This window comes from Schistocerca cancellata, chromosome 3 (genome assembly GCF_023864275.1).
Source record: "Schistocerca cancellata isolate TAMUIC-IGC-003103 chromosome 3, iqSchCanc2.1, whole genome shotgun sequence".
Classification (NCBI taxonomy): Eukaryota; Metazoa; Arthropoda; class Insecta; order Orthoptera; family Acrididae; genus Schistocerca; species Schistocerca cancellata.
In genome coordinates this window covers 602,555,795-602,627,883 of record NC_064628.1, presented here as the reverse complement: position 1 = coordinate 602,627,883, position 72,089 = coordinate 602,555,795, and the positions used below count along the sequence as shown (strand labels likewise).

At 41.7% G+C, this 72,089-nt stretch overlaps 1 protein-coding gene across 5 annotated transcripts; it reads right to left on the bottom strand.

The window, feature by feature from the left end:
- Positions 1-28,545: 28,545 nt before the first annotated feature.
- LOC126175506 (uncharacterized) lies at positions 28,546-71,292 on the bottom strand. 5 transcript variants are annotated; one of them, XM_049922330.1, is made up of 2 exons: positions 70,783-71,292; positions 28,546-29,034 (listed from the first exon to the last, which is right to left on the bottom strand). In XM_049922330.1, exons 1-2 carry the CDS (start codon positions 71,201-71,203, stop codon positions 29,021-29,023), a joined length of 435 nt encoding a protein of 144 aa, XP_049778287.1. In that variant the 5' UTR covers positions 71,204-71,292; the 3' UTR covers positions 28,546-29,020. The 5 variants fall into 5 exon arrangements, with proteins under 5 accessions (XP_049778287.1, XP_049778292.1, XP_049778290.1 ...); XM_049922335.1 differs by having other exon boundaries at positions 70,783-71,274; XM_049922333.1 differs by lacking the exon at positions 70,783-71,292 and adding an exon at positions 65,388-66,351.
- Positions 71,293-72,089: the final 797 nt, after the last annotated feature.

Sequence of the window (72,089 nt, the reverse complement as noted above, 5' to 3'; positions counted from 1 at the left end):
ATTAACGCACACCCCAAAGTTGAGCCTGGTGTTGAAGAGACAACTCTTCATTATCTTTGGGGGGAAAACGGCGTCAATCGCCGAGTGGTTTCGTAAATCTACCTTGAGTGCTATACTGGCCCAGTTTTCCGAGATGGAGATCAGAGGGTCAGCTGAAGCACTCATCCGAATACTAGACCTGGACATTCATACACATGTCAATGATTCGGTAAATGGAGGGTCTAGCTATATCAATCTTCCTAAAGGTATAGCTAATAAGCAGGCATGTATTAATGTCGACAATAGAAAAGATCAGGCTCGTTTTGCATGTTTAATCCTGACTTAAAAGAAATTACAATTGTTTGGAATACTGCTGCAGTCACGTTTTACTAATATTTTATTACCACAATGCATTTCGGTAGCATGCTGCCATCATCAGGTGCATTATACAGTTACTCATGCATCACCTGATAGGTTATGTGCATTAGCTACGGGTGCCAGTGGGGTTAAGAATCGAAAAATAAACCTGTGTGGAAGGCTAAATCTGTTACAGTGTGTACATTATGTGAATAGCATGATTAGGTAGTATATATTAATACGTTTACTTACATTTTTGTTGGAGATTTCATTTTCTGGCACACAGAGCACATTAACAGGTCAATCACCGCTTAGCATTTTCACAAACGTCTGTTTACAACTTTCCAAAGAGTTTTTAAATCTAAGATAAACTACTAACAATTTCAAAGGCTGTTTACAACTTTCAAGAGAGTTATAACATCTGAGCTAAGCTATTTACAATTTCAAAGACAGTAATATATAACTGTAGTGAAGATGAAAACTTTTATCTAGATGTATTGGTAATATGGAGAATGTTACATGGATACTTAATGAAAACTATTCTGTCAGTGGAATAAAGCTTTAATGTTGGAGAAGATTTTGAAGAAGTTAACATTATTACTTTCAAGCTTATCATTTAATAATACACTCCATGTGCTCTGCCATGAATGAAGATTTCCAGTTCTTCATATAAGTCCATTTGGTGTACCTTTACATAAAAAGGATAAGGGACAACAAATTTAAATTTAAATTTAAAGAAATTACAATTACAGAGATCATTCTGAGAGTCCGAGTACATACCATGTAGGTGATAACATTCGTGGGTGTTATAACTTCGATGGTATCGATTTCCCCGTCAAGATCCAGGACATACGTAAATTTGAGGCTCAGAATACCGGCATATCGGTTCATGTTTATGGCCTGGAGAAGAAAAGCAAGTCAGATGAGCAAGACAAGCATACTGTTATCGGCCCCCTCCATTTCTAAAAATGTGCCAGTGAGCGTGAGCTGCATGTAAACATGTTGCTCTTCTCTGAAGGTGATAATTATCACTATGTTTGGATCAATGACATGTCCCAACTCCTTTCCACCCAACTATCATCTGATCATCGTGTAAAACACATTTGCTTAAGTTGCCTCAATTATTTCTTCTCAGACAAGTTATAAGTGGCACATCTAGTAGACTGTGTTTCCAAGGACCTGGTACGTGTTATTGTGCCTAGTGAGGAAAATAAAGAGTCGGTTGTGAGCTCTGCAAGATCCATGTACCAATTTATATTTACGTGACAAACCCTATTTCTAGGGCTATATTTTAATTTTGACAAATGGATCTATGCCGACATTTGTAAAAACGACGATGGTACATTAGTCCTTACTAATGTAAAATTGCCACATTCTGAAGAAGACAAATTTAAATTTGTTGAAACCTAGGTAAAGAATTCTTTATCCATTGCAACTGGTCGGCAGTTTATAATTTTATTGCGTGGAACCGTTGCTGTTGTGCAGCTATGTTTAAAATACTGAAAATAAATTCGTTAAGTTCAATAATGCCCGTTCCCAGGAGCGATGCCCATTTGTAGTGTACGCCGACTTTGAATTTCTCCTCGCTCCTGTGACCCACTGTGAAGATGACCCTACTGCCTCACACACCACCTTTACAGGAAAACACATGCCATATCTGACAGCGTACCAAATTGTATCTTCATATGATTCCAGTCTCAACCGCTACAGATCTTATGTCGGGATAATCCTACAGTTTGGCTGCTCACTGAGCTTGAAAAACGTTCACGGGAGGTTGATAAGCTTTACAGCGACAACGTTCCCATGACCAGATCGAAGGAGAATGAAGATTTGTATAGTAATGTAGTTGACTGCCATATACACTCCTGGAAATGGAAAAAAGAACACATTGACACCGGTGTGTCAGACCCACCATACTTGCTCGGACACTGCGAGAGGGCTGTACAAGCAATGATCACACGCACGGCACAGCGGACACACCAGGAACCGCGGTGTTGGCCGTCGAATGGCGCTAGCTGCGCAGCATTTGTGCACCGCCGCCGTCAGTGTCAGCCAGTTTGCCGTGGCATACGGAGCTCCATCGCAGTCTTTAACACTGGTAGCATGCCGCGACAGCGTGGACGTGAACCGTATGTGCAGTTGACGGACTTTGAGCGAGGGCGTATAGTGGGCATGCGGGAGGCCGGGTGGACGTACCGCCGAATTGCTCAACACGTGGGGCGTGAGGTCTCCACAGTACATCGATGTTGTCGCCAGTGGTCGGCGGAAGGTGCACGTGCCCGTCGACCTGGGACAGGACCGCAGCGACGCACGGATGCACGCCAAGACCGTAGGATCCTACGCAGTGCCGTAGGGGACCGCACCGCCACTTCCCAGCAAATTAGGGACACTGTTGCTCCTGGGGTATCGGCGAGGACCATTCGCAACCGTCTCCATGAAGCTGGGCTACGGTCCCGCACACCGTTAGGCCGTCTTCCGCTCACGCCCCAACATCGTGCAGCCCGCCTCCAGTGGTGTCGCGACAGGCGTGAATGGAGGGACGAATGGAGACGTGTCGTCTTCAGCGATGAGAGTCGCTTCTGCCTTGGTGCCAATGATGGTCGTATGCGTGTTTGGCGCCGTGCAGGTGAGCGCCACAATCAGGACTGCATACGACCGAGGCACACAGGGCCAACACCCGGCATCATGGTGTGGGGAGCGATCTCCTACACTGGCCGTACACCACTGGTGATCGTCGAGGGGACACTGAATAGTGCACGGTACATCCAAACCGTCATCGAACCCATCGTTCTACCATTCCTAGACCGGCAAGGGAACTTGCTGTTCCAACAGGACAATGCACGTCCGCATGTATCCCGTGCCACCCAACGTGCTCTAGAAGGTGTAAGTCAACTATCCTGGCCAGCAAGATCTCCGCATCTGTCCCCCATTGACCATGTTTGGGACTGGATGAAGCATCGTCTCACGCGGTCTGTACGTCCAGCACGAACGCTGGTCCAACTGAGGCGCCAGGTGGAAATGGCATGGTAAGCCGTTCCACAGGGCTACATCCAGCATCTCTCCGATCGTCTCCATGGGAGAATAGCACCCTGCATTGCTGCGAAAGGTGGATATACACTGTACTAGTGCCGACATTGTGCATGCTCTGTTGCCTGTGTCTATGTGCCTGTGGTTCTGTCAGTGTGATCATGTGATGTATCTGACCCCAGGAATGTGTCAATAAAGTTTCCCCTTCCTGGGACAATGAATTCACGGTGTTCTTATTTCAATTTCCAGGAGTCTATGTGGGCTGCCGTTAAACAGAAAAGTGGTTACTCCTCCTAGGGACCACTGTCATCTTACGGGGAAGTTCCGTGGCGCCACTCACAATACGTGCAATTTGAAGTACCAGCTACCAAGGCACATACCCGTTTTCTTTCATAATTTAAGTGGGTATGATGCTCACTTCCCAGTTGAGCACTCGCCTGACTTTGGTTGGGAGAAAAATCAGGTCAGGTTTTTACCAGAGAGCGTCGAGAAATACATTTCATTCTCCAAATGAATAACACCATAAATGATGCTCCACTTCCTTGATATGCTACATTTTATGCAGGCGCCACTCCAGAAATTCGTTGAAACTCTACCTTGGGGGGGGGGGGGGGATATGCACATCACTCGAGCTGCATTTCCCGACGAGGAAAAGTTTCAACTTGCGACTGGGAAGGGGGTTTTCCCCATATGGATATGTGGTTAGTATGGCGAAACTCAATGAAATCAGGCTACTCAACGTAATTGCATTCTCCAGTAACCTTAGAGGCGATGCCATAACGGATGCAGAGTATGAGCATGCCGTGAATGTCTGGTGGGAATTCAGTATTTCAACTTTAGGAGAGTATGCACGGCTTTACAAGGACACACATGTGAGCTTGCTTGCGGACGTTTTCGAAAAATTTGGGAGTCTATGCATGACCACATATTCTCTGGATCTCGTGTTTTATGATACGGCACCTGGGTTGTCTTGGGCTGTAATGCTCAAGAAAACGAAGTACAGCATTGAATTATTGACTGATGGTGACATGCTTCTTTTCTTTGAGTGAGGGATCTGGGGGGGGGGGGGGGGGGACTTTGCCAATGTGTCCATAGGCACACGAAGGCAAATAACTCATGGATGGGTGACAGGTTCAATGCATCCCTTGATTCGAGTTACATAATGTACCTGGACGTAAATAACTTATACAGGCATGCCATGCAGCAATCACTGCCAATTGGTGAGTTTTGATGGGAGCCTAAAGACGAATGCAAGGGATTAGGTGGAAAAATCATGGTGAGGGCGAGGGAGGGGGGCTATGGTAGCTGATTCTGATGTAGGGTATGTGGAGGAGATAGAACCCACATACCCTATTTGTTTGCATGATGCACATGCCAATTTGCCACTGTGTCCAGAGCAACTAGTTCCGCGAGGAGGCTCCACACCAAAACTGAGGACAGTGCTGGAGTGTAAGTGGAGATATATTATTCATTATCGTAATCTTCAGCAGTGTCTCAGCTCGGGTATGGAGCTGGTTAGAATCACCTGGGCTATCTCCTTGAATCAGTCCTCTTGGTTGAAGGAGTATATTGATCTGAATAAGAGACAGAGATCTTCCATGAGATGTGACATAGGTTGGTGGAGGTATTCCAAGTGACCTATTTTCCCGCCATCTTCTTAAGTTAGTGGAGGTAGCCATGGTGTGTTGCATTGTATTGCTGGAATTTGAACTTCCTGCCATTTTCTGGGTGGTGGGGGAGGGGAGGGGAAGGAGGTGGGAGCGATAGGGTTAGGTTAGTTGAGGTAACCCAACTGACCTATTTTCCTGCCAAAATTTGAACTCCCCTCCAAGACATCAATTCGACGTTGCCATATCTATCGCCGCCATCTTGGATCCGCCATTTTGAATCAATCTGGCAACAATGGAGAGTGGGGTGGTACGAAGAGTGTTCTACTACTATCGCTCGTGCGCTGACTGTAACACTACGTTGTAACTCACTCACATCTTGATAACCTGCCATTGTAGTAGCAGTACCCGATCTAAACTGCGTCAGTCACTTGTCTTACATAGATGTTGCCGACAGCTGCACCGCATTCTGCTTGTTTACGAATCTTTGTATTTGAATAACCGTTCCTATACCAGTCTCTCTGGCGCTTCAGTGTATAAATAAAGCTTTACAGCGGCGCAGCAGGATGTCTCAACTTTCAGCCTTCTGCTTTGTTTGAGTCAAACATAGTTGCGAACACAATTGTCTGCGTGATTGGACACTTTCAAATTATGCACAAGACTGGTAAACTAATCTTCACTGGCGAGCAAAAGATTTAGGACTTTTAGAGATAGTAATCTTGTTGAATGGGATTGAGATATTTCTTGCGAACAAATAAACCAGATTTAGAAATATTTCTACAGATGGTTGAGGGACGCATTTCGAAACATGACAGTTTCACATTGCCAGTTTCTGCTGTCCTTTGATTACCACTCACAATTCGCACTTTTAATTCAACCCAAAAATCTTTGAGGAACGGACAGTGAATTACACTACTTCGAAGTATCGTAATCAGTATGACCAATAACGAGAGGATAAGCACTTCATAATCAGGCTGTGAAGAGAAACTTATAATTTCAAATAATCAACTACATTGTTCCCCAAAATTAAAAGAGCAAACCGCAGTTTCCCCGTCTCATGTCAAATTCATAATATAATCATATAAACTGTCAACCAGATGTCCGTACGCTTTTGTTCTGCAAGGAAGATGGCATTCAAGTCAACGGACAACCACGTCAGCGATGACGCCAGGGCACCTATGAAACGAGGTAGTGTTTTCCGGGTAGCCCCACTTCCACAATCGCTGTACACATAGTCACAGACGTTGCATTATGGCACAGAGAAGATCCCTACCAGACTCTCTGTGGTGGAGGGCCATAGAAAGAAAAGAAGGAGGGCAGTTGTAAACTGATGTGGCCCGAGGGCATAATGTGAATCGTCCTGTTGTTTCTCTGATTTCGAGACAGTATATAGAGACCGAAACTGTATCCCGAAGGGCTGACCATGTGTGATTTCAAAAGAGAAGGCCTTTGTTTTGCTGTAAGGGCACGACACTTCCGCCTTAGTACTGCACGGTATCTGGCATGCGAGCTTGCGGCATCTGCTGCACGTGCTGTACATCGAGGAACCGGTGAGCAGCAGGCTTCGACAGAGTGTCTTTCATTGTCGGAGACATGCTGTATATCTACCTTTAACGCGTCGTCACAGAATGGAACGTCTAGAGTGGAGTCATCAATATGCCACCTGGAAGGTCGATCATTGGGCCAGTCTTGTTTTCACAGATGAGTCCTGGTTTACTCTGGAGAGTGATTCTCGATGGATTCGCATCTGGAGGCAACGTGGAACACGATTTCGCCACCAAAACGTTGTGAGAAGAGACCGAGATCGAGGTTGATACCTAAAGGTGTGGGCAGGGATTATCTTTACCACTCGAACCCGTCTTCATGACATTGTACAGGTGAATTGGCAAGGTTTGATTGCTGTCAGGCATCGTGATGAGATCTTGGGACCGCATTTGCGGTTGTTGCGATTGCTGTGGGCCGAGATCTCGTATTGATGGACATAATGCTCGACCTCACAGAACACGGGTGGTTGATGTTTTCTTGGAACGTGGCCTGCTCCCTCTCCCGGTTTGAATCCCATATAGCATGTCTGGGATGCACTAGGGAGTAGGCTTGCATCACGTCAGCGTCGACCAACAACTTCCCAAGACTGCGAGCAGCTCTTTAGGAACAATGGGCTTTACTGCCTCAACAAGAGAGTGATTACATGATACACAGCATGCCCCGTCGTTGTCGGGCCTGTACTGCTGCCAGAGGTGGTCATAGCCCATCATCAGCAGCTTAACCAGTTGCCGCAATGTGTATGCAAATCCATTAAGTTGGGAAAAACGAAGAACGTTTTTGTCTACCATTATTTATCTTGCACTTGTTTGCGTTCTGTATTCTTTACATTGTTTCAACTTTACTCTCACCTGTTCATACTGTTCTGTGGCAAAATAAACGCATCTTCGTAAAATTTCCTTTTGCCGCTTTACTTTTAGATGACTTCGTTTTTGTTTCCTCTTAGGTTTTGCACTACCTCTTGAAAATGGCCCCAAGACCGAAACTGCAATTGTAAAATAAATAATTTCTACAGTCAACAGCGAATATTATATCTTTTAAAAAATGATACATGACTGTGAACCCCGACAGTGAGAAGTTAATCATTTCTTGGTGTAGTCTGCATCCGTCCTCAAGTTTCTGCCAGTTCAATTTCATCTCATCTCTGCAACAGTTTCAAGCGCCTACCATTTACGGCATTTCAGTATCCCTGTGACGATCTCCTATGAGTCAAACAAACCTTTTCCCAATCGTACTGCCCTTCTCTGTATTCTATCAATATCCCTTGTTAGTCCTATTTCGTACTTCAGCAGTATTCTAGGATCAGTAGCACGAGTGTTTTCTAAGAAGTCTCCTTCTAGATGTTGCATTTCGATTTCGAGCACGCACATCTTCTTCCTGCATAGAATGAGCCTTTCAACTCAACTTATGAATGTGTTTCCGGTAGCTGAAAAGACTAACCTTGATTGAAATATGCGTCCACGCAAACCGCACTCAGTAGGTGGAGGAAAGTGGGGCTGTAATAGACGGAGCTTTCTTGCATGTCGCTTGGCCTCTTCATGTCTGCGGCGTTCTCCTTCAGACAAGTTGACAGCAGTGGGTGCAGTGTTCCTCTACAGTAATCAGTCTACAGCAAATTCTTCCCATGTTTGTATATTTATGAGTATTCCAATCGTCTTCATGTCGTGTTTTAGCGTCTCATTAAAGCGCTCGAGACGAGCTCGATGAGGTCAACTGGCAGAGTGGAGTTTACCATGAAGGATTTGGCGGGGAAATCTTGTACCATTGACCGATGAACATGGCCTGACCGTCTCAGTTAACGAGCGATGATGGTCGCCTCAGTGCTGTTTAGATGCGCTTTCTCGAGAACCGCAGAGTTGCTTGCATGGTCCTCCCATTTAATGTGCAAGATGTATCTCCTTTTTTGTTATTGGAAGTGTTCAAGTTTTTGAAATCACGGCGATGGTGTGTCCAAGTTTCACAGCCATACAGGAGCGCGAATATGGTTCAAATGGCTCTGTGCACTATGGGACTTAACATCTGAGGTCATCAGTCCCCTAGAACTTAGAACTACTTAAACCTAACTAAGCTAAGGATTCGAACCTGCGACCGTAGCGGTTGCGCGGTTCCAGACTGAAGCGCCTAGAGCCGCTCGACCACCCCGGCCGGCGCGCGGATATGACAACAAAGTTTGAAACCATGAGTTTGGTATGCAGCTTTCGATCCCTGTGCATGGGCAGCCACAATTTTTTTACCAACATCCTCTTGGCGGGCAAGCCATTAGTAATCTACCAATAAATTGTTGTCTGTCGCCTGCAGTACAATGTGAAAGGTGTGCGATGAGTTGTGTCTCTTCTTTGGAAACGAAATTGTTCCATTTGCTCACGATACTTGTTGTTGACGAGAATAGTGCCCAAGCTTGCGTTCAATAATACTCGACTCTGCCTTGGTTTTGCTTTTCTGGCAGTGTTATTTGCACGCTAACAGTGATACTCAGCTGATCAACAACTGGCCGATGTGCAGCTCGTGTATGAGTTCGTTTAATATAGTGGAAGAATGGCACAACGATTCTATGCTGAACTGTTACCAAAATGGCGGCAATCACATCACAGTACTTTTACATCTGTCTGAGCCTTGTTCCATTACCCTGTTTTTTGTGTTGTACGTTTTGATGATTACATATTACAGGATTCTTTGAGGAATGAAGATTTTTCATGAAGAAAGATCGTCGGGGTAACAAATCGAATAAATCAGGATTATATTATTACTCTGTAGCGACTCAATATAGACCACGGTCTCTCATACCAAGACATTTCTGAACAACCTCCGAAATTTTGTCAGTGTACTTCGGCTTCACCCTGCAATCTTTATTCAACCGAGCGATACCTAATGTGGCAGAATTTACGAACGGAGTTCCACATTGATTTATACTTTATTTCTTAACATCTTTGAAGTTACGCCGTTTGACTCATCATTATAGTTACAAGTACACTACTGGACATTAAAACTGCTACACCAAGAAGAAATGCAGATGATAAACGGGTATTGATTGGACAAATATATTATACTAGAACTGACATGTGATTACATTTTCACGCAATTTGGGTGCATACATCCTGAGAAATCAGTACCCAGAACAACCACCTCTGGCCGTAATAACGGCCTTGATACGCCTGGGCATTGAGTCAAACAGAGCTTGGATGGCGTGTACAGGTACAAGTGCCCATGCAACTTCAACACGATACCACAGTTCATCAAGAGTAGTGACTGGCGTATTGTTACGAGCCAGTTGCTCTGCCACCATTGACCAGACGTTTTCAATTGGTGAGAGATGTGAAGAATGTGCTGGCCAGGGCAGCAGTGGAACATTTTCTGTATCCAGAAAGGCCCGTACAGCACCTGCAACATGCGGTCGTGCATTATCCTGCTGAAATGTAGGGTTTCAAAGAGGTCGAATGAAGGGTAGAGCCACGGGTCGTAACACATCTGAAATGTAACTTCCACTGTTCAAAGTGCCGTCAATGCGAACAAGAGGTGACCGAGACGTGTAACCAATGGCACCCCATACCATCATGCCGGGTGATACGCCAGTATGGCGATTACGAATATACGCTTCCAATGTGCGTTCACCGCGATGTCGCCAAACACGGATGCGACCATCATGATGCTGTAAACAGAACCTGGATTCGTCCGAAAAAATTACGTTTTTCCATTCGTGCACCTAGGTTCGTCGTTGAGTATACCATCGCAGGCGCTTCTGTCTGTGATGCAGCGTCAAGGGTAACCGCGGCCATGGTCACCGAGCTGATAGTCCATGGTGCTGCAAACGTCGTCGAACCGTTCGTGCAGATGGTTGTTGTCTTGCAAACGTCCCCATCTGTTGACTCAGGGATCTAGACGTGGTTGCACGATCCGTCACAGCCATGCGGATCAGATGCCTGTCATCTTGACTGCTAGTGATACGAGGCCGTTGGCATCCAGAACGGCGTTCCGTATTACCCTCCTGAACCCACCGATTCCATATTCTGCTAACAGTCATTGGCTCTCGACCAATGCTAGCAGCAATGTCGCTATACGATAAACCGCAATCGCGATAGGCTACAGTCCGACCTTTATCAAAGTCGGAAACATGATGGTACGCATTTCTCCTCCTTACACGGTGCATCACAACAGCGTTTTACCAGGCAACGCGGGTCAACTGCTGTTTGTGTATGAGCAATCGGTTGGAAACGTTCCTCATGTCAGCACGTTGTAGGTGTCGCCACCGGTGCCAACCTTGTGTGAATGCTCTTAAAAGCTAATCATTTGCATATCACAGCATCTTCGTCCTGTCGGTTAAATTTCGCGTCTGTAACACGTCATCTTCGTGGTGTAGCAATTTTAAAGGCCAGTAGTGTATTTAGTACTACATGGTTACAATAAAGTGCAGCTACTCATGGGTATCCAGAGTGCCTTTTAACTATCGTATGGCAGCGGAACTTGGTAGATAAGGTAATGCAGAACCAATTTACGATGGAAGAAAATTAGTTCCAGTTTTCGTCACCAATTGCATTGACGCTGTGCAGGATCTCGTCGACGACTCTGGTGCTCATACTGAACAAGTTTTATAAGCAGCGGTTAATAATGTAATCAGCATTATGCCTTCCTCGCTTGTCTGACATTATCTGCCCACGTCCCGTCCATAATCCATTATATGAAAACATCTGTATATATCTTCCTTGCATTCACAGAGCCAGATTTTCACCTGATGGTCAAAACTGGAACTTTTTTTTTCCAGCTTAAATCGGTTCCACATTAATGCATTAGAATATCTACCATGTTTCCCTGCCATACGATAATCAGAGCCCTCACTGAACCTCTGAATAGTTTTGACTACAGCTACCCAGTACTTTGGTGTAACTGTAGGTAGTAGGACAATCACTAAAAATGTAATCTCTGTACAGTACAGACCAATTACTCAACTATTGTCATTAAGTGAGCAGACGACATGGAACGTGATCGCCAAATTCAGCGCTGGACAATGTGGTTTCTATGGAAAGAGGGTGTAAAGACTGCGGATATTCACAGCCGACTGATGACAACCGGTGGCAGTGTGTGGAGAGTGTGCGCCGTCACGAAAAGTGTTCTTGCAACTGGACAACGCTCGACAGAAAACCATGGCTCTTATCGCTGTAACGGGGTTCCAGGTACTGACATACCCAGCATATTCTCCTGACTTGGCTCTTCTGATTACCACCTGTTCGGGAATCTGAAGAAACTTCTGCACTGACATCATTTCCAAGAGTTTCAGAAACTGCAATCAGTTGTCCTGAAGTCGGTGCGACAGACTCGAGGATAGTTCTCGTAGTTCGCAGAGGTTGGTTCGCAGAGGACCTACAGAGGGTAAAAGCAAGCTAGGTTAGGAGTGTAAATCTATATGGAACGCCCCTTGTATCATTCAGACAGTTTGTTGTGACTGTGGATCATATTGCTGTAAGAGGTTCATGATTAAGGAATTTGTTGCAAGCGCACTCGAGCAGATGTAATTTCGATGGATTGCTCACGCGCTTCCTGCGATATGTAAGCTATAAAAGAATCTCAGACCAGAGAGAAGTGTTGTATGCAGTAAGAGCAGTGTCTGTAGCAGTAGGAGTAAGTAGTTGCTAGCGAGCAGTTGTGTGTGTGGAGTTGGCTGGGCCGGTCGTGGGGAGCGATGGTGAAGCCTGAGCGATATAATATAAGGTTGGTTGGTTGGTTGGTTTGTTTGGGGAAGGGAACCAGACAGCGTGGTCATCGGATTAGGGAAGGAAGTCGGCCGTGCCCTTTCAGAGGAACCATCCCGGCATTTGCCTGGAGTGATTTAGTGAAATCACAGAAAACCTAAATCAGGATGGCCGGACGCGGGATTTAACCGTCGTCCTCCCGAATGCGAGTCCAGTGTCTAACCACTGCGCCACCCCGCTCGGTTATAATATAAGGTAAAAGTAGCCTCGCGCATATTTACTATTGTTATGTCAAGCCCCATGTAAATGTTTCTAAAAATCTCTTAATAATAATCTTTCTTATAAAAAATTAACTTTTGATAATCATTCATCTCAATTTAAATAACTTACTAATTTCTCCACTCCATGGTCATCCCGATTATTGTAAAGAAAAATCAGTTGTTTCTTTTTATACATGACAAATCTATCGGCCAGCATTGCACAGGGCTGTGCCAGAAAAATTTCTCATAGGAGCAGATAGATACGCGTTATCCGGCGACCTTATTGAGGTGAGAATTTTCAATTTATTCAGTATGATCTTTCAGGGCCATGACGCAGCACAGCTGACGTCCAAAATTTACCAGTTTAAATTCACAGTCAATTATTGAAAGGTTATCTATGAGTCACATTTTTTTATTAGGAGAATAGTCACATTTTATTGCTCCAAGGTTACGGAATTTATCTGTGGGAGGTTACGCTGAATGTGAATTATATATTTATATTTTTTGTCTGTTGGGAGGTTACACTAAATGTGAATGTTATACATATATTTTTTAATGTTGGGAGGTTACACTTGTCGACAATCGGCCAGGATTTCTTTGTGAATCTTCTGATAAGTAGTCATATATCTGCTCTTATTTACTTAAATGTAGTTTGCATCTGGCACAACGCATTTACTAATTTGTCACTCTTTCTTTCACAGATCATCGGCAATTTATTGCTCTTTGTTGTAATTGTATTTGTTCCATTTTTGCTTTGTCCTTGTTTCATTTTGTGCTTAACTTTGATTTGTAAAAATGCCGCGAAAAACTGCTAACAGTACATCGCGATGTGCAATGAGTGAAAAAGCCGACTCCAATAATTTGACCGATAATACTAGCGACACTCAGTGTAATAGTGATAATCCTCTAATTTAATCTGCCAAGAAGTTTCAAATCCGCGCACACTCCGCTGTATAGTGAAAATTTCATTCTAGAAACATCCCCCAGGCTGTGGCTAAGCCATGTCTCCGCAATATCCTTTCTTCCAGGAGTGCTAGTTCTGCAAGGTTCGCAGGAGAGCTTCTGTGGAGTTTGGAAGGTAGGAGACGAGGTACTGGCGGAATTAAAGCTGTGAGGACGGGGCGTGAGTCGTGCTTGGGTAGCTCAGTTTGCCGGCACGGTAGCTCAGCGTGTTCGGTCAGAGGGCCAGCAGCCCTCTGTAATAAAAAAACTGAGTTAATCGATCAACAACGAACTTAAATGGATGTCTTACGACGTCCGCCCCGAGAAGATGAAACGAACGAAAGCGAACAAAATGAAAAAAAAAGGTCGGTAGAGCACTTGCCCGCGAAAGGCAAAGGTCCCGAGTTCGAGTCTCGGTCCGGCACACAGTTTTAATCTGCCAGGAAGTTTCAAATCAGCGCACACTCCGCTGTAGAGTGAAAATTTCATTCTAGAAACATCCTCTAATTACAGATAATCAGTGCGTGCCGATCACTAATAATGATTTTGATCCAAATGATGAGCAAACAAATTCAATTATGTCCACACTTAATTTAACGACGATTTATGACGCGGCACGTTCCGTTACTACGAACGCTGCCCAGTTTGATACACCTGATTTGCAAAATTTACACAGTGAACAGATAAATTTTTCTAATGAAAATGAACAATGTAGTCAAAATACGTCAGATTTGCTGGATTCCGGTGTAGTGACCAACAGTGCACATCCAATTGGCAAACCTTTCAAAGAATCAGAGAATGACCAAACGGTTTCACAAAACGTGACAAATGCAGATACACCATCACACAGCACAGAGAATACAGCAGCTAATTTCGGCATGGATCAAGTTATGGCATTATTGCTACAACTTAATGAAAATCTCAAACAACAACTTAATGAAAATTTCAAACAGTTGAATGAAAAACACGACAACCTTAATGAAAGACACGACAACAATTATAAACAACTTAATGAATCGAACAAATAACTTAATGAAAATCTCAAACAGTTGAATGTAAAACACGACAACTTTAATGAACAGAACAAACAACTTAGTGAACAGATTACAACCGTTGCCGTGCAATGTCATGAAACTAAAGAACAATTGCGTGAGGAAATTAAGGCTTGTGCTAGGAACAGTAGTGAAGAAATTAGATCTGTTGCACATGAATTAAGTAATACACATGCGGCCACAACGAAATTATTTAGAGATCAAATTAGTGCAGTCGCTAAACAATGTTCTGAAAACGCAACACAGTTACGCGACAAGTTTAAATTAATGTCAGCAGAACTTTCACACACGCTGGATGCGAAAGTCGACAAGAAATTTGAACAACAAAACAGCCAAATTGACGAACGTTTTAATCACCACCTACAAAACAGTGAAACACGTTACCGTAAATTCATACAGGAACAGAACAAAGTAAAGAAACAAGTCATGGAAACAATTACTGCACAGAGACAGGAAGATAAGCGTAAAATGTTTACGAAGGCAAAAACATACGCAAACAACAATATTGCTACAGTATCAGACGAAATCAAACAGTTGAACACCGAATTGCATGATGAAATCTCCGATCTTAAAACAAAAACAGACACACACACAGTAGCCATTCAGACAGTGACCAACAGACTTGAACAATTAGAATTAATACAGGATCCTGATGCCATCAAAGCGGACGTTAAGAAATTGAACGAAAACACACGTAAAATACAAAAACAAATTAATGCTTGTGACACTAAAAACGACGATCACGTAAAAGCACTGACTGAAATAATTGATGAATTGGCCGGTCGTATTGATGTATCGAAAATAACAATGACATCAAATCAGACGATACTTCACCAGCTTCGTTTAATCAAACACCCGAATTCCAAAATTTACAGCAGACAATCAGTGAGATAGGTTCGTCCAACAATACACTGCGTAGAACATTGTCATCTTTACAGCAAGAAGTGACAGAAATGAAAAATTTTTCAGCCTCTAACACGTCACCGCATGTGCCACATTCTGAACATTTGTCACACTTACACAGCCAGTATAGCTTAGGTAATTTACAGAGAGTATGTGACTTAGATTCCGAACAGCCACAGACAAACAGATTATCATACAATCCTGAACCTGTTCAGACATTCAGAGACGATAATTTTGATTACAAGCACTTTCTATCCGTTAGGAAATTTAAGGTATTTAAAAATGACAGAACACAGATTTACCCTTTGGATTGGATACAACAATTTAGCTTCGCTCTTCCACCAACTTGGCCCGTAACATACAAACTTGAATTTATTTGCAATTTTTGGAAGGCGAACCGGCAACTCGTATGAGACCGATCGCGAGACAATGCTACTCGGTAAAAGAATTTCAGAATGCTTTTCTGTCAGCGTATTGGTCGAAGCTGACACAGCGCGGAATCAAGGATCAGTTAATTAGCTTACCGAATTATGAGAACTCAAATTTTCCCATTGTCACGCAATTTTTTGAGCACATGGTACAACAAAAGTGCCATGCAGTGAATGAGCACTTATCCAATTATGTATTTCTAAATTGCCACGATCATTAAGAGTATCACTTTTAACAGGACAGCAGAAAGAAAATATTTCGGCATTTAGAGATCTATTACAGCTTTTGAAAGTTCAGCAATCAGATTATTCTTTCATAAACAAAAATTTTTCACATCATAGCCAAGGCCAACCAACATACAGTAATTACGATCAGCCACGCTATTTCAATAGCAAAGGTAATAGACGCTCCAGGAACGACAACCACCGGAACATTAATAACTGACAAAATTTTAATTATCGGTATCGTCAAAATTATCAGCAACAGGAAACACATTTTGGTAACAATAGAGGTTTTTCCCTACAACAGCAACAAAACCAGCCAGTTAGCATATCTAACCAACAGTGTAATGTGCAAGCTCAACCAAGCTTTAATGTTTCGCCGCCTACACGTACAGCGTTGGCTCCACCAAATAGTAACGCACCGCAACAAGGAAATCAGTACGTACAGAAAACACATCATTTCAACTCCTATCGCAACGCGCCGTATAGCAATGACTATCATGACAGACGTAAAAATAATGAACACAGATTTCAGCGTACATTTAATAACAGTAGGTCTTACGAGCAGCAGAATCATCCGCAACAACAGATTATCATGAATGAACCGGACAGTCGGTATCATCCCGAACCTAATACGTCAGGAAGAAATAACAGAACAGCACAATTAGTTGAAATGCTACAGCATCCTCCCGCAAATAACAGCACGTCAGAAAGAAGTTGACTAGATACAGTACAGATTGAATCTTCCAACAACGTAAGAAATACTTTTGACACAGACTCTTGTTCCCGAAAATGTTATTACTTTTGACGACATCCGAGACACTCTTTTGCATGAAAAACCAGTTATTCAAAAAACCATCTCCCACCCTGTCGTTGAAGTAAAGATTGGATCATCCACATTTTCAGCAGTAATCGATTCCGGATCACCTATGTCAGTTATAAATGAAGAAACCTTCAACGAATGTAACAAAGAGAATATTTATCCTACGTTACCATTAGGCAAAACTAAAGTAAAAGGAGCAGTATCTAGTAAAGGAGTAGATGTAAAATTACAGACTCACTTATCGTTTTGTATAGCAGGTCATACGTTCCACTCAAATTTTTGGAATTTTCTCTTACTGACAACAGACGTTATTTTAGGTACGAATTTTCTGGTACAACATGACGCAATTATTGACTTTCAAAATTCCTATTTAATGTTAAAGGATGAGATTGTACAAATGGCATTAGAATTTCAGCACGCTTTATCTGCAGATCAACAGGCAATTAATGGAACAGAGGTCATTTCTACATCGCGTAACACGGACTGTCATTCCACATTGTTCACAGATTCGTACGTACACAACTACAATACACCTGACGAAGCTGACTATGACGTTATGCAAATGATTTCTGATAAAGTATTTGCGCTGCTTTAGCGCAAATACAGACGACGAACGTACGCAACTACGCAAAATTCTTTTACAGCAAGCTCCAGTTTTTGACAACATCCCTGGTACTATGTCTGGTTTTATGTACGAATTTCAAGTTAAACAGCGTGACACATTTAAAGCCAAACATTATCCTATTCCGTATATCTACAGAGAACAAGTTAAGAAAGAATTACAAGCTATGCTAGACCAAGGAATTATTGAACCGGCAGTTAGTCCGTACATAAACCCGCTCCATATTGTTAAGAAAAATGATGGCTCACTTCGCCTCGTACTTGATTCGCAGTCATGTCAACGACATTATTATTAATGAAACAGATCGCCCACAGACACTAGAGGATCCTCTACAGAAATTTCATGGTACTGCTGTTTATTCCACATTAGATTTGAAATCGGGATTTTGGCAAATTCAGCTCCATCCGAACTGCAGAAAGTACACAGCATTTCTCTGTTTTGGTGATTGTTATCAATTTTGCAAATTACCGTTCGGTTTAACAATTTCTTCAGCAGTATTTATTCGTGGTTTAAATACTATACTTCTGACAGAACTTAAAGACAGAATCACAACGTATGTAGACGACATCCTTATCGCAGAAGCTAACTGGTCTGAACACAATCTGATTCTTGAACAACTGTTGCAAACTTTCCATGCACAAGGACTCACAGTTAATCTTAGCAAATCACACTTTGGCAAAACGTCCATAAAATTTCTTGGACATGTAATTTCAGCAGAAGGTATTGCGCCTGACCTGGAAAAACTTCAAGCTTTACGTGACATCACTGTTCCTACGACGAAGAAACAACTACGCAGCTTTTTCGGTTTAATTAAATCTTTTCCGTAAATTTATTCATTACTCTGCTTTGGACACCCCTATATTATGCCAGTTGATGGGTAAAAACGCTATTTGGTCGTGGGATAGCCAAGCACAGTCTGAATTTGTCAATCTAAAACAAGCTTTGTTGAACGCACCACTTTTATCACACCCAGATCCTACCAGAAATTTTTCCATTGCCACCGACAGTTCTAACACAGCTTTAGGCGTACACATTTTTAGGAAATTGAAGAAGACGGTAATACAGTAATTAGAAACATCGCCTTTGCAAGTCGCATTCTGTCACCTGCTGAACGCAATTATTCTGTTACAGAACTTGAAACATTATGTGTTGTATGGGCATTTACCAGAGTTAGGCATTTTCTTTAAGGAAGACATACTACCGTTTACACATACCATAGAGCTATCCAGTTTTTGCTTTCCGCTAAATTTACACATAACAGGTTAAGCAGATGGAAACTTTATTTACAGGAATTTAATTTTACAATTGTTCACATTCCCGGTTATTATTTTATTATATATTAATTTTGTTAGGTGGTTCAACATTTTTCAATATAACAGTCGGAGATAGCATAGTAGATTCGTTTGGTATGGAGTTAATTACATCCTGGAATGAGAGTATGTGTGTATCCCAATCAATATGTTTTTTATGGCAGTATATTCTACATAGTTTACCAATTTCTTTCATTAGTTGTCCAGAAGGGTTCGAAGAAGCGTGATACCTGGATATATAGATCGGAGAAATGTTTCTGGCTCGTAACATACGTGTCCATATCGCAGATCGAAATTGTGGTCCATTGTCGGAAATTACTTTCAATACATGTCCTACATGAAATAAAAAATGTTTTACAAATGCATTCGAAATAGATTTAGCAGTAGCTTTGCGTAACGGAGTCAAGGTAACAAATTTCGAAGTGAGTTCAACAGCGACAAAGATGTAGCAAAAACCTCTATTAGTTCTGGGAATTGGACCAAAAATGTCTACAGCGGCCATGTGTCTCAATTTAACGGGTATAATGGGATGTAACGGAGGAATATGTGAAGTCGTGTCTGATTTAGCTTTCTGACAGATTTTACATGACGCTAAAACTCGTCGAATACGTTTCTCCATGATGGCAAAATAACAGTCCTGTCTCAGTATAAGAAAACATTTTCTGGCTCCATAATGTGCGTAACTTAAATGAGTATACCAAATTAATTTGTTAACAAGCTCGTCAGGAATACATAATAACCAGTTGTTGCTGTCAGGGTGGGACAGGCGAAACAGAATGTTCTTGCGTACAGTATAATAGTTTCTAATGGTAACGTTACTCCTATCTTGCCAAAGGTGTTTAGTTTCTTTCCACACATTGTCTTTGCTCTGCTCTTGTGCTATGTCTCGTACTGACGACGAAATGAAATTTTCAAATGCAACTTGTTGAATGTACATGACGCTAGAATTTGCTTGGCAGAATTTGGTTGCGATATCTTGCTGATTGCTGCTAAGAGAGCGGGATAGTGCGTCATGTAAAATCTGCCAGAAAGCTAAATCAGACACGACTTCACATATTCCTCCGTTACATCCCATTGTACCCGTTAAATTGAGACACATGCCCGCTGTAGACATTTTTGGTCCAATTCCCAGAACTAATAGAGGTTTTTGCTACATCTTTGTCGCTGTTGAACTCACTTCGAAATTTGTTACCTTCAATCCGTTACGCAAAGCTACTGCTAAATCTATTTCGAATGCATTTGTAAAACATTTTTTATTTCATGTAGGGCATGTATTGAAAGTAATTTCCGACGATGGACCACAATTTCGATCTGCCATATTGACACGTATGTTACGAGCCAGAAACATTTCTCCGATCTATATATCAAGGTATCACGCTTCTTCGAACCCTTCTGAACGACTAATGAAAGAAATTGGTAAACCATGTAGAATATATTGCCATAAAAAACATACTGATTGGCATACACACATACTCTCATTCCAGGATGTAATTAACTCCATACCAAACGAATATACTATGCTATCTCCGAATGTCATATTGAAAAATGTTGAACCACCTAACAAAATTAAAGAATTAGTATCTTTTCCTACATCTCGTCGATTACGCCACCATGAAATAATTGACATTGCGCTCAACAACATCAAACGTGCCGCAGAGCGCCGGAGAAGACAGCAAAAACAGGTTTTTACACTCCGTGACTTTCACATTGGACAGAAGATATTAGTACGCACACATTATTTATCCAAAAAATTGTCTATGGTTTTGACCTAATACGTTTTCTGTCATGTTATGCTGTATGCTTAGTTATATCACTAGAAACAAGTTTTTATTTAATGGGTATATGATTTAAATGCAAGATATTAATCCTTATTCATCTTTTTCAGAAAGCAATACCATGTAAAGGAAATAAATTATACAACAGTGGCTTACTATGAAATGGAAATTTCACAATTGGAATGAAAGAAAGAAAATGCAATACCTTGTCATGAAGAGTAAATGGATCAGAATTAACAAGCATTAACAAGAATATGCTATATACACTGTATAATAGCAGTCTTAACTAATTATTTTTCTTTCAGAATATGAGGCGATTGATGCAGGCTGTCAGACAGAACTACACACGTTAATTTTAGTGATAAAATATGCTAGAACTAAGAAACTCTATACTATGTATAGTTATATGAAGTAAATGGTAATACAAATAATGAATAATGAAGAGTCTATTTTTTGCAGATGATAATAAATAAGGTTGAATAGTTATATGACGGATATGGTAATATGAATTATCAAGTTTTTCTTTGCAGATGATGATAATGATGAAGTTTATATATTTTCTGTTAGTTAAGAAATGCTATGTAGTTATTTAAGTATTTGTTGCAGTTCCTTTTGACAGCATGTCTTATGTCGCATTGTATAATGACTGAATGTTTTGGGAAAGACAGCTAGAGTACACACATATTAAGTACACGTTTCATTACCCTTTAATTCGAAGTTTATTACTTTTCAGCATAATATACATGTTTTCTTTCAGGTCAATAATCCATTTTGTATTTTTTCCAGGAGAAGTTTTTCGTGATATTAATATGCTATAAACACATAGTTATGAAACCTGTTCTAATACTTGCATTTTTTACCCATTTGTGTGCATCATTCATGAATGTGATCACATATACTCTACTTGTTTCATAATCTTGCTACAGCTGACTCATGACTAATGATGTTATTAATCCTTATTTCCAGCAATAAGTGAAAAGCAAATATTTTCATGCCCTAGCAATTGACTATCGTCCCAATTCAATGCATTGCTAGCACAAAAAAATTATTATTACCAGTCCCAACTATTACCAGTATATAAATAAATAATGCTACAAGTTTAAGATATATTTTTAATCCTAAATGTAATGCAAATTTTTCTGGTGTATTGATTCTATTATGTCTATGTATTAGTGGACTACAGACCTTCAGTAATAGTTACAATGTCTTACATTTTAAATATGTCTTATGTCACTTACAAGATATCTTATATAAACACTAACAGCTTGATGCTACATGCAATAACTCTTGTTTTGAATGATGACTTCTGAATATGTATAAAAATGCTTTGTAACTGGCCAATGAGTGCCAATAATTACTGTAATGAGATATGATGCCAATGATTACTATAATGAGATGACTTATGTTTAAATGCTAAGCCACTAATTACTGTAATGAGAAGACTTATGATGCCAATAATTGCTGTAATTAGATGACTTATGAATAATGTTCTGTAATCATTACGGTAATGAGATGACTTATGCAGAAATGCTATACCAATGATTACTGTAATTAGATGTCTTATGCATAAATGTTATGCCAATAATTACTGTAATTAGATGACTTATGAATAATGTTTTGTAATACTCTATACATAGCACATAAACGTTTAGTAACTAGCCAATGAGTGCCAATAATTACTGCAATGACATGAGTTCTTAATAATATTTTGTCATACTCTATAAATGAATGCCAATGATTACTGTAATAAGATGACTTATGCATAAATGTTATGCCAATAATTACTGTAATTAGATGACTTATGATTAATGTTTGTAATACCCCATACATAGACACATAAATGTTTAGTAACTACCCAATGAGTGCCAATAATTATTCAAATCGGTTGATACACTAGTGTAATTCTGAATAATGTCTAGCATAAGACTTAATGTCCTTCACCTTCTGACCTAATTACCAGCAATTACTGCAATATCCGTATGTCCTGTCCATCCTCATGATCATGGAGCACTATATTTGGTTTTTGCACTAATTCTACGTTGATGTAAGAGTATGGATTCTACCAGAATGTGGTGTTGACATATCAAGCTGTCCACCACCTTGAACAATGGAGATGTCATTATGGTCTTACTGTTTGGTGTACCTAATGTACTACCAAAATGATGACACAGAATATTAATACAACATTTCAGTGTCTTGGCTACACTGATAAATACTTCAGGGAAGAGAACTTCAGATTGTCTCACTTGTTGTTGTGCTTCTATGGAAACATATGGACTTTTCATGCACCTATGTGCAACCCATTGTGCTACAACCATGATGCTATCCTTCCTATTCCTTTCCTAGTTCTTGTAAACTGTTAAAGACTTATACAGTACGTGTGCACATTATTTCATCTCTTAATGTAATCGGTTCTTGTACAAAATACTAAAACTTTTTACAGTGTGTGTGCCCTTAATTTCTTTTTTTAATGTATTCAGTTCTTGTAAAAAATGCTAAAGACTTTTACAGTACGTGTGCACTTTATTTCACTTCTTAATGTATTCAGTTCTTGTACAAAATGCTAAAACCTTTTACAGTGTGTGTGCACTTTATTTCATTTGTTAATGTATTCAGTTCTTGTAAAAAATGCTTAAGAGTTATACAGTGCATGTGCACTTTATTTCATTTCTCAACATGTTTCAATTCTTGTAAAATGGTAAAGACTTTTACAGTACATGTGCACTTTATTTCATTTCTTAAGGTATTCAGTTCTTGTAAAATGCTAAAGACTTTTACAGTGTGTGTGCACTTTATTTCATTTGTTAATGTTTTCAGTTCTTGTAAAAAAATGCTTAAGAGTTATACAGTGCATGTGCACTTTATTTCATTTCTCAACATGTTTCAATTCTTGTAAAATGGTAAAGACTTTTACAGTATGTGTGCACTTTATTTCATTTCTTAAGGTATTCAGGTCTTGTAAAATGCTAAAGACTTTTACAGTGTGTGTACACTTTATTTCATTTGTTAATGTATTCAGTTCTTGTAAAAAAATGGTATAGACTTTTACAGTGTGTGTGCACTTCATTTCATTTGTTAATATGATCAGTTGTCCTAAATATGCTAAAGACTTTTACAGTGCATGTGCACTTTATTTCATTTTTAATGTTTAAGTTCTTGTAAAATGGTAAAGACTTATACAGTGCGTGTGCACCTTATGTCATTTATTAATATATTTTGTACTCATTGCGTATACATTTGGTCATTTCTTAATACGTTCTGAACTCTGTGCGTGTGCACTCTATATTTCATTTCTTAATACGTTCTGTACTTAATGTTATATATATGTATATACTTTGTGACTGTAGGCTTAGTAAACTAAATATATTACAGAAAAATTTGTTGCTCATGGCAAGTCCAATTGACTCACCATCGCTGCCAAATTTTTGCCCCCCCAGTGGAGGGTTATGTAAGAGGTCCATGATTAAGGAATTTGTTGCTAGCGCACTCGAGCAGATGTAGTTTCGATGGATTGCTCACGCGCTGCCTGCGATATGTAAGCTATAAGAGAATCTCAGACCAGAGAGCAGTGTTGTATGCAGTAAGAGCAGTGTCTGTAGCAGTAGGAGTAAGTAGTTGCTAGCGAGCAGTTGTGTGTGTGGAGTTGGCTGGGCCGGTCGTGGGGAGCGATGGCGGAGCCTGAGCGATATAATATAAGGTAAAAGCAGCCTAGTGTATATGTACAATTGTTATGTCAAGCCCCATGTAAATGTTTTTTAAAAAATCTCTTAATAATAATCTTTCTTATAAAAAATTAACTTTTGATAATCATTCATCTCAATTTTAATGAACTTACTAACTTCCCCAATCCATGGTCATCCTGATTATTGTAAAGAAAAATCAGTTGTTTCTTTTTATACATGACAAATCTATCGGCCAGCAATGCACAGGGCTGTGCCAGAAAATTTCTTATAGGAGCAGATATATACGCGTTATCAGGCGACCTTATTGAGGTAAGAATTTTCAATTTATTCAGTATGATCTTTCAGGTCCATGACGCAGCACTGCTGACGTCCCAAATTTACCAGTTTAAATTCACAGTCAATTTTTGAAAGGTTATCTGTGAGTCACATTTTTTTATTTGGAGAGTAGTCACATTTTATTGTTCCAAGGTTACGGAATTTATCTGTGGGAGGTTACGCTGAATGTGAATTATATACTTATATTTTTTTGTCTGTTGGGAGCTTACACTAAATGTGAATATTATTTATATTATTTTTTCTATTGGGAGGTTACATTGCAACTAAAAAGTCATCGATTAGCTGAATACAGGTCACGGTGTAATAAATTGTATAAACTTGCGTAAATATTCTGTCATCGAGTTTCCCATGTACAATGAATATAAATAAAATAAGAATACTTTTGTTTGTAAATTAGTCATTTTTATGTTGATGGCAAGCACACAATCCTACATTAGCTGAAAATACAGTAATATAATTCCTGGACAACATAAAATTGCAATAATTGCCAAGGGGTAATTCTTTAAAAGGATTGTTGTTATTGGTGTTGCTGTGATCATCAGTCCAAAAACTGTAGTGATGCACCTTTCCTTGCTGGTCTATCTTACATAGATCTCTTCATCTCTGCATAACTACCAACATCCATAGAATGGCGGAAGGGGTCAAAATGACCCCTGGCATACATTTTTCGTTCATTGTCATATCCAATTTATTTACTTCGTTAATGAAATTATGTGACTTTTCCTAATTTTTTCTCCTCTTTTTGAAGATCTTTTAGTAATTACAAAATATTTTAGTTTTCTTCGCCATTTCATTCAATAACCTAGAACAGCGGAAGGGGTCAATTTGACCACATCGTAATTTCTCTTCTGGATGTAAACAAATTATCCAACAATACAGTGGCAACAGTGAGCAGTAAAGCTGAGCAGTTGAGTCTCATTGTTGTGACTTGGAACGTGTACATTCCAGTCTGTTGCAGCTTATGTTGCGTCACTCAGGCAGTATTTGTCCGTGAAACACGTTTTCGAACGTGTATCGTCAGCGTCGACTTTCTGATGAAGAAGTGTTACTTCTCTTAGAGAATCCAGAAGTTGAATCGGAAATTGACTTCACTGATGAAGATGATGATTATGTACCTGACACAAGTGAAGATGAAGACATTGTGAATGAGGGGCGATTAGTGGAAGAGGATTCAGATGCTGATATATGTCAATCATCTTCTCTTTCACCACAGTAGGTACAATTGAAAACGGCTACAAAGATGATAGCAAGGGATGGAACCATGTGGGACATCGGAAATTATTCATCTTCTGGAAGGCGGTCAGCTAAGAATGTTCTGAAGGGGAGAGGAGGACCCACTGCATACACTTGCCAATTAGTAGACAGCTCCATCATCAGTGCCTTCCGTCTTATTTTTCATGAAGCAATGCTATGTCTCATGAAGAAATACACAGAATCAAATGCTCGAAAAGTACCAAAAAACAATGACTGTACTGTGTCACTTGAGGAACAGGAGGAAGTATAGCTATCATGTATGTTCAGCGTGTATTGTGCAAAAAAGGTATGTCTGTAGAAGATCTCTGGTCGCGCCCTTGGGGGCCTGCTTTTATCAAGGACATTATGCCAAGGGACAGATTTCAGTAGCTTCTCATATTTCTCCGTTTTGATGAAAAATCAACCCCGGCTGAACGCCTGGCAGCCAACAAATTCGCTTAGGATCTGAAATTTGGTGAAAGTCCATCGAAAACAGTATTGGCGCTTACCGCCCTGCACAAAATATAATCATTAACAAGCAACTGTTCAAGCAAAGCAAGATGCAGGTCCACTCAATTTACGTCCAACAAACCAGACAAATATGGTCTCAAATTCTCGTTGGCTGTTTATGTAATGACAAAGTATGTATGTAATGCTTTCTCATGCATCGGCAAAGAGGACAGGCAAAAGAGAGAAACAACCACTTGGAGAGTGTCTTTCTCCATCTCATGGAGCCTTTTGTAAATCAAGGAAGAAATGTGACCACAGACAACTTCTTTACGTCTCTTCAACTTGCTAAAAACTCAAAGAGAAGAAAACTTCATTAGTTGGTACAATGAACAAGATACGCCGTGAAATCCCTGTTGATGTAAGGAAGCCGCACAGACTGTGCAATACTGCACAACAGTAGCAACGCAGACTGCAACTTCACTGTATACAAAGAAAAGAAGAATAAAAAATCCTTCTTCTGAGTACGCTGCATGCTGAAGTAACAATAAGAAGGGAAGGAAAGAAAAAACTTGAAACTGTAACACTCTACGTACAACGCAACAAAGTACAGGGTGGAAGTGGTTGATTAAGTGACCTGTAAATATACTACGAAGGTTGCATGTAGGAGATGGCCAATGCATGTCTTCTACAACATATTGAACATGGCGGCAATAAATGCATGGGTCATCTATAATATAGTAATAAACAAGAAAATGGAAAGGAAGAAGTTCATACTTCAACTGGCAAATGAACTCAAGGTAACAAAAGAGCAAGAACATCAGGCAAAGGAAGAGGATATGGGACTGAAATCACCTAGAAAGCGGAGGAAGTGCCAAATCAGCCTCTGAAAAGGCAACAAGACCAGAGAAAACTGTGAAAAGTGACACAAAGTCGTGTGCAGAAAATATGCGCGTAAAACTGAAATTACCTGTGCTAAGAGCGTCTAGCAGGTTGAAATGACTTGAGTGAAAAATAATACAGAGCTTCTTGTAGAACTCAGGTGAGAGTCAAATGGACCAAATACACTAAATGTGTCTAGAAGGTTGTATGAATAGTTAATAAATTCAAAGCTATAGATAAGTAACTTGTTAGCAGTAACAACAATAAATCTGTATGGCGGATTGTTGTTCAAATAAATTAGTACTTATTATTTATAATTGTAAATAATTGTTGCGATTTCTAGAAATAAAGTATGGGTTAACAAACACTAAAAAAGTACTTGTTTAAGTCAATTATGATAATATTTTATGTTGGGTCAAAATGACCCCTTTTCGCTGTTTTAGGGATGTCAGAAACTCCGCCGTTCTAGTGTTAAATCTGCTTACTGCATTCAAGCCTTTGTCGTCCTCTACAGTTTTCAGTCTCTCCCCCTTTTTCCCACTTCCCTCCCATTGCCAAATGAACACATTCCTCAGCATGCCTCAGGATGGGTCCTATCAATTGATCCCTTCTTTCAGTCATGTTGCGCAGCAATTTTTTTTCTCAATTTCGATACAATACCTACCCATTTCTTATTCCATCTACCCATGTAATGTTCAGCATTCTTCCGTAGCTCAACTTCTTCTTATTCGAATTCCCTACTGTCCACATTCCACTTCCATAAAGACTACACTCCAGACTTCCTAACACTTGAATTTACATTAGTTGTTAACAAATATCTGTTTTTCAAAAATGCTTCTATTGAAATTCCAAGTCTGCATTTTGTATCTACCCACAACGACTAGCATCAGTTATTTTGCTACACAAATAACAAAACTCATACCTACTTTTAGTGTGTGATTTGCTCATTTAATTCCCTCAGCATTGCAACATTTGTTTCGACTACATTCCATTACCCTGGCGTTACTCTTAGTGATGTTCGTTTTATAATCTCCTTCGAAAAGACTATTCATTCCACGCAGCTGGTCTTCAACCTCCTTTGCCGACTCTGACAGAATTACCTCATCAGCAAACCTAAAAGATTTTATTCCTAAAAAAGGAATAGTATGAAAACATTTATAGACACACCACCGACAGCTGTTGGAAATTTCAGCATGATCACGTATAGATACGTAGATATGTACAAATAGTGTATCTTTTGTACCTAAAAATATTTTCAAAGACTGAAGCTCAGTGTAAAATAGAAACAGTTCACGTAGAAGATGTCTTTGTGGGTATACACTTCGAGTTTCATACAGCAGGAATCAGCTGTGTGGTACCACTTAGCAAAAATATTCCTGTAAAGATATTTTAACATGGCAGTAACTGAGATGTGGGAAGAGGAATGAGCGAGTGTTTCGTTTCAATACAGCACGATTTATTTGCGAGTAAAAAATAAGTTTGTACACAAAGTGAGCAAGACACTTCACTAACAGTATAACGGAAGAGACGCGATTGTGGCTCAGGACGCAAAACGATAAGAGACGGATATGGGGGAGCACGTGGATTGTGCAGTGGGACTATCCGAAGATCTGTCTCCGGCATTTGCCGTCGTGGCCGCGCTGCTGGCCGTACGGGCAAGACTTGAAGCTGGGCATCGAGTTCAGCATGGCCTTACCCCCGGGCTGGTCGGACGCCGGGGGTGCGCCGGTGGTGGTGGCGGTGGCAGGGGCCACCTGCGAACGCTGCGGCCACCACCTGAGCGCCGGGCTCTGCTGCCGCCTGCCGAAGAAGAAGCCCGCCTCTGCCGGTGGCGGCAGCACCGTCGTGGCCACCAGCACCAGCAGCAGCAGCGCCAACGCCGACGCGGGGATACGCCCACGACTGCAGCTCATGTCGCCCACACTGTCACACAGAAGACAAGGTTTGTCACAGGATTACCTGTCACTGAAGGACTGCTCCCAAAACCATAAAAGAAAGAAAAAATTAAAATCCCGTCACATTCACTATATTTAACTTATTTATAACCAGTTTAGAGGTGATCAACTTACATTACAAAGCACTAATGTATACACTGTGATTCAGGTGCCCCTACCGCTGGGTTTAATGCAACCCGCAACACCTTCAAATACCATGTGCAAACTCGTCATATTCTCTCACTCACTACGAGCAAAACATTACTCCCACAAAACAAAAATTACCTTTTTGTATCAGATTTAATGTAGTTAAATTTTGTACTGGGATGCGTTTTCGGTAGAGGTTATAGTTATCGAGTTATTCAAGACTAATGTACAAAAGTTACCTTCAAATGAGTTTTTCTTGAACATCTGGAGGCCGACTGGAGTGGTCGAGTGGTTCTAGGCGTTACTGTCTGGAACCGCGCGACCGCTATAGTCGCAAGTTTGAATCCTGCCTTGGGCATGGATGTTTGTGATGTCCTTAGGTTAGTTAGTTTTAATTAGTTCTAAGTTCTAGGAGACTGGTGACCTCAGACGTTAAGTCCAATAGTGCTCAGAGGCATTTGAACCATTTTAATAACTCGAAAGCTGTGGCTTCCAGTGAAAACATATAGCAGTATAAAATTTAGTCACATTAAATTTCATACAAAAGGTCCCGTTACCTACTTTTGTATGACTAATAGTTGCCACGTAGCGAGCGAGAAAATCTTGCGAATGGTACTTGAAGGCATTGTGGGCTGCATAAGAACCAGTTGTAGTGGCAGCTGAATCACCTAATATAAAAACAAGTCGTTGTTTAACTTTGTTAGCAAAATTCACCACAATTGGTTGACCCATTTTCTTCACATTTTTACAGCATATACTAATGAACGTTTTGACAAACGCAGCCTATGATTTCTTAACTATATGTAATATAAGAACATGTGTGATATACAAAAGCAAGGACACAAAAGAAAAATTCGGAATAGGTATTACAATCCATGGAGAAGAAATAAAAACTTTGAGGTTCGCCGATGACATTGTAATTCGGTCAAAGACAGCAAAGGACTTGGAAGAGCAGTTGAACGGAATGGACAGTGTCTTGAAAGGAGGATATAAGATGACCATCAACGGAAACAAAACGAGGATAATGGAATGTAGTCGAATTAAGTCGGGTGATGCTGAGGGAATTAGATTAGGAAATGAGACGCTTATAGTAGTAAATGAGTTTTGCTATTTGGGGAGCAAAATAACTGATGAGGGTCGAAGTAGAGAGGATATAAAATGCACACTGGCAATGGCAAGGAAGGCGTTTCTGAAGAAGAGGAATTTGTTAACATAGAGTATAGATTTAAGTGTGAGGAAGTCGTTTCTGAAAGTATTTGTATGGAGTGTAGCCATGTATGGAAGTTAAACATGGACGATAAATAGTTTGGACAGGAAGAGAATAGAAGCTTTCGAAATGTGGTGCTACAGAAGAATGCTGAAGATTAGATGGGTAGATCACACAACTAATGAGGAGGTATTGAATAAGATTGGGGAGAAGAGCAGTTTGTGGCACAACTTGAGAAGAAGAAGGGACCGGTTGGTAGGACATGTTCTGAGGCATCAAGGTATCACAAATTTAGCATTGGAGGGCGGCGTGGAGGGTAAAAATTGTAGAGGAAGACCAAGAGATGAATACACTAAGCAGATTCAGAAGGATGTAGGTTGCAGTAAGTACTGGGAGATCAAGAAGCTTGCACAGGATAGAGTAGCATGAAGAGCTGCATCAAAGCAGTCTCAGGACTGACGACCACAACAACAACAACAACATACAAAAGGAAAACGTTGTTACCAAAAATCTTGAGAAGCACTTTCCCGATTTACATCAAATTTTTGCACGATACTCAAATAAACATTTGGATAGATCTCGACTATGAATTTTTAATATACATAATATATACATTGATCAGCTAGATCATTATGACCACCTAACTAATAACCGATATTTCCACCTTTAGCACAGATAACAGCCGCGCCACGTCATGGCATGGAAGCAATGAGGTCTTTGTAGGTTGCTGGAGGGAGTTGACACCACATCTGCACACAGGTCACCTAATTCCCTTAAATTCCTGGAAGGAGGGCGATGAGCTCTGACGCCACGTTCAGTCACATTCCAAGCGGGTTCGATTAGGTTCAGATCTCGCCACTATGTTCCTCGACCGAGTTGATTGCTCTCCTGGCCTTGTAGCATGGCACTTTATCTTGTTGAAGACTACCACTGCCGACGGGAAGCATGATCGTCATAATGGGGCATACATTGTCTGCAACCAGTGTAGATACTCCTTGGACGTCATTGGTCCGTCACACGAGCTCCACTGGACCCATGGGCGCCCACATGAATGTTCCCCAGAGCTTAATGGAGCCGCCTAAAATATAGGAGTCAAGTAACCGTTTCAATGGAAGACGACGGATTCGTGCTCTCCCATCACCATAAGGAAGAAGGTATCTGGAGTCATCAGACCAAGCAACTCTCTGCAACTGCGCCAACGTCCAGTACCGATGGCCACGTGTCCATTTCAATCGTAGTTACGATGTCCTGGTGTTAACATTGGCACATGCATAGGTACGCGGCTACAGAGACCCATCGTTACGTGTTTTCGGTGCACAGTGTATTCAGGCATACCTGTACTCTGCCCAGGATTAGTTCTGCCACAGTGCGCCACCTGTCCTGTTTCACCAGCCTGCCCAGCGTACGACGCCTGGAATTTGTAATGAGGGGTGGCTGCCCAACGCCACGACGTCTGGAAGTAGTTTCGCCTTGGTTTCGCCACGTGTTGAACACACTCACCACAGCACTGCTCAAACACCTTTTTATCAAAGTCGTGCAGTTTCCGAAATGCTCGTGTTGAGCCTCCAGGCAATCATAATCTGCCCTCTATCACACTCAGATAGATTGCCCTCCTTTCCCATTCTATACAAGGATAGCGGGCTGACTCAAAATGGCTCCAAGCACTTTGGGACTTAACATCTGAAGTCATCAGTCCCCTAGAACTTAGAACTACTTAAACCTAACTAACCAAAGGACATCACACACATCCGTTCCCGAGACAGGATTCGAACCTGCGACCGTAGCGGTCGCGCGGTTCCAGACTGAAGCGCCTAGAACCGCTCGGCCACTGCGGCCGGCCAGCACACTGACTGATACTAAATGCACCGTGTCTGACTAGCATTCATTCCCCATCAGGTGAAGCTGCTATCACCTAGACGGATTTATATCGATAGCAGTTTGGTGGTCATAAAGTTCTCACTACTCAATTTAAGAATACATGTCGCATATAGAGTGAAAATGTTTGTGCAGAAATCTCGAAAAGTTCATGAGCAATTTACTTAAAAGTACTTGAACGATTTACTTCAAATTTTTGCACAATATTCTAATGAACGTTCAGTGGGACACAGGCTATACACATATTTTAAATGCGTATAGTTCATAAATGTATATTTAATGTATAAATGGGAAATGGTCTTCCTAAAAACCTCGAAAAGTTCTTGATGAACATTCAGACACGCATAGGCTTTACATCTTTAATGTATATAACACTTAAATATACACTCAAAGACACAAAAGAGGACGCACCACGAAGGAATTATCCGAATGGGAAGGAAATCTGTAGATGTGATGCAAATGCACAGACAAACAAATGATTATAATTTCATAAAAATTGGATGATTTATTCAAGAAAAAGAGCTTGACAAATGGAGCAAGTGAAAAATGCAGTGGTCCACTTCTGGCCCTTATGCAAGCTGTTATTCGACTTGACATAGGACTGACAGAGTTGCTGGATGTTCTCCTGAGGGATATCGTACCAAATTCTGTTCAAATGGTGCCTTAGATCGTCAAAATCCCGAGCTCCAAGCGTTCTCAGCTGAGGAGAGATCCGGTGACCTTGCTGGCCAAGGTAGGGTTTCGCAAGCAGGAAGAGAAGCAGTAGAAACTTTCACCGTGTGTGTAAGCCCATGGTGTCCTGTCACGAAGTGTAACAAAACGGGGTGCAAATGCAAATGGCTCAGCACTATGGGACTCAACATCTTAGGTCATAAGTCCCCTAGAACTTAGAACTACTTAAACCTAACTAACCTAAGGACATCATACACACCTATGCCCGAGGCAGGATTCGAACCTGCGAGCGTAGCAGTCCCGCGGTTACAAATCGGGGCGTAGAACATCGTCGACTTATCGATGTGCCGACCGCGGTGGCCACGCGGTTTAGGCGCTGCAGTCCGGAACCGCGCGACTGCTACGGTCGCAGGTTCGAATCCTGCCTCGGGCATGGAAGTGTGTAATGTCCTTAGGTTAGTTAGGTTTAAGTAGTTCTAAGTTCTAGGGGACTGATGACCTCAGATGTTAAGTCCCATAGTGCTCGGAGCCATTTAGAACTTACCGATTTACTGTAAAGGTGCAGAGGATGATAACCAAAGGAGTCTGCTAGAGAAATGAAACGGGACCGCAGACCACCACTCCTGGTTGTCGGGCCCTATGGCGAGTGACAATCAATTTGATACCCCACCGTTGTCCACGGCGTCTACAGCCACGTCTCCGCTGGACATCAGGGCTCATTCAGAAGCGGGACTCATCACTGAAGACAGTTCTACTCCAGTCCACGAGATTCTAGGCCGAAGACATGTCTGAAGACACCCCGGACACCAGTGGACTACCAATCTGCCTGACGCCCCTCCATACCGTCCCTGATGGTCTCTGGTGCTACTTCATTTCATACCAGGAGTCCTTCGGATGTCAACCGCGGCACCTTTACAGCCTAGTGGTACGTCAACGATATTCTACGCTCCGTCTCACTGCCACTATAAAATGGCGCACAGCGTCTTCACTTTATCACTGGGCCGGGCCATTTTGTTTTGGCCTCTCTAGCAGTGTGGTACAGTACTGTGTCGTGGGAACTTTAATCTTCTTCCTTTGCTTGTGCCTTTGTCCCGCAATGACGCAGGGTCAGCATCGTTAATCAGATTTGGCAAGGTTAATTGAAGGGGTGGCCGGATGCCCTTCCTGCCCCCAACCCGTACCCCTCGGGACGGAATTAGTGTACCCCAACTGTCTGTGTCTAGTGTAATTCATGAAATAGTGCGAATGTGGTCAGATGTCTGCGAGCCGTGGAACTGAAGCGGGACGTGGGGACCAGCCCGGTATTCACCTAGTGGGATGTGGAAAACCGCCTAAAAACCACATCCAGGCTGACCAGCACACCGGCCTCCATCGTTAAGCCACCAGGCGAATTCGATCCGGGGCTGGCGCGCCTAGCCGATTCCAAAAAGCAGTGCTCTCGGCCAACGAGGCGGGTCGTGGGGACTTTAATGTGTACCAGGAATGCACACATGTGGTTACAAATAAATAAAAATTTATTATGTAACTTTCTTTAATTGAAGCGTAATTAAAACTGTATAACTTTCTCTTTGAGATCGTTTCTAACGGCAGTGTTGCAAAAGGCAGTTTGTGCAAAATGGTATCAAGCATGAGGTTGTAACATTAATGTCCATCAGATCGAAACCGGTCATAAGGAAATAAGTATAGTTTCCCAACAAGTAGTGAAGTGTGGTAAGATAGAATCCAGTGGTTCCAGCGAGAGCAGACACATGACGTTTCACTTTCCAAAACGTTGTCTATACTACTGGAAAGAAAACAATATTTTTTGAAATGCTGCTTAATAATTTGTTGTTATAGAGAATGTCGAGACTGAATTGTTATAATAGCCTGATATCGCTGGTTTTATTGTTATAACTACCAAATTCATCTGTGATCTAAATCCGTCTGCAGTCTATAATCAAGGAACAAATTTAGCAAAACTTAGGAACTGCAAAAATAAAATCAGAGATTGGCGTCCGTTATAAATTAAAATTAAACTAGTGACAGTCATCTGATGTGTTGAATGAAGATAAGGTAGCTGCAGTGTGAAAGATTCATCTTGAAAACAAGCCATGTATACGTAATATCCTTTCTTACAGTGGTGACAGACCTACAAGGTATGCAGGAGAACTTAAGCACAGTTTGTATAGAAGGAGCGATATATTGGCAGAAATAATGAACAAGGGCGCATTGTTACTTGTACCATGGTATCTCACTCAGACGACAAAGCCGGCCGGAGTGTCCGAGCGGTTCTAGGCGCTACAGTCTGGAACCGCGCGACCGCTACGGTCGTAGGTTCGAATCCTGCCTCGGAAATGGATGTGTGTGATGTCCTTAGGTTAGTTAGGTTTAAGTAGTTCTAAGTTCTAGGGGACTGATGACCTCAGCAGTTAAGTCCCATAGTGCTCAGAGCCATTTTTTCAGACGACAAAGAAACAGAGAGCAAAAGTCGGCAAGAGCATTACACGCGGAAATCAAGGTTCTAGGTTCGAGTCCCGATCCAACACACATTTTTCTGTAAGGTTCTTTCAGAAAAATAGCACCGCTTGTCTAGGGAATTAGAGTCCCTGGTTACCGCCGTCAGAACCTTGGGTTTGATTGCCGCCAACGTCAAATTATTTTTCGGATGTGAAGACACAAAGGGGAACAACTCGTGTCAATAATTAGCGAGTGTGACACACTATCTATCACAGTATTCTAAAGTCGAAAGGCTTCTACCATACTGGGAGCCAAATTTACAATTTACAATTTATCCAGGAATTTTTCTGATTCCTCACTATGAGCAATAAGCATACTCATACCAGAATAGCCCATAGTTCCTCTCATTGCAAGTTGTTAAGTGACGTTCTATTTAAGATCCCAGCGTACGCATCTCTAAAAGAAAATGAAAAGAAACGTTACCCCTTAAACGTGAACGCTATGTTCATCGTGCATACATTATTAATCCGAAATAATTTGCAGCGTTTTGCAGACATAAATGACATTAGAATCGAACCGTACCAGAAAGGTCATTCGTGCTTCTCTTTTTAGAAAAATCTATCTTTTCCAGTTTAATCTTCCATTCCGCCGTGCCTAACGCCTCGTCTTGACATGCAATAAATACTATATTATGTTTATTATTAAAGCGTAAAAGATTCTATTCAATTTACGCTCCTCTGTTCAGGTCGTGGAAAATGCACTGGGAGTAACCTTCGCGGTTTGCCCTTGACTTCCCGACAGCTGCCTTCCGCGTGACTTGGCTTCCGGGCGCCAGAGCGCTTGGAGACGGCAACTTACGTAGGCTTTCTATCACTCACGTTTCCGCAAAACTTTCCCCGAACATAATTTCAACATAATAGTCTGAACTTTCCCAGTCAGCGTCATTATATTTATTGTCCCTGTTCGTGTTTCTTGTATTCGTGATCTTTACATCGGCGCAAGATCCAGCTTACTATTCACCTTTGTACCATCGTACCGGTCTTGTGTATGAAGGTACTACTGCCTAGTTTGAGAATTACACTACTGGCCATTAAAATTGCTACACCACGAAGATGACGTCCTACACACGCGAAATTTAACCAACACGATGAAGATGCTGTGATATGCAAATGATTAGCTGTTCAGTGCATTCACACAAGGTTGGCGCCGGTGGCGACACCTACAACGTGCTGATGGTTCAAATGGCTCTGAGCACTATGGGACTTAACTTCTGAGGTCATCAGTCCCCTAGAACTCAGAACTACTTAAACCTAACTAACCTAAGGACATCACACACATCCATGTCCGAGGCAGGATTCCAACATGCGACCGTAGCGGTCGCGGGGATCCAGACTGTAGCGCCTAGAACCGCTCGGTCACCCCGGCCAGCCAACGTGCTGACATGAGGAGAGTTTCCAACCGATTTCTCATACACAAACAGCAGTTGACCGGCGTTGCCTGGTGAAACGTTGTTGTGATGCCTTGTGTAAGGAGGAGAAATGTGTACCAACACGTTTCCGAATTTGATAAAGATCGGATTGTAGTCTATCGCGATTGCGGTTTATCGCATCGCGACATTGCTGCTCGCGTTGGTCGAGATCCAATGACTGTTAGTAGAATATGGAATCGGTGGATTCAGGAGGGTAATACGGAACGCCGTGCTGGATCCCAACGGCCTCGTATCACTAGCAGTCGAGATGAAAGGCACCTTATCCGCATGGCTGTAACGGATCGTGCAGCCACGTCTCGATCCCTGAGTCAACAGATGGGGACGTTTGCAAGACAACAACCATCTGCACGAACAGTTCGACGACGTTTGCAGCAGCATGGACTATCAGCTCGGAGACCATGGCTGCAGTTACCCTTGACGCTGCATCACAGACAGGAGCGTCTGCGATGGTGTACTCAACGACGAACCTGGGTGCGCGGATGGCAAAACGTCATTTTTTCGGATGAATCCAGGTTCTGTTTACAGCATCATAATGGTCACATCCGTGTTTGGCGACATCGCGGTGAACGTACATTGGAAGCGTGTATTCGTCATGGCCATACTGGCGTATCACCCGGCGTGATGGTATGGGGTGCCATTGGTTACACGTCTCCGTCACCTCCTGTTCTCATTGACGGCACTTTGAACAGTGGACGCTACATTTCAGATGTGTTACGACCTGTGGCTCTCCCCTTCATTCGATCCCTGCGAAACCCTACATTTCAGCAGGATAATGCACGACCGCATGTTGCAGGTTCTGTACGGGCCTTTCTGGATACAGAAAATGTTCGACTGCTGCTCTGGCCAGCATATTCTCCAGATCTCTCACCAGTTGAAAACGTCTGGTCAATGGTGGCCGAGCAACTGGCTCGTCACAATACGTCAATCACTACTCTTGATAAACTGTGGTATCGTGTTGAAGCTGCATGGGCAGCTGTACCTGTACACGCCATCCAAGCTCTGTTTGACTCAATGCCCAGGCGTATCAAGGCCGTTATTACGGCCAGAGGTGGTTGTTCTGGGCGCTGATTTCTCAGGATCTATGCATCCAAATTACGTGAAAATGTAATGATATATCAGTTCTAGTATAATACATTTGCCCAATGAATACCCGTTTATCATCTGCATTTCTTCTTGGTGTAGCAATTTGAATGACCAGTAGTGTAGTTTGCTTTACTTTTCGACACAGTCAATTCAGACCTTCTAGCGGGTTTGCTACGTCTAATGCCAGACTGGGTTATTTATCAGGTATGGCCAAATGTCTTTAACTGTCATTTGTTCTGCTGACAAGGTAGCAGGTTTTTCGTTTAATTTGTGTGTCATTTTCTACCCAACAGAACATCTAAATGAGAATTCCTCGACTTGCAACCGTTGGTCGTCTTTTAATCTAACACGTTTGGCAATGACCGTGTGACCCTCTGCCATACATTCGCCGTTGCCAACATCTACTGTCACACGCGGTGGCAGGAGCATTCTGACGTGGACTTTCTCATGAATTTAGAAATGAAGAGGCGAAAGAGAGGGCTGGTATTTCAGATAACACTGCTACAGCAGATCACAACACCTAGGTTTTAAGTCGTGTGAGCACATGTTAAAGACGAAACCAACTAGTAAATCAAGAGAGGGAAGCTGAAGAGCTCAGCGCGCACGAAGAACAAGAACACGCTAGACGGATATCATAAAGATGGACGTTGCAGGAAGAGAAGGGGCATTCGACGATGTCGTGAGCAGTAGGGCTCATCCTGATAATAAAAATAATAACAATAATAATTTGTTCCGGCTCAAGTGGCTGGTGTGACCCATTAAATTGCCTTTCGGCGGCTTCTATGCCCCTAACCTGCCAAATAATCGTGCCGGGGAAAGGGAACTACATTTTACGTAGAATCCGAACCACGTCTCATTCCTCGCAAATGTTCGCAGCGTTGAGAAGTAAAAATTACATTAAATACTTGGTTAACAAATTCGTGGTCCGAACGGGACTCGATTCTGCGACTTGCGGGTATGCGCTTCACCGCGAGACCACATAGCAAGTGATGAAAGAGGAATATACACAGACACCGGAAAACTACAGTTGTTAAATGGTAATGATGATGACAATGACGACATCTGTATATTTTTTTTCATTAAGTCGCTAATTAAGTACGACATTTTTTTTTCAGGACACCTATGACCGTATTCTGTTACTGCGAAGACTGTTTTTTTTCTGCATATTTACACCTTATTATGATTAACTAATAAGCTCTGAAGCCGGCCAGGGTGGCCGATCGGTTCTAACCGCTACAGTCTGGGACCGCGCGACCGCTATGGTCGCAGGTTCGAATTCCTCCTCGGGCATGGATGTGTGTGATGTCCTTAGGTTAGTTAGGTTTATGTAATTCTAAGTTCTAGGGGCCTGATGACCTCAGAAGTTAAGTCCCATAGTGCTCAGAGCCATATGAACCATTTTAATAAGCTCTGAATTTGTGAAAGAAGAGTATTATTTTATGAAATGATTATCCCGAAGTTACTACACTGCAGTCTTCTCTAATGATACAGAATTTTGTGCACAAACAGACCGATTAGATTTCGAGACTACGATTAACAAAAGTACTTATTTTATTACGCGTAACGACTTGATAATTTCGATGACTAGGAACGACCAAGAAAGTAGGTTTAATGTTTTTCGTTACTTCAACATGAGTTTGCTGATGGCTCAGAGCTCAATACGTAGAGCAGTGTTACGGAGAATATCATTTCGCAAATGAGATTTCAACCTGACATCTCTAACCTAACACCCTACGGGCAGGTTTCCAACAACATAAATAAGTGCTGCACGTAACAGATAGATAGTGGAAAACTGTCAACTTATGGTTCACCTCAACAAATGTAGTATTCTTCGTGACTGGAAACAGCATCTTCCAGTTTGATTTTATATTTCTTATTTCCAATTTCAAATAAATCATTAGAGATGAAAATAACGTTCCTATAACTGTGAATAGAGCTGTATCTAGTGCTATGAGCGGCTAGCGTAGAACAAGTCGATACGTTTGCAGCAGTTTGTTTAGCGTGAACGTATTGGTAAGGTCGCTCGAGGAATTTACTACACCAAAATTCACCATAATCATTAAGAAGAGAATATAGTCACAGCCGTCGCCAAATGGTAGCGTTATGATCGTACCACCTTTGCATATTTGACTGATCAGCGTAATCCACCTGATTCAGTACACGCACCTGCGAATACACAACACAAGCAAGAACAAAGAGGTTTTTTTAAATCATCTACTTAGGATCACCACACTTTTTATAGTTTGTCATCAGGTTTCAGTCCGGTACAAAAAACATCTTGATGTCAAAACCTACAGGTCTTAAGTTGTGTGCACTTAAAGGTAGCTTCAGCGTTAAAAGCATGCGTCTTTATGAAGTGTATGATGTAATGCTTCTGTAGCATTTTATTTGAAAATAATCTGTTTCAGACTGATGTAGGTAACATAAAAAATTATTGTGATCTTGGCTGAGTTGATTTCAATAAAAGAATTTGTGATCAATGTCGCAAGGCGTTACTGGGACCTCTGAAAGAAGAAATCAATAAATGAAACAGACTCGTTCAATTACTGCAAACACCAAGCAATGGTAAGAATAACACGTTTCAAATTTGCCTCCGCAGAGCTAGTATAGGATTATTTTCCACGCCGTTGTTCAACTTTCTGTTGAACTTAATTCTTTCGAGCCTAAAACTTGTCGATCCTCATGGAGGAGATTCGACGAAGGTAAAAATATTGTGCAACAAAACACCCCTACCACTAAAGTTTCCAGCCATTTATTTGAAATTTAATTACATTCTAAATCAGGATTACTCCATTTGAACATGTTGGAAACTGGTGTTCTTTCCTAGAGGTTAAATTCCTTTCAATATAAGTTGTCTTAACACTATGTAGAGAGTAGACATCCCTGATTAAAGTTGTGAATAAGTAGACAAAAGGATATTGTTTGTGGTGTGTGACTCATCCCATCAAAATTTTCACTGGTGGAATCACTAAAAGAAAGGTATTTCACACGCCTCTATGCGCAACTGTACAAAACATAAGGTATAATACTGTCGGAACTTACGATAATTAGAAACAAGCCAATTCGTATGTTGCATATAGCTTTAAAACTATTTCTACAGTGACTAGAGCTTCGCGATATCATTTCACTGGAAGACAGACATTTATCAGGCACAGGATGAAATTTAGCACCTCTATCTTTTCTATTTTATGGAAAGCAAAGAACTACTGTGATCTTACTACCTAGGTGTGCTTACCGTTACAGTTGCGAACAGATGTAGTATACTGCACTGATGGACTGGATGGATGCCCTACAGAAAACAATATCTCTGGGTCGAATGGTCGCCTTTTATAGGGGTTGCCCACATCCAGGCAGAAAATCCAGGCTCAGTGCAACTGACTAACGGTGAATCAAATGTTCCCGGAATGGCCAGTGGTGACACAAGCAAGGCGCCGCTGACCTTCAGAGTTTTATGTGGGGATTGGACACGTGTGAGATGCAGGCGCCTCGGTATCGCGGTCTTCGCAGCTTTCGGCGCTCGACTATCGTTTCGGTTATCTTCTTCCGCGCGGTAATTGTGTGGCGGAAGCCAACGTAAACTTCCGCTCTGCAATTAGCTGGCAGCTACCGAAAATAATCTCGTATTTCGGTATCACAGAAGGAGCTGAGGGAAGATAATGTGTGCACCGCAGGCACGTACAAATATGTTTGACTACGCATCTGTGGTGTAACATAAACAAAGTACAGACGGAGATTCAGAAGATTATAGAATAAGAAGGTACTGGCAGAAGTGAAGCTGTGAGTACCGGGCGTGAGTCGTGCTTCGGTAGCTCAGATGGTAGAGCACTTGCCCGCGAAAGGCAAAGGTCCCGAGTTCGAGTCTCGGTCGGGCACACAGTTTTAATCTGCCAGGAAGTTTCATATCAGCGCACACTCCGCTGCAGAGTGAAAAATCTCATTCTGGAAACATTATAAACGCTAGTCACAGTAAAATGGTCTCCTTAATGGTCCTCCAGATTTGGCTTCCGTGACCTGCACAAACCACTTACAGAGAGGGCTAAGACGGTACCTTATAAAAGCTACAACTCATTTATTGCGTTATTCTTGTCCCTTCCGAGATAGAGCATCGTTTGTTGCTGACCTCGCTCCTGACAGGACGCAGCATCTTAGTTTCCTTTTAAAGTTAACAACGATAGACGCGTACAAACCATTGCGAAAATAAAACGACGATACCTTATCAAAGGTTATATTTAAATATATTTAGTGATGGTGGTGCCCGGAGTTCGTAAACATTTAATAACGACGTAGGTCAATTACCAAGAGTTACTAATACTAATTAATACATCTTTATCCACACCCGGCTTCCATCTTTAGCTAATCAGGTGTCTTAGTCATTTACAACAGCTTACATGTCCATGTTAAAACTGTGGCAGTGACGGAGGATGTACTTTAGATCATCTGATGTCATGGTTTTAATATTGCTTTGTAAGCTGTTGACACTGTTGAGTGGAATATGCTTTCTGAAATGCTGAGTATAGCAGAGGGGTAAACTATAAGGAGCGTAATGCTATTTACAACTTTTATAAAAACCAAACGGCTGTTATAAGAGTACAGGAGCACGAAAGGGGAGCTGTGTGTGAGAAGAAGTGAGACAGGGTTGTAATCTATCGCCGATGTTATGTAATCTATAGATTGAGTAAGGAGTAAAGAAACCCAGCGAAAAATGTAGAGCAGGAATTAAAGTTCAGGGAGAAGAAATAAAGACATTTAGATTTTCCAATGACGTGGTAACTCTGTCGGAGACAGCAAAGGACTTGGAAGAACAGTTGAACTGAATGGACAGCGTCATGGAAGGAGTTTGTAAAATGAATACCAACAAAATCAAAACAAGAATAATGGAATGTAGGCGAATTAAATCACGTGATGCAGAGGGAATTAGATTAAGAAACGAGACAAAGAAGGCGATGAGTTTTGTTATTTGGCCAGCAAAATAACTGATGATGACCAAAGAAGTGGGTATATAGAATGTAGAATGTAATGGCAAGGAAAGGGTTTCTAAAGAAGAGAAATTTGTTAATATGGAATACAGATTTAAAGAGCTAAGAAGTCTTTTCTCAAAGTATTTGTATGGAGTGTAGCCGTGTATGGTAGTGAAACATGGACGATAAGCAGTTTAGACAAGAAAAGAATAGAAATTTTTGAAATGATGTGCTACAGAAGAATGCTGAAGATTAGATGAGTGAATCACGTAACGAATGAGGAGGTACTGAAGAGAACTGGGGAGAAAAGAAATATTTGGGAAACCTGACTAGAGGATGTACTCGGTTGATTCTGAGACATCAACAAGTTAGTATTGGAGGGAAGTGTGTGCGGTAGGTACGTAAAAATTCGAAAGGAAGACCAAAAGATGAATACAGTAAGCAGATTCAGAAGGACATAAGATTCAGTAGTTATTCGGAGATGAAGAAGCTTGCACAGGATAGAGAGCTGCAGCAAAGCAGTCCCCGGATTGAAGATCACCACAATAACAACAACAACAATCTGTTGTAAATGGCGTCCAGTTACCTGATGACGATTAGAAGATCGGAACCAGTTGTGAATAAAGAAGTTTGTACGAGAAGCTCTTGGCGACTGAACTGCGCCGTTTTTTTTTAAAAAAAATGGACGTTTGATACCACATCAAAGACACTGAAACGTATTGGCAAGATAATTTCACAAATATATGTGAAATTTAGGTGAATAGCACGGTAGCTGTGCCTAGGAAACCTCACTGAAATGAAAGACCCGATATACGAATGGGATAAAATATCGAAGAAAATTCATATCGTGGTCTTACAATCATGCGTATGACCCACACGGTTCGAAATATTAAATAATGTCCTCTCCGCGGGAGAATATTCGTTCAAGATCAAATTTAAAGAACATCGCACATGCCATCATCGTAATCTCATTTATTCGACACAAAAGAGATATGCTATTGAAAATAATCGTTGAACGAGGTTATCTACTCATCCCATAAAAACAATCTATACACAAACACCGAAATTGCTATAGATATGGGAAACAAAATCACAGAGTCAATGATCACCAACAAAGTGGTAAGACAAGGATTCTGTATTTCCTAGACGCTGTTAGATATACACGTAGATGAAGTGATCAGTAAATGGAAAATGGTGAATAAAAAAAAGGAACAACTTTAGATCCTGACTTTAGGACAAAAGCAGTTCCATATGCCGATGTCTTAACACTGATTGCAGAAAATGAAGATGATCTTTAGATATGAGTCTATAAGTTGCACTAGTAAGCATCAGACTAAAACCTAAAATGGTCTGTAAATGAAACGAAATGGATGACATTTCAAGCCATACAATCTGTAAGACCAAATGTGATCTCGAATAATAAAATCTTGGAACAAGCTACACGTTTCAAATATCTAGGTTGCGACGTCACTTATGAATGCAACTATGACGCGGACCAAAAATTAAATATATTTACTTCCATATATGGAACGATTATAAAAAAATTAGCAGAATAAAGTCAGGAAAGAAACCGAGTTGAAGTTTTACAAAATTGTAGGAGTATAAAGCTTTACTTAACAACAAAAGGTCGTAAAAGGGATGAGGATGTAAGGAAGTATTTATGAATGTATAAGCTAAACGAAAAAATAAAGTAAAATAAGACAAAATGGGAGGAATAGGTAACCATATGAATGGAGTAACACTCACGATAAATGCTATACAAGAAATGGAGTACAGTAACAGGCAGTTTGCTTAATGTACGAAGTGAGGAAGAAGACAAAATAAATATATGTTTCTATGTATATAGACTGATGTGGCGCGTGAAAATTTGTACCAAGGCTGGGAACCGAACCCTCGTCTCCCTCTTCCTAGACGGGTGTGTTCACATAAACACACGGATTACCCTTGAACACCTCGCTCTCTCTTGGATCCAAATTCTGTACCAAGGTGGCTTAGTGGCTAACACACCTGCCTAGTAAGCAGAAGACCCGGGATCGATTCCTGGCCTTGTAAAGAAATATCTGTATCAGACCAGTGAAGTCTCTGAAATTGTGTCATTTCATTTATAGATATATGTGCAGCGACCAAAAGGAAACATGTGGCATTCTCAGAAACAAACTGGCCCCATATTCAGCGACTCACAGTTCAAAAAAATGGTTCAAATTGCTTTGAGCACTATGGGACTTAACGTCTGAGGTCATCTGTTCCCTAGAACTTAGAACTACTTAAACCTAACTAACCTAAGGACATCACACACATCCATGCCCGAGGCAGGATTCGAACCTTCGGATGTGTGCTACAACCCGACCTGTCCACCCAGATGCCTAGAAGAACAGTTTTGGGAAAAATTTATTCAGTCGACCCTCGTTTATCCGGCTCTCATTTATCCCGATATTCGATTCATCTTGATCGATTTTTTTTTCAGTACAGCAACTGTACAATATTTTATAAACCAGAATCGAAGGAAACACTTGTTAAATTTAAATTTAGCCAACCACCATTTATTGATGCTTGCGCTATGTCAGATACCAAGTTAACGTTGAGTTGTACGGTACTGTAAGCTTCAGTGTAAAATGACGTCGAAGAGAAAGAAGGTGGTAGTGATTACGGGCAAGAAGTTAGAGTGGATAAAGAAGAGTTGTTGAAAAAAATGTCGCTTAACTACAAAGTTGTCAGAATGGAAGGAAATTGAAGATTTTTGTTCCAAAATTACGTTTCCTGAGGATGGAGTTACTTCCAGTTGTTCATCTACAAATATTACATTAGTGATGACGGATTATCTGAAGAAGTTGGCAGTCATTATGAAGACAGTATGACGTCATACAGAAGCAACAGCGCAGCTGCACAAAGGAATAGTTCATTTGGAATGCCATGGGAACTGTAGCCGAAGTAATGTTGGTGAAACATCTACATGATCGTGCTGCACATAACAGCATATGAACTTGTCTAAAAAGAAACTAACTGGTTATTTCAGTGTATAAGAAGACTATTTTTTTAATTTACTTAAAAGCTATGTTAACATAATACGTAATTTGTGTGTTTAGTAAAAATAGATTTAATGTATGAGTTTCAACTTACTACATTATTTTCAGAATACACAAGACTATTATAAGAATTATATCTGATATTAGTTCTAGAACAGCCTGCAAAAATAATGGTATTTTGATAACTGCTTAACAAAGACTGCGTGATGCAGCTGCCGCTACCGATCGGTTGTATGCAACCTGCAATGCCTTCAAAAACCACGCGCTAGATCATTATATTCTATCGTTTACCACGCGCAGACTATTAGTCCTACAGAAAAAATGAGCAGGACCATTTCGCAGGGAATTTAATGTATTTAAATTTTGGGCTATGGTATGTTTCCGCTGGAGTGCATGCATTTGAAGGTCACCTTTGTGCGTTTTCCCTGAATAATTTGAAAATTTTGGCCTCTAGCGAAAACGCATCCCAGTACAAAATTTAACTACATTAAACTTTCTACAAAAGTGTTCCGTTCATTTTTTTTTCTGTAGCACTAATAGCTTGCGCATGGTGCGGGAGAGAATATGAAAACCTTGCTTGAGCTATTTGAAGTCATAGTGGCTTATATAAAACCCATAGCAAGGGCATCTGAATCACCCTGTCTATTGATTAATCTTTTTATTTGTTAACGATGTTTCTTTTTGTCAAAAATAATGCAGTTTATTAACATTGTATAAGGACCAAAACAACTTTCATAAGGAAACCAGATACAATAGTGTAATACATATCTAACGACCTGAAAGCATGTTAAATATTTTATTGCCTCTCAGACTGAAATAAAGAATTTTCTGTACGGCAATTCAATTTACGCGGTTGAAAGCCAGATTCGTTGTCTTAGCCCATAAAAGAAAGAAGGAAAAGAGGAAACTGATCGCTCTTAATGCTTAATATTATCGCTGCTTTCAAATATTGCAATGTCTTTTGGAACATATTCAACTTTACTTGCTATTATTTCATTAATAGTTCATTTTCTCTTAATTATGACCAAACGGAATGTACTCTTAAACAAAATATCCTGTCTGGTTAAAATGTTTTGTTGTACAAAGTGGGGGCCTAGATCGATGAATCTATCATCGTTCAGAATTTTGAGCCATTTCTATGTACAATGTTCCCTCTCGCACTATGCCTACTTTTCCGTATTCAACAGACGCTTTGCCTTACGAAACACACACACACACACACATACGCGCGCGCGCGTGTTCATAATGTGGTCGATTTCCATAAGATAAACGTGTGATAACAATGAAAGACTTAACGCTTGATAATTGACCTACAATAACCGACATTGTCCAAGAGTTAATAAGATCCTTGGAAGAAGCACCACAGCAAAATTATTCCACCTAGTATGCACGATGTATAACACACGCAAATTCTATCAGATTTCAAGAAGAATACAGGTTGATACAAAAGGTTCCATACAAATTAAACGAACTGATACAGTGGTCGAAGTATAACTTTGGATCAGGAATTTCTGGGCCAGTGAAAGCTTTGTAGTGTCAGGTGTACCAAGGACAATCGATGCACTCGCAATCTAAACCTATCAATACAAAAGGGAGCAGGAGAAGATTCTTTATGCTCACCTTTTGAACATACTTTAATCTAATCAGTTAACCTATATTTTTAAATTTTGAAAATAGTGTTTATTGTCTTTAATGAGTTCTTCTACCAGGTTCCATAAATGTTTTAAATTTTTCAGTTAGACATCATCTAAAAATTTAAATCTTAGTAGTAGAAGTTATTTTCCCCAGGGAACGTCTTATTTAAATTTTTGAAGTTCAGGATCTCACTCACACATCAACAGCTCTTTAAAAGCAATGACTTGAGAAAAAGTCAACAAAAATTAACGAATTTTGTATTTTTCAAATGGTTTAAATGGCTCTGAGCACTATGGGACTTAACATCGGAGGTCATCAGTCCCCTAGAACTTAGAACTACTTAAACCTAACTAACCTAAGAACATCACACACAGCCATGCCTGAGGCAGGATTCGAATCTGCGACCGTTGCAGCAGCGCGGTTCCGGACTGAAGCGCCTAGAACCGCTCGGCTGTATTTATCAATTTTTTAAGGGTGAGCATAACGTACAACTAGTACAAGTTATTGAAAGACTGTAGTAAAAAGTATATTTATGTACTAGACCTGTCAACACATCAACATCAGTACCTCTTTATAAAAAAAATGTCGTCAATCTAAGTCAAAGACAAGTAACGAATTTTGTTTTTTTCTTTTATTTTTTTTAAGGTGGGCATCAAGTCCCCCGTAAGTCCCCCCCCCCCTCCCCCTTGGTAAGGCGCACTATGGAAAATGCGTTGCTATTGTTAGGGTTGGTTGATTGGTTTGGGGGATGAAAGGGACCAGACTGCTACGGTCATCGGTCCCTTATTGTTAGGGTTAAGTTCTGCGAACATAATGTACTGTTTACTCAATAATGTCTTACATTTCAGATGGTGTTCGAAATGGCGACCACCTCCTTCACTACAGGTAAAACATCTTCGTAGAACACTTTGGCACACACCACCGGGCTTCGCACGAGTCTCATCAGACGGTGCAAGTAACTCTGCGAAAAACGTTTCTTCGTCGGGAGTTGCTGTCACGTATACGAGGCTTTTGATCTGCCCTGACAAAAAGATCAGAAGGCATCAGAGTAAGGAGCGAGGTGTTTGTGCAATTGGGGCTCCCCTTCCGGCGTTACGCCAGTTCGTCGATTTTGCGGAAGGTAGACGGATAACTGATTCCGAGGCCTACTCAGTGACATTTTGAATACTGAAGGGAGCCATTCCAGAGAAGTGACCCGAACTGTTGACTACCAATCTCAGCTCGCTTCACGATAATGCCCGGCCGCACACAGCCCAAAAAAATACAAGCATTGTTGCGTCATTTCAGGTGGGACGCTTTTGAATATCCGCACTGCAGCCAAGAGTTGGCCCCTGGTAACTTTCATTTCTTCACTCACATAAAAGAACTGAGTGTATTTTATTTGTACACTCACATGAAAGAACTGAGTGTATTTATTTGTTAATGATGTTTGTCACTAGTGGTATATCTCTTTCTCGGGCCAGGAGCTCGGTTCATGGCATCGATACTAGAAGTCAGAACCATCTTCACAAAGATTGAAAGTCACTTACTTTCGTCCGCAAAAGTGTCGAATATAAAGCGACGCACATATTCAGTGGCTTGCCAGCGACCATAATAAATCTAACTACGTTGTGACTGAGTTTTTTGGGAGTAGCGTAGAGGATTTGTTGGCGGCCAGCTCCTTCTGTTCCATTGGCGAACTTCTTGGAAGAGGCGACTGCTGTGTATCCATTATTACCAATAATATCAAATAATGTGAGTACACGTAAAATCTGACTTCTGTGCGATTTCCCTGCAGTAATGCGATGTATGTAAATAAATATTGTATACTGATTTTTCTCTTTCAGAATCCATGGTTCTAACAGAGTAAGAATTACAATATGCACCTCAGTGTATTGAACATTTCCTCGTTTTGTGACAAATTTGTCCTTACCTTTCATTTTTTACGTACTCCATACCCACGAGTGCCCTTTCACTTCCTATCTGTGGAAGTTATGTAGCATATATCTTGTCCGCCCCCGGTAGCTGAGTGGTCAGCGCGACCGAATGTCAATCTTAAGAGCCCGGGCTCAATTCCCGGCTGGGTCGGAGATTTTCTCCGCTCAGTGACTAGGTGTTGTGTTGTCCTAATCATCATCATTTCATCCCCACCGACGCGTACGTCGCCAAAGTGGCGTCAAATCGAAAGACTTGCACCCGGCGAACGGTCTACCCGACGGGATGCCCTAGTCACACGACATTTCCATTTATTTAGCATAAATCTTTTCCTTTGTAAGTCTGTACTGTCTGTTCTTGTTTTTCTGGCGTGATTCTACGTCCTTAAGAATGCTCTCATTATGGATCTATTGAACGAAAATCATCTGATGTAATCTAAACATCTTTACTCCCAAGCCTTTGAATCCGATCAAGAATTTCAGAATGCTCTCATGGGTTGTCCAACCTCGATGGGCAGTATATTAAGTAGAGGGAATTTGTCAGCCTGTTAAAAGGTATAATAACGCGTATGTATGAATGGTGATTGTGTAAAGAAGTAATACGAAGTTCTAGTACAACTTTTTTCTAATAAACTTGTTTGTACTCTTTCGTTATTTTGTTCACAGCCCAACAAAGTTTGCGTTCCGGGTAGCCTTCGTAAATAATGTTACATTTATGTGAATGAGTCTCTTATGTAGAGCAGTGGTTGTCATTGAAACGGTCAACTATTGCATTCCTTCACGTTTACTACTACTACTACTACTACTACTACTATTACACAGGAACGCAGAAATAACACAAGAAGTACAGATTGTCGATATCGAAAACAAAATTAAACAATGCAAAATCAAATGGTGTAACCACTTTGAAAGAATACAGCAAGACCGTCTGTCTAGGATCGATATGAACTACAAGCCCACTGGGTAGTGGTGCTGACTGTCCAAGGAGAGGATGGTTGGTTTGCGAAACAGACTGTGCAGCCTGCTCCATGAAGTGAAGATGTTGATGATGGTTATTATTATTATTACTGCAATAATAATTATAATAATTACTATTATTGTCATTATTATTTATTGGTCTCTCGGTATACAAACACAGTCAGACTAAACTTACTGGGTTGCCTGTCCTTTGAAAGCACCAATCTATCTTTTCTACATTTTCTGGGAAGTGTAAAACATAAGTTTCACTGACATTGTTAGTAAAACATACGAAACATAATGGCAAGTAAACCTCGATAAATCGAAATAGTAGTGCGACCCCCTGAAAAAAACCTCGATAATTCGAAGAAACCATATGTCCTTAGGTTAGTTAGGTTTAAGTAGTTCTAAGTCCTAGGGACCGATGACGTCAGATGTTAAGTCCCACAGGGCTCAGAGCAATTTGAACCTGTTCCGCTCACAATTACAGCGTGCGAAGAAAGGAGTGTCCGGATGCTTGTGTTCGAACTCTGATATGTCTTGTCTTTGTGGCCATAACGTGAGACTTATGTTGGTGCGAAAAGAACATTTTCTTCCTTCCCCCTCCCCCCAGGGTTTAGCACTTGAGTTCAAGAAGCAGTTCAGCAATACTAGCGTACTGATCGATCCTACCGCGCCTCCGACTTGCTGATCGATCTACCGCGCCTTTGACTTGCTTCGATGTCTTTCCTTAATCGGATCTGATGGGAATCTCTAACACTCGAGCAATATTCAACAGTGGGTCGTATAAGCGTCTTGTACACGATCTCTTTTAAGCCGATTTGCAACATTACACCTAGATATTTATTTGACTATACTGTTTCAAGCAGTTTATCTCGAATAGAGTATTGGAATATTATAAGATTGTTTTTTCTACTATCTACATTAGCGTAGATTTTTCCACTTTTAGAACAAGCTGCCATTCATTACACCAAATCGAAATTCCTTCCCAACCGTACTGTATCCTCCTACAGTCACCCAAAGATGACACTTTCTTGTCCCTTATAGCGTCATCACCAAACAGCTTGTTGCTCACCCTATTCCAGCCGGGCCAAGTGGAAGACACTGAACGGGATGGCGTGAAACGTGGAGTTCCGGAATATCCGCTCCGTGTCCAGCACTTATGTACTGGAACAGCCAAGAAGGAACTAGAAATCACGTGTTGAAGAGCTACAAGTTACCTTTGGCGGAAGGTATTGCGGTCCTGCACTTGCCCAACCGGTCGCGTTGCTGACCAGGAGGACATGTCTTCAGCGTCGGTGTCGCGTTCACCAGCGACCTGTCCAGAAGGCCAGATTCCGTTTCATTCCCGGAATCTGCAGCGTTCGGAGGCTCCTGTCGTGGTCGGCGTCCTTCGTCATCGAGAACGACCGCCACCTCCGAGACGTTTCTTACGAGCTCGAGGAACACTTCCATCAACGCGTCGTCGGACTCATTATGCGGCGAGTTGCAGCCGGTACCATTCGATCGCGGCCTACCTGAGACCGCCTCCACCACGCTGATGAATATGTGGAGAAGCTGGTCCGGTGACGTCAGCGTCTGGGGAACCAGCGCTAGAAAACAAATCACGCACGCCACCGATACGCGTGGGTGCTGCATGTGTTGAACGAGAATTCTGACTACTCACTTCCCCAAGCAAACTACTCTGTCGAGAACGTCTGACGAGCGGCAGCCACCTTATCGGTGGTGACCTTGCTTGTGGTTCACCGATGGAGAAAACAAGTGCGGTCTGAACGGGTGGCAATGTAGATAAAGCACAGCCTTAATAAACAGGGGAATGCGCTTTCAACACACTCGTCAGCGAACATTCATAAAAGTGTTAGCGCAGATGTGAGTAAACGGCTGCATTTTCAGCAGATCAGTTATCATCATCATTTATGACATCAGACTATCAAGTCAGTGGGAATAAATCACCACTGCACCACACACACAAATAAAAAGAAGCTGGTGAAAGACGGAAGTATGCACGAGATCCAAACGTTGGTGACGCAATCATTTTTTCTACCCTGCCAGATGTGGATATTCGGCCGCTACATACAGTTCTACATCTACATCTACATCTACATGGATACTCTGCAAATCACATTTAAGTGCCCGGCAGAGGGTTCATCGAACCACCTTCACATTTCTCTATTATTCCAATCTCCTATAGCGCGCGGATAGAACGAACACCTATTTCTTTCCGTACGAGATCTGATTTCCCCTATTTTATCGTGGTGATCGTTTCTCCCTATATAGGTCGGTATCCACAAAATATTTTCGCATTTGGAGAAGAAAGTTGGTGAATGGAATGGAATTTGGTGAGAAAATTCCGTCGCAACAAAAAACGCCTTTCTTTTAATGATTTCCAGCCCAAATCCTGTATCATTTCTGTGACACTCTCTCCCATATTTTGCGATAATACAAAACGTGCTGCCTTTCTTTGAACTTTTTCGATGTACTCCATCAGTCCTATCTGGTAAGGATCCCACACCGCTCAACAGTATTCTAAAACAGGACGGACAAGCGTAGTGTAGGCAGCCTCCTTAGTAGGTCTGTTACATTTTCTAAGTGGCCTGCCTATAAAACGCAGTATTTGGTTAGCCTTCCGCACAACATTTTTTATGTGTTCTTTCCAATTTAAGTTGTTCGTAATTGTAATACCTAGGTATTTAGTGGAATTTACGACTTTTAGATTACACAGATTTATCGTGTAACCGAAGTTTAACGAGTTCCTTTTAGCACTCATGTTGATGACATCACACTTTTCGTTATATAGGGTCAACTGCCACTTTTCGCACCATTCAGATATCTTTTCTCAATCGTTTTTCAGTTCGTTTTGATCTTCTGATGACTTTATTAGTCGATAAACGACAGCGTCATCTGCAAACAACCTAAGACGGCTGCTCAGATTGTCTCCCAAATCGTTTATATAGAGAAGGAACAGCAAATGGCCTATAACACTACCCTGGGGAACACTAGAAATCACTACAGTTTTACTCGATGACTTTCCGTAAATTACTACGAACTGTGACCTCTCTGACAGGAAATCACAAATCCAGTCACATAACTGAGATGATAAGCACGCAATTTCACTACAAGCCGCTTGTGTGGTACCGTGCGCCGGAAATCCAGAAATACGGAATCGCTCTGAAATCCCTTGTCAATAGCACTCAACACTTCACGTGAATAAAGAGGTAGTTGTGTTTCACAAGAACGATGTTTTCTAAACCCATGTTAACTGTGTGTCAATACACCGTTTTCTTCGAGGTAATTTATAATGTTCGGGCACATCGACGTTAACGATATGTGCCTGTAATTTAGTGGATTACTCCTACCACCTATCTTGAATATTGGTGTGACCTGTGCAGCTTTCCAGTCTTTGGGTACGGATCTTTAGCGTTCAGTTCACAACGAAGTCCAAAATGGAAATTAAGAAAATTTTTGTTCGTACCATGACATGTGCAATTTCCAGAAAGTATGTAACAATAACAGGACCACTGGTATGATGATGTACACCTCAAAGACAACATGAATGTTATTCACTCGCGAAATAGGTTCAAAACAAATATTCCAGGCAGTCATCTGATGGCAACATACCTGTAAAACAACGTATCAAGCGTTTTGAACATAAAATTATGTAAGCCGTCTGAAGACGAATTTTGTAAAATAGAAACTAGTAACGGTATTCTTTAAATACAATAAATGAAAACCAAATTGTAGCTGTGTGCTGCTGCATATGATATTCCACTGTACATTAATTGAACATGAATATAAATTGCGGTACAGGTGCTTGGAAACACTAAAATAAGCGGTGAAATACACCGAAGAGCCAAAGAAACTGGCACACTTCCCTGATATCTTTAGGGCTCCGCGAACACGCAGAAGTGCCGCAACACGACGCGACGTGGACTCAACTAATGTCTGAAGTGAAATGATAATTAAATCAAGACCCTAAGCTGTCGACAGGCGTTGATATACATCAACGGGGACAGTTGAAAATGTGTGCCTCGACCGGGACGCGAAACGCGGGATCTCCTGCTTACATGGCAGACGCTCTAACCATCTGACCCACCGAGGGCACAGAGGATAGTGCGACTGCAGGGTTTTATCCCTTGCACGCTCCCTGTGAGACCCACATTCCCAACTTAATGTCCACACGCTGCATTCGTAGTGCCCCTGCCCGTTACACTCATTACTCGCGGCAGACTTCTCTTACCGAGTCCCGTAAGAGATCGGGCAATGCGTGTGCATCCAGCACAGAAGAAGAAGGTCAATGGCCGGTTAACCTTAACTATATGAAGATGGTACCATCTTCATATAATGTCTGAAGTAGTGCTGGAGGGAACTGACGCCATGAATCCTGAAGGGCTGTCCACTGAATAATGTTCATGTCTGCGGTGTTTGGTGGCCAGCGGAAGTGTTTGCACTCAGAAGAGTGTTCCTGGAGCCACTCTGTAGTTATTCTGAAAGTTTAGGGTGTCGCATTGTCCTGAATTCTATCGGAATTCTATCGGAATGCGTAATGGACATGAATGCATGCAGATGATCAGACAGGATGCTTGCGTATGTGTCACCTGCCAGAGTCGTATCTAGACAGATCGGGGGTCCTATATCACTCCAATTGGACACGCCCCACACCATTAAAGCTTGAATAGTCCCTTGCTGACATGCAGGGTCCATGTATTCATGAGGTTGTCTCCATACGTATCCGCTCGATACAGTTTTAAACGAAACTCGTCCGACCAGGCAACACGTTTCCCAGCATCAACATGCCGACCAGGCAACATGTTTCCAGTCATCAACAGTCAAATGTCGGTGTTGAATGGCACAAGAGAGACGTAAAGCTTTGTGTCGTGCAGTCATCAAGGGTACATGAGTGGGCATTCGATTCCGAAAGCTCATATCGATGATTTTTCTTTGAATGGTTCGCACACCGACATTTGTCGATAGCCCAGAATTGAAATCTGCAACAATTTGCGGAAGGGTTGCACCTCTGTCAAATTGAACGATTCTCTTCAGTCGTTGTTGGTCCCGTTCTTGCAGGATCTTTTTCCGGCCTCAGCGATGTAAGAGATTTGATGTTTTACCGAAGTCCTGATATTCGCAGTACACTCGTGAAATCTCCAAGATCAAACTCACTTAAATCTTGATAACCTGCCAGCAGTAACTGATCTAACAACTACACCGCACACTTGTTGTCTTATACAGGCGTTGCCGATCGCAGCGCCGTATTCTGCCTGTTTACATATCTCTGTATTTGAATACGCGTGCCTGTATCAGTTTCCTTGGTGCTCCAGTGTATATAGAAACGTAGTGTATTCATCAGATTCGGCAGCCTTTGACTTCCAGCTGCAAACATATATGAAGAAAGTTGTAGCTGTACACCTTTCCAGACCAGTGAAGAGTGTACTGGAGTTTTATTTAAAATTCTGAATGTAGCAGGAATAAAATACAGGAAACGAAACGTTATCCGCAGGTTGCACAGAAACCAGTCTGCGGTTATGAGACTTGAAGGATGTGAAAGGAAAACAATGCCTGAGAACGGAGTAAGACAGGATTGTACTGTAGCCTATAGCGATGTTATTCAATCAAAAAATGGTTCAAAAGGCTCTGAGCACTCTGGGACTCAACTGCTGTGGTCATAAGTCCCCTAGAACTTAGAACTACTTAAACCTAACTAACCTAAGGACAGCACACAACACCCAGCCATCACGAGGCAGAGAAAATCCCTGACCCCGCCGGGAATCGAACCCGGGAACCCTGGCGTGGGAAACGAGAACGCTACCGCAAGACCACGAGAGGCGGGCAGTTATTCAATCTGTGCATTGAGCAAGCAATAAAGGCTAACACGCTGTAGTCAGAAAAGGAAATTACACACTATGGAAATGAAATAATAACTTAAGCTTCACCGATAACACTGTAATTATCTTAGAAACGACAAAGGACATGGAAGATCAGTTAAACTTAATGGATAGTGTCTTGATAAGATGTTGTAACATGAACATGAACGAAGTAAAACAAGGGTAATGAAATGCATTCGGAGAAAACCAATTAAATTAAGGGAATTAAATTAGGAATTAAATTAGGAAAGGCACTAAAAGTGATAGGTGAGTTTCCTTGTTTTAGCAGCAGAATGAATGAGGATGGACAATATAGAGAGGACACAAAATGCAGAAACTGTTTCTGAAAGAATAAAATTTGTTAACTTCTGTTATTAATTTAAGAGTAGAGAGTTTTTTCTGATTGTGTTTGGCTCGAGTGTAGCCTTTATACGGAAGCGAAAGTGGACGGTAAATATTACGTATAACAGAAGTTGTGTGTGATTTAAGAAGAATGCCGAAGATTAGCTGGATAGATCGATTAAGTAATGAGGTGATAACCGAATTGGGGATGAAAGAAATTTCGTGAAACTTTTACGCTCCACCTATTATTTATCACTTCTGTATCTCGGCGGGGCTCAGAAAATCTTCTTCTTTGAATGACCAGCTGATTCGCCTGTTCCTGTCGCACAGGAAGTTGCCTGCGTTTCCTTGAGCTTCCGATGTATCAGTCACAATATTCCTCAGAGTACTGGGATGGGGGGGGGGGCAGGGGGCGGGGCGGTATAAGATGCCTGTATGAAATTGAGATCCAAGATTTACTCAAAGTATAGAGGACGGTGTTTAGGCAATATACAGGTTATCCAGAAATTCGAGCCCAAATTTTACACCGTGCAACACGGACCGGAACCGCTCTGCTGTTGCGGTTGCAGGTTCGAATCCTGCCTCGAACATGGATGTGTGTGATGTACTTAGGTTAGTTACGTTTAAGTAGTTCTGAGTCTAGGGGACTGATGACCTCAGATGTTACGCCCCATAGTGCTTAGAGCCATTTGAACCATTTGATTTTTGTTGACCATTTCTTTTTAAGTAAATAAGTAAATTGCAGATAAGGTGATTTCTGTGGATGGATATATGTAAGTTCATTTAGGGATAGATGTTAAATTACTGATTAGTTAATAAATAACTTTACTGAATCATATTGACTATTTTATTTCTATTTCTTTATTAAGTTTACTTTGAAAAGCTTATAGAAGATACAAACTAGATGATAGTAGTTCAGACTAGGACGTAGCAGTTTATCCTAAAACATGTAAATTATAACTAGAATAAAACAATTCGATCTAGGCTAAACCGTTTTATTCTATCGGTAACAGGATGAACGAGTTTGACCTAGGCGAAACTAATTCATCCTAAAATCAGATTTGGCGGGTAACATACATATGTCTCCGCAGCAGGCGCCTGGTTCGTGCACCCAAGCTGGCTACTATTCATCGGCGCCAAAGGCTGGAATTTGCACTCCAGTGCATGGACTGGAGATCCACCGTGTCGCGACGGTTGGTCTTTTAGTTTAATCACGCTTTATGCTCCTTCGGACGGGTGGCAGTTGGCGCGCACGGCGTGAAATGTCTAGAAGCAAACCAGCAAACACCTTGCAACAATCGTCGGACGGGTTCAGGCTAGACTACGGAGCGTTATGATCTAGGGAAAGTTTTCGTGGTGTTCCCTGGGTGGTCTCGTTATTCTGGAAGACACAGTGCATCAATACAAGTATGTATCTATCATTGGGGACGTACATGCTTTCTTTTTCCTTGGCACGGTGGCATCTACCAGCAGAGCAATGCACCGTGTCACGCAGCTGCAGTGTACGTCCATGATTCGCAGAGTACTAGGGTGAGTTCGCCGTACTTCCCTGGCCACCGTACTTAAACCCGATGGAGACCTTTAGGAGCCACCTCGATCGGGCTCTTCTCAAACGAGAAACCTAAAAGAGCTCGCCACGACAGTGGAGTAGGCATGGCTCTGCATCCCTGTCGGTACCTTCCAGAACCTAAGTGAGTCTCTCCCTCAACGTCTCGCAGCGGTCCACGATGCAAAAGGTGATTATTCAGGCTTTTGACAACTGGTCATATTAATGTGACTAAGCACTGTAGGACACGAACGCGATTCGTTTCTGCATTAAGTGCGTACATGAAGCACATCATGTGCTCTGCTACTGAACTGCTAACAAGTGTGATTTGCAATCATTTTCCCGTATATTAAAATGAATATCCTCACCCTTTTTCTAGAATCTTGTAACGAGTGAAGAGCACAAAATTCCTAAAACATCGTTTAGATCATTTCTCCATCCCACTGACATGTTACAGGCTCAGATTCCTATTAAGTAACTACTTATATTTTGAATTTAAATGAAACTAAATTTTAGATGGCAACAAAAAATTAGAAAATCGAAGAAAATAAAATCTGAATGCAACTAAACTTTAAATGACAGCAAAAATGTTAAAGCTGAACAAAATAAAACCATCAGCATGTCGTATGTCTCTTAAACTTATATTGTTTCTGCTAGACGGAAATTCCAGTAATGGATTAAAGTCTGAGAATGATTATGGCGGAACACAACGAATCAAAAAAAGTTATAATTACAGTTTGTTTCTCTCGGAGGTGGACATCCAGTGATACCACAGTCAACCCCTACCCCACCCAGTGCGTGGTTGGCAGAAGGCAACTTTCAAATCTTCAGTGGGAACCATCTTTTTTATTGCAGATTACGATTCTACGGCAAAATCTGCTTACGTTTTTCGCCACAGATGGTACTGTAATCGGGAAATGGGTACACAATCGTAATTTACGACATGCTACTCAATGGCCCTTGAATATCCAATGGCACATAGGATCTCACCTGTATGCTGCTGCGGGTAGGACAGGCCAGTATTTCATAACTTCTAATTGGAAACTCCACAGCAACTTTGTATTCCTTTGAGATATCGAATAAGGGACTACTCGAAGCGCCACTGTGTCCGTAGCTCGAAGCGAACGCTACTCTACTTTTCCAATTAGAGTAAGTGTTCAAACGTTAGTACCGCCAACTTGAATAAAGTTAGTGACCCGCTTTTCAAATAACTGTACACAGGACAGAAGCTGATCTCCGGGAATGTCAGCACAGGCGTTTCTGATGCTGTCGACCATGTATTCACGGCATGTTGGCATTTCCTGGTACACCTTATCTTTTAAATATCCCCACAGAGAAGAAATCTGGCAACGTCAAATCCGGCGATCTAGTGGACTAATTAATTGGTCCACCTCTGCCGATCCACTGACCCGTGTAAACACGGCCTAATACCTCCTGTACTTCAGTTGCGTAGTGTGCTGGGCAACAGTCATGCTGAAACCACATACATTGTCGAACCTCCAGGACAACATCCTGCAGTAGTACCTGTAGTTCCTGTTCCAAAAACGTTCGATATTTGCGTCCATTCAAAGTGCTATAGATAAAATATGGATTAATGAATTTGTTCCCCATGATGCCACACCATATGTTAACGCTACCATGTTTGGTGAATGTAGATTCATCGGAAGATGGTACCTCGGCAAAGAATGTGGGGGTCGTTTGCATATGTTGATGCGTCCATTCGCAAAACATTATCCAGGTATGGAAATCGGCGCAATGAAATTCTTGATCCAGTAATACGTGGTATGGATGATACTTATGACGATGTAGTATTTTGAGAATACTACATACGAACACACCGGAATCGCTATTTAATTTCCGGACGCTTATCCGTGGGTTGTGGTTCACTGCAGCTAGTACAGCTAAATCATTAGCTTCTCCCGTAACATGTTTGCTTCGTTTCGTTTTGCCGGTCTGTACGCTGCCACCAGACATAGTTAGTTACCTTCACAACCTTGTAATAGAGTGAACGAGAGCGAGCTTTGTCTGAAAACGCTCGCCGTTTAAGCCAACAGCAGCCTCAACATTTCTCCTAAATTTCCGTAAAGCAGGATCTTTTCAGTTTTTTCTTCTGCGGATGTAACATTCATCGTCTACTTGTACGTCTGTTCTCTACGTGATAGGTAGATGCGCAGGCAATAAACATTGCGCAACTATTGAAATGTTTAGGAGCCGCTATGCGTTCTACGTCAGGACGACATGTGAGCTCCGGTCGCAGTGTATTGCCTCTTATGACACGTCATAGTTCGTTACGCGGCCACAATGGCGCTTCAAGTAGTCCCCTGTTCGATATGTCGGAAGAATACAACGCTGCAAACGGGGGTTTCCAGTCGAGAGTAATGAAATACTCGCCTGTCCTACCCTCCCAACATAGGTGTAGAGTCCCACGTGCCATGGGATATTCAAGGGTCATTGAGTAGCGCGTCGTAAATTATGATTGTATACCCAATGCTGTTCCTCCGATTACAGCGCCATTTGTGGCCAAACAAAAAGCTTCAGACAAAAAGTATGTATATTTTGCCGTAGAATTGTAATATGCAATAGAAAACGTTGGTTCCCCTTACAGATTTCAAAGTTGCCCCCCCCCCTCTCCCACCACCCACGCACCGAGTTGGATGGCGGGTTGAGTGTGGCATCGGTGGATGTCCGAGAAAAACAAATGCAACTATAACTTTTCCTTATCCAATGTGTAGCTTTCGAGATATTTCAAAGTCTCCAATGAAAATGAACACCCTGTATATCGTTGTTGTTTATAGAAGATAGGGCGAGTCACATACACAGGCAAAGCAGTCGTTTAGATATAAAAACTGAATAATATTGCAGTCGATGTTGGGGCCCACAAAGGTGCGTCGCTGGAAGTATACAACTGTCCATATAATAATGAAATATCTGACATACTCACTTAACTTTGAGTGAGCAAGTCTATTACTAACCGACTATGGACTGTCGGAACCCAAACTTAGTTGCAAGTTGCCTATCTAATGGCTTCGAGGGGCAACAAAAATTCGATTTTCATTATTACAAGTATACAGGGTGCGCCATTGACCGTGACCGGACCAAATATCTCACTAAATAAGCGTCAAACGAAAAAACTACAAAGAACGAAACTTGTCTAGCTTGAAGGGGGAAACCAGATGGCGCTATGGTTGGCCCGCTAGATGGTGTTGCCATAGGCCAAACGGATATCAACTGCGTTTTTTTAAATAGGAACCCCCATTTTTATTACATATTCGTGTAGCACGTAAAGAAATATGAATGTTTTAGTTGGACCACTTTTTTCGCTTTGTGATAGATTGCGCTGTAATAGTCACAAACACATGGCTCACAATTTTAGACGAACAGTTGGTAACAGGTAGGTTTTTTAAATTAAAATACAGAACTTAGGTACGTTTGAACATTTTATTTCGGTTGTTCCAATGTGATACATGTACCTTTGTGAACTTATCATTTCTGAGAACGCATGCTGTTACAGCGTGATTACCTGTAAATTCCACATTAATGCAATAAATGCTCAAAATGATGCCCGTCAACCTCATCTACATCTACATCTACATTTATACTCCGCAAGCCACCCAACGGTGTGTGGCGGAGGGCACTTTACGTGCCACTGTCATTATCTCCCTTTCCTGTTCCAGTCGCGTATGGTTCGCGGGAAGAACGACTGTCTGAAAGCCTCTGTGCGCGCTCGAATCTCTCATATTTTACATTCGTGATCTCCTCGGGAGGTATAAGTAGGGGGAAGCAATATATTCGATACCTCATCCAGAAACGCACCCTCTCGAAACCTGGCGAGCAAGCTACACCGCGATGCAGAGCGCCTCTCTTGCAGGGTCTGCCACTTGAGTTTGTTAAACATCTCCGTAACGCTATCACGCTTACCAAATAACCCTGTGACGAAACGCGCCGCTCTTCTTTGGATCTTCTCTATCTCCTCCGTCAACCCGATCTGGTACGGATCCCACACTGATGAGCAATACTCAAGTATAGGTCGAACGAGTGTTTTGTAAGCCACCTCCTTTGTTGATGGACTACATTTTCTAAGGACTCTCCCAATGAATCTCAACCTGGTACCCGCCTTACCAACAATTAATTTTATATGATCATTCCACTTCAAATCGTTCCGCACGCATACTCCCAGATATTTTACAGAAGTAACTGCTACCAGTGTTTGTTCCGCTATCATATAATCATTCAATAAAGGATCCTTCTTTCTATGTATTCGCAATACATTACATTTGTCTATGTTAAGGGTCAGTTGCCACTCCCTGCACCAAGTGCCTATCCGCTGCAGATCTTCCTGCATTTCGCTACAATTTTCTAATGCTGCAACTTCTCTGTATACTACAGCATCATCCGCGAAAAGCCGCATGGAACTTCCGACACTATCTACTAGGTCATTTATATATATTGTGAAAAGCAATGGTCCCATAACACTCCCCTGTGGCACGCCAGAGGTTACTTTAACGTCTGTAGATGTCTCTCCATTGAGAACAACATGCTGTGTTCTGTTTGCTAAAAACTCTTCAATCCAGCCACACAGCTGGTCTGATATTCCGTAGGCTCTTACTTTGTTTATCAGGCGACAGTGCGGAACTGTATCGGAAGTCAAGGAAAATGGCATCTACCTGGGAGCCTGTATCTAATATTTTCTGGGTCTCATGAACAAATAAAGCGAGTTGGGTTTCACACGATCGCTGTTTCCGGAATCCATGTTGATTCATACATAGTAGATTCTGAGTTTCCAAAAATGCGTTTGGCAATACGTGTAACGACATTCCTCTCAACAGCGAGTAGTTCGCCTTTCGTAATGTTCGCACATGCATTGACAATGCGCTGACGCATGTTGTCAGGCGTTGTCGGTGGATCATTATAGCAAATATCCTTCAGCTTTCCCCACAGAAAGAAACCCGGGACCGTCAGAACCGGTGAACGTGCGAGCCATGGTATGGTGCTTCGACGACCAATCCACCTGTCATGAAATATACTATTCAATTCCGCTTCAATCGCACGCGAGCTATGTACCGGACATCCATCATGCTGGAAGTACATCGCCATTCTGTCATGCAGTTAAACATCTTGTAGAAACATCGGTAGAACATTACGTAGGAAATCAGCATACATTGCACCATTTAGATTGCCATCGATAAAATGGGGGCCAATTATCCTTCCTCCCATAATGCCGCACCATACATTAACCCGCCAAGGTCGCTGATGTTCCACTTGTCGCAGCCATCGTGGATTTTCCGTTGCTCAATAGTGCATATTATGCCGGTTTACGTTACCGCTGTTGGTGAATGACGCTTCGTCGCTAAATAGAACGCGTGCAAAAAATCTGTCATCGTTCCGTAATTTCTCTTGTGCCCAGTGGCAGAACTGCACACGACGTTCAGAGTCGTCGCCATGCAGTTCCTGGTGCATAGAAATATGGTACGAGTGCAATCGATGTTGATGTAGTATTCTCAACACCGACGTTTTTGGATTCCCGATTCTCATACAATTTGTGTGCTACTGATGTGCGGATTAGCTGCGACAGCAGCTAAAACAACTAGTTCGTCATCATCATTTGTTGCAGGTCGTGGTTGACGTTTCACATGTAGCTGTTTCCTTAAATAACGTAACTATCCGGCGAACGGTCCGGACACTTGGATGTTGTCGTTCAAGATACCGTGCAGCATACATAGGACACGCGCTGTGGGCAATTTGATCACAATAGCCGTACAACAGCACGATATCGGCCTTTTCCGGAATTGGTAAACGGTCCATTTTAACACGGGTAATCACGAAGCAAATACCGTCCGCACTGGCGGAATGTTATGTGATAGCACATACTTACACGTTTGTGACTATTACAGCGCCGTCCATCATAAAGGGAAAAAAGTAGTCCAACTAAAGCATTCATATTTCTTTACGTACTACACGAATATGTAATAAAAAATGGGGGTTGCTATTTTAAAAAAACGCGGTTGATATCCGTTTGACCTATGGCAGTGCCATCTAGCGGGTCAACCATAGCGCCATCTGGTTTCCCCCTTCAAACTTGACGAGTTTCGCTCTTTGTAGTTTTTTCTTTTGATGCTTATTTCGTAAGATATTTGGCCCAGTCTCTATCAATGGACCACCCTATTTTAAAAATTGAAAATGTTGACATAAATTAGTCATTAAGAGGTGCTGTCTTATATGAGAGGTTGAGCATAGTAAGACAAGTATTACAGATATAAACTATGCATATGACTTGAGCCAGCGTAACTCAAGGCGCGCAAATACCCAGACTATATTTATTCAGTATTTGGGAATGAGAGCGCTTACTGACTTCCATCAAACTTTACACATAATTTCAAACCTTCGGCCGATACCAACCACAAAATGATGAAAGGAAAAACGTTTATCACTCACTACGTTTTCGGTCCTCGTGCAGTAAAATTGACACTTCAGGGATGAGACATTAATTTATTTCTTCTCTACTACTAACTCTGTTCGCAAGATATTTTCCAGACATTGTCCACATATAACACTGAATGTCGTATAATATCAGGAGATATGACGTCATAAACATTGAGATGCGTGAAAAACTAGCTTTTGCTGAAAAAGTGCAAGTTACTTGGATTATACTCATACAGTGTTTTATAATGAGAGGACTCAGCGACTTCGAACTTTAAATATAATTTCAAACCTTTTCTAATATTTTTCTCGCTTACAAGCTTAACGTCAGATACTTAATATACTAACTCATTGGTAAGGTAATTAGTAGTCAGAAGCATGAAGCTGTTTTGTACATGGGAGTTCCATTCTTTAAAGAATGGCGTTGTTTACTGGTGTGAAACCAAACTAACTTTATAAGTTAAAGTTTATAGCCCTAATAAAAGTTATCAAACATTTGACTAGGCCCCAGCCGGCCGAAGTGGCCGATACGGTCACAGGTTCGAATCCTGCCTCGGGCAAGGATGTGTGTGATGTCCTTAGGTTAGTTAGGTTTAAGTAGTTCTAAGCTCTAGGGGACTGATGCCCTGAGAAGTTAAATCCCATAGTGCTCAGAGCCATTTGAACCATTTCTGACTAGGCCCCGGCTGCCCAGAGACGTTTAATAAGGCCTACAATCTGATGTTAGTTGAAGCAGGAATTAGTAAAATAGGAGCTTCTTCCTGGGGGTGAGAGACCGTACCTCTGGAGGATCGAATCGCCGTCCTGCACTTGCCTATCCAGTCCATCTGCTGACCGGGCGGGCACGTCTTGATGCCCGGCATGTCTATGAACGACCTGCTGACCAGGTCGGTCAGCGCAGTCTTGCTGCTGCTAGACTCTGCGTCGTTCGAAGGCGCGTCACCCAGCCCGGACTCCTCGCGGTCCCAGACGACAACTGTGGACGACTGGCGGAGGTGGGCGGCCAATGACAGCGTCAGGAAACTCAACAGCACCACGCAGAGCGCATAGGTCCCCGTTCGACGAGCGAGCATGCTTTATCTAGGGATTGCGGTGACTTCCGAAAACGTACTGCAGTGCCGAGTGGAGTCCGAGCAACAGACGCGGCACACTTATCGCTGCCTCTGCTGATGACCCTCATTGGAGTTCATCGACTGTGGAAAACAAGCTCCGTGTAAATGAGCCACAGCTCCAGAAGTCCCATGACGCACAACGCAGTGAATACGCTCCTCTGTTCGGCGCTCTCCTCTTGCATAGTTACACAACTTCTTGGTACTGCAGCAAAGTTAACACAGGAGTCACAGTAAAAACGAGATATGACGAACGCTTTTCCACGAAATCGTGGACTGCGATATAAGAAAAAATGGAAGGACGCTGAGGAGAGAGATTAAGAATCAGTGTAAAGGTTTCCTGGGTTACCTAACAAATGGAGGAGATTAGATCGGTAAATAAATTAAATGGCGAACAACACATGCAGGATGTACGTGCTGGAGAGACACAGATCCAAGACAAGGAAATTTTCTTGCAGCTAAAAACTGGTACATTGCCTGAAAACACACAACTTGTAAGAAAATTTCATATGGTACAGAAAAAGTGATGTGCACTAGTGGCGTAAGTATCTTTTACAATAACACAATTATTTCTGTGACAGAGATGTCTTCGTAAAACGGAAGAATCTTGAAAAATGGTTCAAATGGCTCTGAGCACTATGGGACTTAACATCTGAAGTCATCACTCCCCTAGAACTTAGAACTACTTAAACCAAACTAACCTAAGGACATCACACACATCCATACCCGAGGCAGGATTCGAACCTGCGACCGTAGCAGTCGCGCGGTTCCGGACTGAAGCGCCTAAAACCGCTCGGCCACCGCGGCCGGCGAAGAATCTTAGAGGAGGAACAGCATGTTTAGGAATAAAATAACACAAGAACACTCAGACACTGTTACTGTTACGTGCGTGACAGTCACGATGAAGGTCAAACTTTCAGAACGAAAAAACTAACGTAAATGACGATGTGACGGGATTTCCCTTGTTCTTCGAGTAAGTAATCTGCAGGTATGGTAAAGCTCAAACTGTATTAAATACATGTATGCACAGAAAGCGCCAGTTTCTGAAGATCAGAAATCAGTGACTTTAAGAACCACATTTGCTTTTCGTTTAGCTGATTTACACGTCCAGCATATATAAGCGGTAAAGGTCACAGAAAAAGAAAATACCCACGAGACTTGAACAAATCCTGAAAAAGACAACAGGGTGTGATGATTTTAGCGAAATAAGGATTCCCCGCAAAATCTCTGTGATACGCAACGTGTGTCAGGTATTTATTCACATGATTAATTGGTTTTACACATTTGAGGAAATTCGCATGTGACTCTACTAGATTCGAGCGTCTGCCTATAGAGTACATATGTCATATTCAAACTTTTCTGAATTCTTGTTGATTCATAGACAGGATACGCGCAACTAACGAATCACATTCTTATGTCATGTTTTGAGGAACACTTTCTGCAGATTCTTATGAATAACTATCGTGGTATCTGTGTTCTCAATTACCTCCTTGTTTTCTGCTGCAATTCTACTGCAAGCCTTAAGAAATGCTACAACTGTGAATTTCTTTTACCAAGAAGTTTCCGAAGCTAATAAACAAGTATATCGTCCTGGAAAAATATGTTGTTTCAGTATCTCGGTAGATAAAAGAGATGCAAGTGTTACCAACGCAACAAATTACTTGCTCTTTTGTGTGACACCATTTCCCAGAAACCTAGTTTTTCTACTCGAAACCGTTTACTAAGCATTCCGGTTGTGCAAGTTACGTAGTTGAACAGATATACGGTGTGAATGAGCTGAAATGTGATACTGTTTTATTTCAGTGACGGTACAAGATATCGAAACGAATAGTAGCTAGAGGGGTTCATAATTTTGATTCATGGGCAAAACTCGTAACTCGTGTATCTATCAGGGTAACTTCTTTTTAACGGCACTAGAAAGTTCTTGGCAACATGAGTACAATTCTGTAAAACTTGTTAATGATGGTGTTGAATGTCTTCGTAGAAATATCGAATTAATGTTCTAAAATTGAAAGACGACGTGGCCCGAATCGGCTATTGCGCTGTAAACACCGCCATTTGAGTCGTTCATGCTGGGTTCCGCCGTTGTACGAAGCTTTTCGATTGCTTACTTTTTTCCGCATAATCTCTTCGCCTAAACGTCAGGAAAGTAGTTTTCGTGAGCACCTTCTGACACACTAGACGTTTATAAATGATGAAACCCTTTTAAAAACCACCGTGAGCTGCCTGTTTGATTATGTAAAGTGCCTTTATTCCACAATGTATATATTTCACACTAATGGCCAGTTTCACCCTTCGGCCAATGTCTGTGAATACAGTACCAAAAGAATACTAAACAGGTTAGATACATTGGTGATATCATTACGCTTGCATATTACAAGTGTTGTTAAATTATTATTCATTATAAATATTTTTGCATGCAGCCACTAACATTAGGAAGATGTTATTAGTGGTTGTATGCTAAAATTTTAATAACGATTACCCTAACAACCGTTGCCACCGGTCCTTAAGGAGGGAAATACTAGAATGTTGTTAAATTACTTACATTGCGCCGATGATGTGTGCGTCATATTTGAAACCTACAGCGTTGGTGATGTGTCACATCTGAAACCTGTTTCATGCTATGTGGGGACTGACACTTGTTCGCTCTATCTCTCTCAGTCTCTTTCTCTCTCTCTCTCTCTCTCTCTCTCTCTCTCTCTCTCTCAGTCTCTCTCTCAGCATACGTACATATTTCTGTTACAAATGCTCGGGAAATACGCATCATCCAAAGGCTACATTCAGAAAATTCGTTTTGCAGAGAGTCAAAGTTTATCGACAGAGGGACCGAGGAAACTTCCGTCATGCAACTACTACGTACTTTCCGTTAATCCTTAACAAATATATTGCACGTTGGATTTTAAAATTACTTTCAACCATCGCTAGAAAAATCAGTTATTGGTTACTGCTAACAGATGCCTCGAGGTGTTATTAAACCCATTTTTATTTAAACTTCTGTGTAACAGAAGTGAGTAACTGAATACACTAGTAATGACTGTAAGTAGTTTCAAGAATGTAATATTTTTACTAAGAACTAAAGACAAGTGCGCTGTGCCGTGATCACATGACTGTAGCTCTCTCTTTCAATAAACTTTGACTCTCTGCAAAATAGCGTGATTATGTATAGTGTTTTGATGATGCATGTTTCCTACAAGTGTCGTCCACATACGGCAAGGAAAAGATTTTAAATGTGGCACACTCGTCACCAATGCTACACATTTAACAATGACCAGAGGCCAAAACTGGACAGTGATCTAAAATATATGCATTTTGCAATAAAGACACTTTGCGCAGTAAAACTGACGTTCTACAGTGATTTTTAAGATGGTTTCGTCATTTAGAAGTTACACTGAGGGTGCGGACACATGCACGAAGGAACACTAGAATTTGACAAGTAGTTCCGTCTACCAAAAATCGTAGTTCACCCTGTATCTATCTCGTACAAAGCAAGGCCAAGAGGAAATACATTTTACCTTGGAAACATAGGCCTATCTTATTGCTGCATATAGCGACAAAGCCCGGTATGTTTACATTTTAGCGATGTTTACAAAACAATAGCGAATTCCAGCCGAACTGCCTATCAATTTTGGCATGCTTTCAGATACATTTGCGGTTAATTCCAACACCAACATTACCAAGCATTATATCATTACCAGTAAACCCCCAATTCCTTAAATAATCCACATCCTTTGGATAAAATACCTTTGAGCCACATACGCCCACGGCGTCGATAACGACCCTGCTGCGACCAGACATGGTCAACATATTATACGTATTGGTCAGCTCAGAAGACGTGCACTTTGCAAAAATAAAACTCTAAATATATCGCAAACGTAACATAAATTTCCATGACAAAAGCTATGCAGAGTTTCGTGGGTAATGATATTGTGAGTTATGTTCCCTACCTACCTAATATGACAATACTTCATAATAATCATAAAAACTGTTTATCAAATTTCTAATAATATACACTGGTTAGAGTAGTAAAATATGTTTTATTTTGGTTATTCCTGTTTCAAAGTAGTACACTATCTTATGAGCCCATGGGGTCTTTGTCGATCAGTGATAAAAAGTTCCTTTCAGAACTCACAACTACAAATTACCGTTTCAGCTATTGTCTATGGTCACTAATAAATGACATATGTGAAAATCATAAAAATCTATAAAAAGAAGTTCTAGGAATACATGAGTTAAACTCTGATTTCAGATGGGTTAATGTATTAAATATTTGACATTAAGCGTGTGAGAGAGAAGAAGTTCAGAAAAGGTTTGCAATTATGTTTGAAGTTTATTGGAACGCGGTAGGTACTCTCGTTCTCAAACACTGGACGAATGTAGTCTGGTAATTTGCGCGTCGTGTGCTACGCTTCCTCAAAAAATATACACAGATACTACTAGTAATACTTGTCTTATTGTGCTTGTTTACTGTAAAATTATATATCTTTATGAGCAGTTATGAGAGCATCTTAAATTTCGAAATTCAGTTAATAACTACATGAAATATTGATAATCTGATTTTTGTTCGCCGGCCGCGGTGATTCTCGCGGTTCTAGGCGCTCAGTCCGGAACCGCGCGACTGCTACGGTCGCAGGTTCGAATCCTGCCTCGGGCATGGATGTGTGTGATGTCCTTAGGTTAGTTAGGTTTAAGTAGTTCTAAGTTCTAGGGGACTGATGACCACAGATGTCAAGTCCCATAGTGCTCAGAGCCATTTGAACCATTTGATTTTTGTTGCCCCTGGAAGCTGTTAGATAGGCAAGAGGACCGTGCACCACGAACGAAAAATATAGTGAGCCCTTGAGTAATGTGTATACCCGTGTTTTCAAGTCCCTGTAGATAGAAGAATATTATCCTTGCGGCAAAGTTACATGTTCCTCTGTCCGCTATGTTTTCGGAAACCTCCTTTGTATACCATGAACCATTCACGAAATAAAAGAAGTACAAGTTTCAGGTGTATATTTTGTACAGTCAGATGGAGAAGCAAATTGAAGTAGCAAAAGCAAATCCTCCTTTTAACGAGGTTCCTACCTTTTGAGTCGCTGATCACTTTCCTACATTTTCCTATCCTGTCAATCTGTTGACCTGGAGGGCACTTCTTGAAATTTGGAATCCGATTGATAAACGACTTGCTGTGACGAGTCGTCGCAGTCGCCTCGCTGCCAGACCCTGCGTCATCTTCGAGCGGTTCCTGGAGCTGTCGCCCCTCGTCATCCACGACCTTGGCTACCTTCGACAAGGCCTTCAACATCTGAAGGTACTCCGTCTTCTCCGCTTCGTGGTGGCGGTGGTACGGCGGGCTGCAGCCGGTGCCATTCGACCGTGGACTCCCTGACGCAGCCATCACGAGATCGATAAACACCTGCAGAAGCTGGTTGGGAGAGGCCAGCGACGCGGAAACGAGCGCCAGCGCACAGATCGAGAGCAACGGTGCCAGGCGCCAAACAGCCATGTATCGGCTGCGTAACTTGCACACTTCCGAAGGCGAGTCGCACTACAAACCGTGTCGATCAGGAGCAGCAGTCAGAAAGTTATCGCCGGTCCCACACGATGACCCTTAGTGGAGTTCATTGCTGGAGGAAGCGAATGCAGGCTGTACGTACAACAGCAGAGATAAAGGCAGCCCTCAGTGTCGACAACGGATCTTTCATAATGCTGCGGCGTGTGCTCTATTTTGAAAACTTCATATTAGATTAAAACTGTGTTCCGAAGCAGGCCTCGAACATGGAAGCTTGTCTTTCACAGGATGAAAGATATACTGTGCAAAAAAGTGTCAAGGATTCAATTAAATTTCGGGTGCGCTGCTACCCAACTTTATTTCTTCTTTTTGTAATATTTCTGCCGTCTACTTTCCACCCACCTTCAGAGTGGCCCCATTGAAGCTACATACGCTACAGTACCTGTCCCGTCGCTTTAAAACACAGAAAGCAAACAAGGACCAGAGACGTTGGTCTGTGGCACACGGTATGCATAAACTGAATCTGTGGCTACGCGCTCGATCCTTGTTGGTATATCGATGTGTCATTATTGGCTGCCTTGTACCAATGGCTTTGTGAGCTTATTCGAAAAGCATCGGATTGCATAATTTGTCTGGGTGGAAACCGAATTCTTTGTTAATTAAATTCTTCGTCAAACGAATTCAGCTGCCTCGTTCACAACCGAATATCTAAACAGTGAAGTCGACGGTCGACGCTAGAATTTCGACATTTTCATACCGCATAGTGTGGCCGGTGTCGATGCACTGCTGTTCCACCGCCGATTTATTGGGCTGCATGTGTCGAGTGCATCTACAGGTTCCATGCACTTTTCCAGGATTGCAGGAGCACTGCCTTTCGTAT

Excerpts from the sequence above, each read along its gene's own strand:
- LOC126175506 (XM_049922330.1), bottom strand. The coding sequence starts at position 71,203 with ATGGCTGTTTGGCGCCTGGCACCGTTGCTCTCGATCTGTGCGCTGGCG.